The 72,089-nt window shown below is 44.9% G+C and overlaps 1 protein-coding gene across 9 annotated transcripts; it reads left to right on the forward strand.

The window, feature by feature from the left end:
- The first annotated feature begins 8,167 nt into the window (after positions 1 to 8,167).
- Positions 8,168 to 52,681, forward strand: ppargc1a (peroxisome proliferator-activated receptor gamma, coactivator 1 alpha). Of its 9 annotated transcripts, none has more exons than XM_082965109.1 (13): positions 8,168 to 8,370; positions 11,733 to 11,912; positions 31,002 to 31,196; positions 32,184 to 32,306; positions 33,107 to 34,427; positions 35,280 to 35,325; positions 35,533 to 35,606; positions 39,571 to 40,822; positions 42,871 to 42,975; positions 43,627 to 43,747; positions 46,687 to 46,811; positions 47,158 to 47,309; positions 49,559 to 52,681. In XM_082965109.1, the coding sequence occupies exons 1-13, from the start codon at positions 8,323 to 8,325 to the stop codon at positions 49,660 to 49,662; spliced, it is 3,846 nt and encodes a 1,281-aa protein (XP_082821235.1). In that variant the 5' UTR covers positions 8,168 to 8,322; the 3' UTR covers positions 49,663 to 52,681. The 9 variants fall into 9 exon arrangements, with proteins under 9 accessions (XP_082821235.1, XP_045557307.2, XP_082821239.1 ...); XM_045701351.2 differs by having other exon boundaries at positions 46,690 to 46,811; XM_082965113.1 differs by having other exon boundaries at positions 33,107 to 33,440.
- The last annotated feature ends 19,408 nt before the right edge of the window (positions 52,682 to 72,089 follow it).

Below are 72,089 nucleotides of genomic sequence, written 5' to 3' on the forward strand. Positions count from 1 at the left end.
GCTCTCATGAGGACCGCCACAGGAAAGGAAGACCCAGAGTTACCTCTGCTGCAGAGGATAAGTTCATTAGTGTTACCAGCCTTGGAAATCGGCAGTTAACTGCACCTCAGATTGCAGCCCAAATAAATACTTCACAGAGTTCAAGTAACAGACACATCTCAACATCAACTGTTCAGAAGAGACTGCGTGAATCAAGCCTTTATGGTCGAATTGCTGCAAAGAAACCACTACTAAAGGACACCAATAATAAGAAGAGACTTGCTTGGGCCAAGAAACATGAGCAATGGACATTAGACCGGTGTAAATCTGTAATTTGGTCTGATGAGTCCAAATTTGAGATTTTTGGTTCCAACTGCCGTGTCTTTGTGAGACGCAGAGTAGGTGAATGGATAGTCTCTGCTTGTGTGGTTCCCACCGTGAAGCATGGAGGAGGATGTGTGATGGTGTGGGGGTGATACTGTCTGTGATTTATTTAGAATTCAAGGGACACTTAACCAGCATGGCTACCACAGCATTCTGCAGCGATACGCCATCCCATTTGGTTTGCTCTTAGTGGGACTATCATTTCTTTTTCAACAGGACAATGACCCAAAACACATCTCCAGGCTGTATAAGGGCTATTTGAGCCAAGAAGGAGAGTGATGGAGTGCTGCATCAGATGACCTGGCCTCCACAATCATCTGACCACAACCCAATTGAGATGGTTTGGGATGAGTTGGACCGCAGAGTGAAGGAAAATCCGCCAATAAGTGTTCAGCATATGTGGGAACTCCTTCAATACTTTGGAAAATCATTCCATGTGACTATCTCATGAAGCTGGTTGAGAGAACACCAAGAGTGTACAAAGCTGTCATCAAGGCAAAGGTTGGATACTTTGAAGAATCTAAAATATAACATATATTTGAATTTGTATAACACTTTTTATAGTTACATGATTCCATATGTGATATTTAATGGTTTTGATGTCTTCACTATTATTCTACAATGTACAAAATAGTAAAAATAAAAAAAACTTGAATGAGTAGGTGTGTCTAAACTTTTGACTGGTACTGTACATTAATAAAGTAGTATTCACCTGGACATGAGACTTGCACTGATTTTAGACCTTTTGAATCATAAGTGCTGTCTTGATGAATTTACCACAGAAAAAAAAAAAGTGAAGACCAACTTGCCAAACATGCCATGAAAAAGTTTTGTAATCTAACAATTGAAAAATGAAAATCAGTTGTTTATACAACACTTTGGTGCATTTGGCCATCCACAAAATGTGGCCATTGAAAGGGTTAGTTAGTTAGTTGCGTCTTTCCTCAGGGAACTGTCTGCGGATAGCTGACAACAGAGTGGCAGGTTTTTTGATGTGCTGTTCTAGAGTTCATAGCCCAGAAGACTCACCTGCAGATAGGGGGATGGACACATGTTTGTTTTTTTATAAAAGTCTGGGAGACTTTTAAAGGGAGGAGAGACCATAACTTTGAGTGAGTACATTAAATCCAATCCAACCAGTGGCCCTGGATAATATGCTATGCAATCACACAGGCAGACTGCCATAGTAAAATACATTTTACAGAGTGCATCAAGTATACTATTATGAGTGGAGCTTACTTCTCTGTGCTCTGGAGAGATTGCAGGAAGTTGGTCTGAAGGCTCTGGAGGTCATCGAACCATTATGTCTCTGTAGCACCTGGAGAGAGACTGATAGACGTAGTGAGTGTGCTTGAAATAGAGCCCTCACCCCTGACCTCCCACTGGCCTCCTGCCTAATCCTCTAATCACAGTCTCACTGACAGTGAGTTACTCCAGGATTATACAGGTGTATGGTGCCTAGGGCTTCTCCACTCATATGAGTGGAGTTTTAGTACTCTTGATACTATTGTAATAGTACCATGCGATGTAAAGAAAACAATCATATCATGACTTACTGACACAGAGTGCTGCATGTTCCTGCTGGTAGCAAGCCTCAACCTGGATGCAGATAAATGTCCTGCCTTGTAGACTGGTGGCATCTATCTCTACCAGGCTCCAAGAAATCAGATGACAAACCTGAAGAGATTAACAAAGGTAAATGGTACCTGTATTTAGGATTCTTCTGTCAGTTGGCCTATTTCATGACTAATGTCTGTAAATGACAACAATAGAGCTGATAAAAAAAATGTGACATGCCATCCAAGTGAATTATATTATGGCACCACGTCTCATCTCACTAACAATTGCTACCTCGACTTATTCCATCATGACAACATCATGCTCCTCCTTATTTTACTGTAGTTAGCTAGCTTACAACTTAGATTCCTGTGATTGAGACCTAATTTAGCATCCAAACAGCTTCATAGATGGTGATGTCTGAAAAATGAGTAACACTTTACTTGACACCCAGCGTCATAACATGTCATGTCATAACAGCTGACATAACCTGTCATAATATGGTCATAACACTGTCATGACATATATTGCGTTATTTTATAGCTGCTTATGACACCTACATAAGTGTGTCAAAACCCACTAAACCTACCACATTAGTTATTTTATGGCTGGATATGGTCCGTACATTAGAGTGTCAAAACCCACTAAACCTACCACATTAGTTATTTTATGGCTGGATATGGTCCGTACATTAGAGTGTCAAAACCCACGAAACCTACCACATTAGTTATTTTATGGCTGGATATGGTCCGTACATTAGAGTGTCAAAACCCACTAAACCTACCACATTAGTTATTTTATGGCTGGATATGGTCCGTACATTAGAGTGTCAAAACCCACTAAACCTACCACATTAGTTATTTTATGGCTGGATATGGTCCGTACATTAGAGTGTCAAAACCCACTAAACCTACCACATTAGTTATTTTATGGCTGGATATGGTCCGTACATTAGAGTGTCAAAACCCACTAAACCTACCACATTAGTTATTTTATGGCTGGATATGGTCCGTACATTAGTGTCATATCCCACAAAACTTACCACACAAGGCAAAACATTCCATTACACCATAGCCTACTTGTCAATAGTATGTTTATGTTATATGACATTTTCTGAAATTTGCCATATTAAATTATAATTGTAATTGCGCACACATTAATGTCAGCCTTGCACCTACCCCAATGCTCTGTTTCTGATGACTGGGATGAATGCAGGATCAGATTTTAGGAGCAGGACAAGACACCCTCTTTGTGACTGATGACTGACATAAGGGCATGTACGTGATATGTATATGATTATGATGGTCATAATGCTTCATGACAGTGTCATAAAGTGTGCTTTCTAGTCCAAATAAAGTGACAGGATGGTCATAATGCTTCATGACAGTGTCATAAAGTGTGCTTTCTAGTCCAAATAAAGTGACAGGATGGTCATAATGCTTCATGACAATGTCATAAAGTATACTTTCTTAGTCCAATTAAAGTGACAGGATGGTCATAATGCTTCATGATAGTGTCATAGTGTATGTTCTTAGTTCAAGTAAAGTGACACAAGATGGTCATAATATTTTATGACAGTGTCGTAAAGTGTATTTTCTACAAGTTATTTAAAATATGATTAAAAAAGCATGACTGTAAAGAATTCATTACAACAACAACAAAGCACTTAAGAAACAAACTTTCAAATGAAAGGAAACTTCTTGGCAGGGAAAAAACACATTTGAATAAATGTGAGTTTTGACACTTATGTAGGTGTCATAACCAGCCATAAAAACATAATAATATATGTCACAAACAGGTGTAAATATATGGGTCATGACAGTGTTATGACCATATTACGACAGGTTATGACAAGTTATGTCAACTGTTATGACATATTGTACAATGGGTTGGTCTAATCCTTAATGCTGATTGGTTAAAACCGCATTCCAACCGGTGTCTATTCCACGAGTTACCACCGGCTAAATCTATGACGTTAAAATGCCTGTTTACTCTGTTCCATCTGACTGCGAAATCCACTATCTCATCAGCCCAGCCAGCCAATTTATAATCTCTACTAGATAAAGCATATAGACATTATCTCACATTTCTTTTAGACTAACATTTAGTTTTCAACAGTGGAGATTTATATAAACCTTGTTGTCTGTCTCCGACATTTGCAACACTTTCAATATTCAAATTCGATCTCCAGCTGTCGCATGGTAATGAACGTGTCAGGAGTGGGGATGAAACAGACAGGCAGGGAGCTTTTCTCAGCCAGTCAAAATCATGAATCAGCATATTTGATCTGGATTTATACAAAGAAATATCAATAGAAAACAGGTAAACTTAAATGAAGTGCAGCTAGTTTGCAGTTTTTCCGACTTCAGTTTGAAGTGAGTGTTAGCTGTTGGCTAGCTTCTCTGAACAACAGTGTCCTGATGAGAAAGCACATTTTCTATGCCAGGTGAAATCACACATCATTAGCTCATTTATATGAATGTATCCAAATAAATGTATCTAGAAAACACCTTAAACAAATGCAAACGCAGATACTTTGTTGTTATTCTAGCTTCACTGTTTGACGTGACTGTAAGTTAGCCGTAGTTGGCTAGCTAGTAAGCAAGGGATAAGAACGTTGCCAGCCAGTATGGCAATAGAACATTTAGAATGAACGACTGGACGAACGATTTAGAACGAATGTCCATAGATACAGTACAAAAAGACTTAATGACTGGAACGCGTCTCTGGCACCCGAACTGATAAAACGAATGACTAGCCAGCTTGGGTAGCAACCCTGGATTTGTGTTGGGACTATAACTTGTGGAAGGATGAAATAGTATCAATAAATTTATCTAAATAATGTTTTTAATGATAATATGCAAATCATTATTTGAATATGTTGGTAACCCGTTGTATAAAAGGGATAATGTACCTCGAAGCCGATGTTTGGAGGATATATTGGCATGATTTTCCAGCCCTCGACTTCATCTCGGGCCTAACAGCCATGCCAATATATCCTCCAAACACCGGCTTCTCTGGCATTATCACTTAATTATGACATGGTTATGACTGTCATAACGTGCTATGATGCTGGGTGTCAAGTAAAGTGTTACCAAAAAATGTACCTAGGTAGCTGGTAAGCTAAGTGACAACCCTATTAATTCTATAAGTATCAACAATGTTGGTTAAGTAGGCTACACCTCCAAGTTACATCTGTAGGCTATAGCTAGCTAGCTAATGGAATTTAGCTAACGTGAGGTAGCTAGTCAACATGAATTGTTTGTATGCCACAATCCTTCTTGCTTTACATCTGACAAATATAGCTACCATAGGTTGCTAGATAATAATGGTTTATGATAATTGCAGTTTAGTTCATTGTCTAGCTAGCTACATGAGTCTGGCAGTAAAACACAGCTAGTTAGCTAGCTAGCTAACCAACAAGTTACTCTAGCTAGCTTGACACACTGTAAGGTTAGCTTATCATGCTTTTCAGGACACCTCGACATTCCTCTTGCCAATCCTGGTCGACTCCTTCTTGCCTACTCCCGTCTCTCGGTCTTCTTCTAGATTCAAAACGTTATGACTGTAGACAGTCTGGCGCCTTATTGTCAAAAAGCAACCCACTCGTTACATAGACACCTGGTGCAGTCAATTGCGCAGTGTTCCAAAGTTGTTCACTGACATAGCAGCATCGCTTTTATCTCAAATTTCCAATGTTGAATGAAAAAACAAAGTGACAAATCATATTGATGCATACACTGTGTATACATAACATTAAGAACACCTGCTCTTTCCATGACATAGACTGACCAGGTGAATCCAGGTTAAAGCTATGATCCCTTATTGATGTCACTTCAATCAGTGTAAATCTACTTCAATCAGTGTGGATGAAGGGCTGGAGGCAGGTTAAAGGATTTTTCATCCTTGAGACAATTGAGACATGGATTGTGTATGTGTGCCATTCAGAGGGTTTGAAGTGCCTTTGAATGGGGTATGGTAGTAGGTGCCAGGCACACCGGTTTGTGTAAAGAACTGCAACGCTGCTGGGTTTTTTACGCTCAACAGTTTCCCATGTGCATCAAGAATGGTCCACCACCCAAAGGACATCCAGCCAACTTGACAACTGTGGAAGGCATTGAAGTCAACATGGGCCAGCATCCCTGTAGAATGCTTTCGACATATTGTAGAGTCCATGCCCTGTTGAATTGAGGCTGTTCTGAGGGCAAAAGGGGGGGGGGGGGGGGGGGGGGGTGCAACTCAATATTAGGAAGGTGTTCCTAATGTTTGGTATACTCAGTGTATTTGCACTACACATTATTGTTTGGGGGGGGGGGGGGGCTATTGTGAAACATGGCATTTAATGAAAATATAAATGTAGAATGAACGGTCCATCTTTAGTGTTTCCACTGGGGCACAATAACTACTGCGCACATGGCTTGAAATCACCGCCCCAGTTTAAGCACCTCCTTCCACGTTGAAATGACATGGTGTACCCAGTGAGAAGGGCCATTTAAACTTGAAAAAGATTAAGACTATCACTGACGCCTCAGAGGCTACATTCACATTTGGTTTTGCTTTTTTACCTGATAAAATATCTTAATTAAATTGTTGGAATTATATGAGATTTATCCTAGGTAATAATGTTCAATTGTATTTGTGAATTTAGCAAAAATCGACTTTTGGACTAGATGAATTTCCTTAGATGAGAACTGTATCTCATTTCATACCTATAGGGTTTTACAACAAGTGGATTATCTGTGGAAAGGAATACCACAACCAAAAGGTATTCGCCCAGGCACAACCCACTGATGACCCGCTTGTTTGAAATGTCTACACAGAGCTTGTGTTTTTGGTTGTCTGTGCTCCTGTTTCGTATACATGCACTGTTGACACTGTACGCATGGTTGATACTTGTCACCTGCTGCACCATGTCTTCTTAAATGTAAATCTCGAGTTTTTAAACAGATAGAAATCACATGGGGGGTGTTCAGTAGGCTCCAACATGTATTAGGTTTCTGTCTTGAAATTACAGCCTAGGCTAAAATGTCTAAAGGTGTAACATACTTTGAGATGGGGGGACAAATCATGTCCAAACTTGCACAATTTCCGTTCATTCTGCTGTTATTAGGAAAGACAAATGGAAATTCAAAAGTGTCTAACATTAGTTCTGGAGTAGCCTAGCATGCAGGCAGGCTGGCAGCGTGGACATGACGCCTCACGTCAACCAGATGCATCAAACTGCGTCCATGTGGAAGTCATTCATTGTCAATTGAGCAGTATGCAACGCTACGTTGGGGATGCCGCACTAGGCTGCAGGTTCTGTGTACCACGTGCATTTAATATTTTCTACTCGTGCGGTTGCTTTACTGTGCAGTGGTGCATGGAAGTACACACACAGACTCCAACTAGCTAGCTTTTAGCAAATTGAAAAGCGAAGCACGTGCATCAAGTACGAAAAATGCGGGCTACACATCCAACAAACAAAACGCATATGCATATGGTGGACATTGGGCGTTATCTAAATGAAATACACTTTATACACAAGCCTCGCGTCGCCCAGGGGATTCTGAAACCTATACCCCAGTTGGAAATGCAGTAGCCTAGCCTTGAGATATTGGAAAACTTTACAGTAACATAGTTGGAACATTTGGGAAATGTTATTGAAGTCAGACCAATAGGCTACACTTAAATCTGTTTGTTTGAATAACCTTATGTTTTGTTTGTCTCCATGTTCTTGACATGATCCGTTATTTCCTTATAATATATGGGAACTCACAACGCACCCCTTTTCAATAGATGAGCATTAGTAATTGCCTACTATTTGTTTAACTAAACAGGGTGCGTGATGTCAAGGTAGCCTACCGCGTTAAGCCTATCCCATACTATATTTAATAGGTTACGGGAAATAGTATGCTTATGGCGCAATGTAGACACGTTCAACAAGACAGAGATGTTTCATTGATATCACTGTACATTTTGATATCTTGAAATGCTGCATGCATGGTGGTGATTCAATTGTCAAATGTTTGTAGGCCTATAGACCAGTGAGCGGTCTGGGCAGAGCAGTGTCTTGATAAGCAAAGCGACAATGTATTTAGGCTGCGTTAGAAATATATTTTATTTCACCGTGTCATTAGAATTGAACGATTTTTTATTTGGAAAATATTGACGATGCGCGTTCCAGACCCCGCCTGCTTTACAGTACGTCATTGGCGAGTAGAAGGGAGGGGGCGAAGGGAGTCACTTCCCTGCCTACTTTTAATAGCTTTGTCATGTGATGGAAAGCAGTTGTAAGACAGGTACCCTCAGTTCATTCTCGGTAAGGGGCAGTAGCCTGTGCGAGAGCGAGTGGAGCGCGAGTGGATTTCTTTTTGCCTGATTTCTTTTTTTGTTTCTTTCGGACCGTCATTCAGTGCCTGGATGGCGTGGGACAGGTGTAACCAGGACTCGGTCTGGAGAGAATTAGAGGTGAGCAGTTCTAAAATATCCAACTTAATGTCAACTGTACCGTTCTGGAACGTTTTGGGTGATGGACCTCACAGAACATCCAAAGACGGTGATTTCCAATAACGAATACGGCTTTTCCTTTGCTGGTGTTGGCACGGGATGCGTAATATCGCCGCTATTGCGCTGAGGATACGATACGGGGAAATGCAAAGCACAGGAATACATGACAAGTGGAGGGGATAAAGCAAAATTGCTGCTTTTACTTCATAGTGTCGTGTTTAAGTCGTTATATGTAATGTTGTAGGCTGCAGGAGCGGTGCGTCTCTTGCAGCCCTGGAGTTTGCTGCTGGTCGCGTCTCCCTAGGATGTCGTGCAGTCGGAAAGAATGTTTACATGCGTATGGAGATCTTTCCATTCAAAGTCTGTATTCGCTCTTGTGCTGATGTGAGAAGGGTCCGCTCTTGAAGTCAGAATGACAGAAATGTTTCTAAGTCAGGTATTGTACAGTGACAAAGAACACTCGGACGATATACGTGTCTTTTTATCGGGGCTTTAAAGGGATTTTACGTGATTTGTTCAGTGGGATTTGTTCAGTGGAAAGTGCAGAGGTGATAACAGGCACGGAGGTTCGATATTACGAAGGAGCATCTTCTCTTACATGTATCGGGCGCGTCTTGACATTTCTGCCAACAACATCCGTTTGGAGGAGTAAAGACATATCTGTAGCCTAGTTGCATATTACGAAATAGGCTATGAGAATGTTTTTACCGGTTAATGAAAATATTTGCGTAATTGCCATCGGGAATGTTTTCCCCATAGCATACTTGGTAAGCTCTTGGTTTAAAATGCACGGGGTAGATTGACAACTCAATGCAATGATTTTGACTTGAATAACTGGAAATAATGCAAATAGTGATTTAGAGATGGTCGATAGACTACAGCTCTGTTATTAGTGTTATGCATGTCTGTGCAGGTTGTTTTAGGCATTGAGATGTAGGCTATAGTTGTCTGCAGTTACCGTCGACTTTAACGCATTCATGGGATAGAAGCTCATCTTCGATATGAAGCTGCTGTCGGTTTATCAGCTTTTCTCCATCTGTCTATTATCACCACTCGAGGCAAGATTGAATGACAATAATTCGCTTGACAAAATGCCTTGAAATGTCAGTTTAATCCATTACTTATTGACCAAGACCATTGACCTACGCATGTATTTATTTGCTTTCATTGACAGCCTGGCGAATGACTTTATGCACCAGTAGCACTCCTTTACACTTTAACTTCAATTATTCATAGAGATAGATGGATGCTCGTTCGCCTGAGCCAGCCTGTCAAATTATTATAAAAAAAAACATTTTCTTTTTTGTTCCGTCTCGGCATTTTCGAGTATATCATCGTAGTGATATCTGCTGCCTATCTATTGTGTTGTTCACCCCCCCCCCCCCCCCCCCCCCCAATTAGAAATGTGCGTGTTTTTCAAGAACCAGTCCTGCTTGTGACAACATGCTTACTTTATTCTTTATTTTCTAAGTGCGTCAATTCATTCTGAGTTGAGCATAAATCATGCCGTGAAATTCCCAAAGACCGTCCCTTTACAACCAGGGAATTGCACTCCGAATCCCCAGTCATATTCCTAATAATCTCACCATAGCAGGTGCTTGTATGTGTTCTGTGTGCGTAAATCACGTTGGCTCGCAGTGGCGGTTAGCGCACTCCCCCCTCGCTCTGTCTGGCGGCGCTATTTCATTAACACCCTCGGAAGTCGATGAGAAGATTGAGAGGAAATGTCAGATCTCGCTTTGATTTCTTTTTTTCGTATATCTTGATAAAGTGGGGCATTTTACAGGGCTAGGAGGGATAGAGACTATGATGAATTTGCATCTTTATTCTAGTTTATGGGCAAAGGAGACGGAGTTGTGTCGTAAATATAGCCTATGACTATGTCATCTCATGAGCGCAACCAGAGGCCGGATCGACTATGGCACGTGTTGGCCGGGGGGGTTTTCTTTTTTTGTCGCCTACCTCCCACTTGGCATAGTAGGCTATCTGTCTCTCTGTTGCCCTGAGTCGAACCCTGGGCTCATCTCTCTCCAGTCAGACGCCCTCTCCCTCTCTCTAGCTCCTTGGCGAACTAACTGCCTCCGGGGTATGCCCCAGGGTGTCACCATTAACTCTCCCTTAAGTCTGCATACATTGAATCCTGACAACTCTCTAGCCAACAGTTATGACATGTGGGGTTCGATTTGACATTTGCCAAACTTAAAACGCCTGTTTATCTATGCATAACGAGGGTGTCAGTGAGAAGACACGAGAGTAAATTTGGAATAAAAAAAATACCTGCATTTGGCTCGCTCGAGCTTATCTCTCCTTGCTTGCCTGAGGGTTGTGCGCGTTTCTCTCTCTGTCGAGTAGAAGTGACTGCCATGTTCCAGAACAAGATGCATTGCGTGCAGTGCTGGCATAACCTTGCCTCAAGCAAGCACGGGCCACTGAAGCAATTAACATTTGTAACATATTGGCACCTGAATAAGAAATGTAGGTTAGCAAAGCGCCTTCCTGGAACGTATTTACATTGAGCTTGCAACCGTTGGCGCAGAGTCAAACTCCATTGCCCCATCTTCCTCCTCTCTCCACACCACACCGATTTAAAGTCTGGGGATCCCCTTAAAGCAGTTCGATGAAGCGATGATTTGTGTCTGGAAAGCGGCGGAGCAGCTGTCGCATAGGCCCCTATATAAAAAGCGGACAGTGAAGAATGAAACGCAGCATTTAGCATCACCGCGGCCCGGTGTATCACATGCACGGGGTGGAAAACGACTTTTGCGTCAGAGTGACATTTGTGCCATGGCTACTGCTGCCATTGTGTTGACGCGCCCAGGTCAGCCAGCCAGGTGGCAAGTCTAGCCATGCTGTCATTCAAATGAAGTTGACCCCGAGAGTTTAGCCTATCAGTGACATGGACATGAAACCATAGGAAGAATACCCCTGCAACACGATGTTGAATGAATTATCAGGCTTTATGAATGTTTGCCCTATTAGGCCAGGCCCTATTAGGCCTAGCAGGATTTCCTAGTCTACTAAAACGAACCATGCAGTTTGAGAAATGTAAAAAGGTAGGCCTATCAATAAAGATAACTTGTTATCATCAAATACATAATGAATGTCCTCAAGGCCAGGGTGTAGTGTACAGATATTGCATAATAACCATAAAATAATACCTGTGGGGGTAACGGCTTGTGAATTCATGTGAAAAAGTGGCTTCCATCATTTGCCTCAGTGTGCGTGTGTGTTTGTGTGTGTGCGTTGGTACGTACGTGTGTGTCTGCGCACCTTTGTGTGTGTTGATGGGTTTCTTGACACCTCCTGTCTTCTTGTCTCCCCAGTGTGCTGCCTTGGTTGGCGAAGACCAACCCCTCTGTCCGGACCTCCCCGAACTCGACCTCTCAGAGCTTGATGTCAGTGACCTGGATGCGGACAGCTTCCTGGGCGGGCTCAAGTGGTACAGTGACCAATCAGAGATCATTTCCAGTCAATATGGCAACGAGGCTTCCAACCTCTTTGAGGTAAGAGAGCATATCATACTACAGCTTGTTTTTATTTTCCCAAGTCTCTCTGCTCCCCTTTGCCCCAATATCACGCGATTTATGACACGGTCGTTAACTATTTACGGATATTATGGTAGCCTGGACTCTTGTTCAGTGTGTATTTTTCTATCTAGGAAGTGGATGCTAGGTAAATGAACTCTTCAGAGGTCACCAGCCTGAGCTCAGTCAGTGATAAAAACACACGCGTCACACTGTACGCTGAGTTTGCTATCTGTTGAAAGCCTTCCAGGTACTTGATAAAAACCTCCCGCCTCGTACAGTATGTAGTAGTACCGACTGTATTGAGAGAGGGACTTTATATCCCCCTGAAAAGTACGAAGTCAAGATAACAGGGTTTTGGCGATAAGCCTGGAGACCTTTGTACTGCCCTTTGGCTTCTCTCCCTGACAGTACCTTATCAATCCCCCAAGTCATTTATTACAGTCCAGCCACAGCTCTACTCTGCTGTGGCAGGCATCTTAAGGAGCAGAGGAAATTAAACCCAGCTCTTGGCCCGTTGGCCCCCATATTATGGCCATATTGCGAAAGGGTTTGGGAGGAAAATTTTCAACTTTCAACCTGCTGCACTCTCTCTCATTCAGGGAGGCAAAGTCCACTGAAAGTAGCATGCTGGGGGGGGGGGGGGGAAATAAAGTCATTTGGGACAAGTAAGCTAGGAGAGACAGTTCATTACTGGTTTATCAGTGGGGAGATAGGCGAGGAACATGGAGATTGGTGCTGGCTTGGCTGGAGAGAGAAGAATGCTGGAGGGGAATGCCACTGTGGGTCTGTGGTTTGTCATGCTGTCACGTTTTCGGAGGCGGAAAGTGTGTGCCTCAATGGCCCCAGTAGGGGAGAGGTTGATAGCGGACAGAATTCTTTCCGCACACACACACACACACACACACACACACACACACACACACACACACACACACACACACACACACACACACACACACACACACACCACACACACGCCTCCCTCCCTCCCTCCCTCCCTCCCTCCCTCCCTCCCTCCCTCCCTCCCTCTGGTCCTTCAACCTAGTGCCAGTGAGGGGCCCCTAGACAGTCCCTTGTGCTCGGGGGTCCTGAGTGCTAGTCGTGTGACCCTGGACCCTCAGAGTGATATGGCCTGCGGCCGATGAGGGGATGGATAAAAATACAAGCTAGCATGTCTGTCAAGTGTGTGTGTGTGTGTGTGTGTGTGTCACATTTTAAAACACAAGGCACTCTTTGAGGTAGCCAGCATAGAGAAACCAGCACTGTACGAAGTGTGTGTGTAGGATACTACATTATTTCAACACACATACTACACCGCTGGCTCTGCCTTTCCATGAGAGACGATCAGAAAACAGCTATAACATTCGAAAAACATCTGAGCACTAATGAATGTGATGCATTTCAAATGAGCTGGCTTTACAATCAATGAATGTATTCCGTGTGCTGGCGGATGCCATCTGGAATTGGAAAGTGGAAAGTTTTCAAGTTGCCATACGAAGTGCTCAGTACATCATACAGCAACGCTGGGAGTTGGCTCATGTTATTAGTAATCCTTACTAATCTGACAGGGGAAAAATGGTTGGTTCTCTCTGTGTGTGTGTGTGTGTGTGCACGCTCACAGATCAGAGGCTTGGGGCTGGGGGTTGCCGCACAAACTTTCTGCGCTTCCCTGATTGGCCTGTGTGGGGCACTGCAGCGCCCAATCACAACGTCAGGTTTTAGAACTGGTTAATGATTGGCCAGGTGTTGTGTGAAACAAGTTGGCACAGGGGACTTTTTGTTCTTCCTCACTCACAATCTACTGCCAATGTTTTCTTAAACTACCTGACTAGAGGTTAATGGGTGTTCGTGGTAGGTCGTCTCTACCCTAACCTTAAACAATGCACAAACGAATGAATGCACACGCACACACACAAACCTCAAAGACATACAAATCCACACACATACTTACATAACTACTGCACACACAAATGCACATACTCTCTCTCTCAGTCTCTCTCACAAATGTTCTCTATTTTTCCACACACACACACACACACACACACACACACACACACACACACACACACACACACACACACACACACACACACACACACACACACACACACACACACACACAGTGCTGAAGGGCACGTTGCTCTGTTTTTTTATCTCGCATTTGTGATTTGCCATGGAGTTCTTCTAGTGTGCACAGTACAGAACAGGCCCTGGCTGGCAGGCAGATGAGCAGAGAGACAGAGAGAGAGAGGATCAGGGAGCAGCAGCAGAAAAGGCACAGTGGATTGTTGTGAACTTGACGGTTGATGCCCTTCAGTGTCAGTTGGCTTGGCCATGATTCATCTGGAGCATCTCCGGGGCTAAAATGGTGGAGTTGAGTCTGGAGGTGGTAGGGGAGTGGAGGTTGCGCCGCTTCCCAGGGAGGGTGCCTGGAAGCTGGGTGCAGCTGTCACCGTGGGGCCCCTTTCTGGAGGGTGGGTGGTAGGGAGGGGGAAACCAAGACAGGGAGATGTGTGCTAGGCTGAGCTCCCTCTGGCTACTGCACACAACTGGAGGGAGGAGGAGAGCGTGAGAGATAAAGAGAGCGATAAACAGATATAAAGAGACAGAGTGAGAGTGATAGAGGCAGAGAGAGACCGAGGCCGATAGAGAGAGAGGGAGAGACCGCAAGAGAGAGACACCCTGATGCCAGAGAAAGAAAGCTTTGTCTTTCCTTCTTTAAGAACAGCCTCTGAGAATCCTTCCTAAAATGGACACCCTGGTCGTGTTGGATGAACTTCAGTCTCGGTCCAACACTACTTGGGAGGAAGAACAAGTATTGTTTTTGTTGCGTTGGCACTTATGCAGATGCTGCCGGCTGCGTGACAGGCGGTGGCAAATGTGTAAGCAGCTTTATTATTATACCGCTAGAAGTTTTTTTTTAAAGTCGCTGGCTGTCAATAATGTGAACATCTAGCGTGAAGTTGGTTTGATCATTAATGGACCAGGGTGATTGTTTACATCCTGCACATGGGCTATTCGTGTGTGTGTGTGGTGTGTGTGACTACTATCAAGTGTTTGATATAGAGTGTGTATGTGTGTGACTGTCTGCTTGTGCGTGCACTTGTTGTGTGTGTGTGTAGTGTGTGTGTGTAGTGTGTGTGTGTAGTGTGTGTGTGTGTGTGTGTGTGTGTGTGTGTGTGTGTGTGTGTGTGTGTGTGTGTGTGTGTGTTTGCGGGTGTGTGTGTGTGTGTGTGTGTGTGTGTGTGTGTGTGTGTGTGTGTGTGTTTGCGGGTGTGTTTGCGGGTGTGTGTGTGTGTGTGTGTGTGTGTGTGTGTGTGTGTGTGTGTGTGTGTGTGTGTCCTGTGCTTTGTGTGTGTGTGTGTGTTCTGTCCTTGGATGGCCTATTTTACTGTACTCTGTGTTCTTCAGCGGTATCCGGACAATACTGAGAATGGCACACAGTCTCTTACAAGGCCAGCTATCAGTCTGGACCACAGTGTGCTCTCACACCTCTTCAACACGCCCCGGCCACTAAGCCAACACTTTCTATATCGGGCTATGATTGTTGGGTCTGCCTGTGAGATTATGTCCAGAACTCCCCAACCGGTTGCCAATGTGGACCGAGAATCACGTGGGATCTCCAGGTTACTCAAAAAACAGATCTAGATTCAGATTACGCTGTCTTCAATCCCTACCTTAAACCTTACGCAGATTTAACAAGATCTGATCCTATATCAGTGGTTAGGAGCAACTTTCTACCCACTCCATCAAATATGGCTGCCGTCTCCTTGTAAGGAAGGAGTGGAAATAACATTACCCAATGACAGCCGGTCTCAAACACACTGATCAAGCCATTTAAAGATGACTCTATCCCCAGCTGTCAATCACTCAACATTACCCAGTAAAGATATCAGAGCATTAACAGAGTCCCTCATTAACAACGATAGTGAGGAAGTCAACATCACTAGAGGTAAAACAAGATGTTGACTGCGTGCCTCTGTCTGAAACAAGTCGCTGATCCTGCGGATTGAGTGATCGGCGTCATTTCCGCGGCGAGGATAGAATCCCGCCGTGGAGTGCCAGCGGAAATCCCCCAACTGATGAATGAAAAACAAGAGAATCTGGTGAGAGAGGGAGTGGAGGATTTAGGGCATTAGCCAGGTACAGTATATGCAATTGCTTTTTCTGTGTCGGTCGCACACAAACACACGCTAGATTAGTCATCGGAGGTGGGCGATCTTGCTTACGGCGGGTTTGGGATTGTTAAAGGAAGAAGGTATTATGCCTCCGAGAGAGAGGTCCCTCCTCTGTTTGTTTCGTTTTTGTTTGTTTATGTGTTGTTCAAATGTTTCCCTGGGCAGATGCAGTGCTAACGCATAGCGGGCCGCGGAAGAGAAAGACAGCCCAGATTGATTAGGGGGGGATGTGTGTGTGTGTGTGTGTGTGTGTGTGTGTCGTGTGTGTGTGTGTGTGTGTGTGTGTGTGTGTGTGTGTGTGTGTGTGTGTGTACGTTTGGAAGTGCTGAATGTGTCGCGATCAAAACGTTTGTTTAATAGTCCCCCCTCCCTCACCCTAGACACTCACAAGTAGTAAACTTGCACACACACGCCACACACACACACACACACACACACACACACACACACACACACACACACACACACACACACACACACACACCTTCATCACCCCCTGTTACCAGTCCCCGCTGAACTCTGGCTGCGTTTATTTTGCAAATTTATGCTGACATTTGAGAGCACAGCACACGCACCCTTTCTGCAGTTCAGCAAGGGTGGCTGAATTATCATACTGTACTGTATAATATGATTCTCTCAAGTGAGCCCTATTAAAATAAAACACACTTCCCCTCATTGTTAGGACCCCTACTTTGTGCACAAATAATATAGTTTGATAAAAGCCAGGCTCCCCTTATTCTGAAAAACAAAGGCAATCTCTGTAACAGTGTAACAGACTCACAGATCTGCCATTCTGACTGTAAAGTAGTCTTGTGGGGTTTTGGGGGAGGGGTGTTGCAAGTGTGCTGATCAAAATGTCATGTTCCAATACCCCTTTCTTCCAACACACACAGGCACACTCAAGAGTACACGTATAGGCACTCACTCACACGTGAGCACACACACACACACACACACACACACACACACACACACACACACACACACACACACACACACACACACACACACACACACACACGGTTGAGTCGGAGCGTTATCTCTGAGCGTCTGTCAGATTCATTCCACAGCAAAGAGATACTCTCGCTCTATCTCTCTCCTTCTCTCTATCTCTCTCTCCCCCCTACACAACACTCCATTGGCTCTCACACAGACACACAGACACTCTCCCCAAAGGATGTCCGCAAACAGCCCCGTTACGTTTCATATCCAGTGGGCATAAAGAAATTGATTCACCCGCAGACTGAGGGATGGGGAGGAGGGGGGAGGGAAGAGGGAGTGAGGGAACGAGGTAGCCAAGAAAATATTACCCTCAGGGCATGTTTGGAAAAGAGCAAGAGGGAATATCTTTTGGTGGTTGCTTGGCAGGCTGGCTGGCTGACTGTTGTATGTCTTCCTAAAGAGATACACTGCTGATTGAGGGCTGGGTTGGAGCAAATAAGTGCCCCAGCTGAGTGTCCTCAAACGTATTAGCTGATTGTTTCTGCTTAACAAGACACCTGCACACACATGCACGCACTCACTCTCTGTCTCACACACACACACACACACACACACACACACACACACACACACACACACACACACACACACACACACACACACACACACACACACACACACACACACACACACACACTTCTATTCAATCAGACTGCAGTGGTATGGCCAAGAGTTGAATGGGTTTTGTGTGTGCAAGCGCTGAAAACCTTTGGTCCCATCTCACACAGAGAACTGTACTGTGCATGGATGGAAAATCCACCAACAGAATCATCTGACGACACCATAGACACTGCTTTTGGAAAGTATTCAGACCCCTTGACTTTTTCCACATTTTGCCTTATTCTGAAATTGCTTAAATCGTTTTTTCCCTCGTCAATCTACACACAATACCCCATAATGTTTTTTTAAATGTAAAAAAAAGAACATTTGAAATTTTAGAAAATGTATTACAAATAAAACCCAGAAAAATCACATTTACATAAGTATTCAGACACTTTACTCAGTACTTTGTTGAAGCACCTTTGGCAGCGATTACAGCCTCGAGTCTTCTTGGGTATGACGCTACAAGCTTAGCACACCTGTATTTGGGGAGTTTCTCCCATTCCTCTATGCAGATCCTCTCAAGCTCTGTCAGGTTGAATGGGGAGTGTTGCTGCACAGATATTTTCAGGTCTCTACAGATATTTTTGATTGGGTTCAAGTCTGGGCTCTGGCTGGGCAACTCAAGGACATTCAGAGATTTGTCCCGAAGACACTTCTGCGTTGTCTTGGCTGTGTGATTTGGGTCGTTTTCCTGTTGTAAACTGAAATTTGGCCCAGTCTGAGGTCCTGAGCGTCTGGAGCAGGTTTTCATCAATGATCTCTCTGTACTTTGCTCCGTGCACCTTTGCCTCGATCCTGACTAGTCTCCAAATCCCTACCGCTGAAAAACATCCACCTTACATGCTGGCCAGACAGCTCGCGTGCGTACATCCGTCATCGCGCGCATGTTGATTTTATCCACCCACACCAGGTCACACAGGGTGAAATATCAAAACAAACTCTGAACCAACTATATTCATTTGGGGACAGGTCGAAAAAGCATTGAACATTTATGGCAATTTAACTAGCTACCTTACTGTTGCTGGCTAATTTGTCCTGGGATATTAACATTGGGTTGTTATTTTACCTGAAATGCACAAGGTCTTCTACTCCGACAGTTAATCCACAGATAAAAGGGTAAAAGTTTGTTTCTAGTAATCTCTCCTCCTTCTTCGGACTCTATATGGCGGTTGGCAACCAACTTTAAGGTGCATTACCACCACCAACTGGACTGGAGTGTGGACCTCAGTTCATCTTTCAATCACCCACGTGGGTATATGCTCCTAAAAACCAATGAGGAGATGGGAGAGGCGGGACTTGCAGCGCATCAATTTTCACAAATTGAACCAAGTTGGCTACGCAGGTGCTAAAATACCCACACCCAGTGGGTAAAAATACCCACACCCAGTGGTAAAAATACCCACACCCAGTGGGTAAAAATACCCACACCAAGTGTGGGTGCAATGATTGAATAACATGAATGTGTACATTTACTTTGCAACGCGAGCGGTGTGGTCAGCATGTTAGCGATGGTGCCAGGTTTCCTCCAGAAATGACGCTTGGCATTCAGGCCAAAGAGTTCAATCTTGGTTTCATCAGACCAGAGAATCTTGTTTCTCATAGTCTGAGAGTCCTTTAGGTGCCTTGTTAAATGGCAGGCTGTCATATGCCTTTTACTGAGGAGGGGGGTTCTGACTGGCCACTCTACAATAAAGGCCTGATTGGTGGAGTTCTGCAGAGATGGTTGTCCTTCTGGAAGGTTCTCCCATCTCCACAGAGGAACTCTAGAGCTCTGTCAGAGTGACCATCGGGTTCTTGGCCAAGGCCCTTCTCCCCCGATTGCTCAGTTTGGCTGGGAGGCCTGCTCTAGAAAGAGTATTGGTGGTTCTACATTTCTTTCATTTAAGAATGATGGTGGCCACTGCGTTCTTGTGGACCTTGAATGCTGCAGAAATCTTGGTACCCTTCCCCTGATCTGTGCCTTGACACAATCCTGTCTCTGAGCTCTACGGACAATTCCTTCGACCTCATGGCTTGGTTTTTGCTCTGACATGCACTGTCAACTGCGGGACCTTATATAGAGGGGTGTGTGCCTTTTCAAATCATGTCCAATCAATTGAATTTACCACAGGTGGACTCCAAGTTGTAGAAACATCTCAAGGATGATCAATGGAAACAGGATGCACCTGAGCTCAATTTCGAGTCTCATAGCAAGGGGTCTGAATACTTATGTAAATAAGGTATTTCTGTTTTAAAGGTATTGTAAATTATCATACATTTCTAAAAACCTTTTTTCGCTTTGTCATTATGGGGTGTTGTGTGTAGATCCCTGAGAAAAAAAAATATATCTGATACATTTTAGAATAAGGCTGTAACGTAACAAAATTTGGAAAAATTCAAGGGGGCTGAGTACTTTCCGAAGGCACTGTATAAGGTCCCAACACGGTGGGGTCAGCTATGTGACCTAGTGTCCTGTATGTCTCCCTCCTGAACCCGTAATGAGGACATGGGGGTAAAGGTTAACCATGAAGAGGTCACATCCACCTCGCATTTCCGTCAAAGTAGAATCTGATCGCCAGCCATTGGAGTGAAGCCCCCATGGCAGGTTTATTGTATTTTTTTATATTATAATAGGTTGTGTTTCTTTTGAGGTTGTAATGTGTGTTGGGTGTGTGTGTTGTTTGTTTATGTGTTGTTGTTGTTCTAAGAGTGAGAGTAAGGAGTAAAGTTGGCATGCCGTTGCTGCAATAAGTAGGCACCCGCACTTCCTCAAGCTATGTGTGTGTAGTGTGTGTAGTGTGTGTGTGTGTGTGTGTGTGTGTGTGTGTGTAGTGTGTGTGTGTGTGTGTGTGTGTGTGTGTGTGTGTGTGTGTGTGTGTGTGTGTGTGTGTGTGTGTGTGTGTGTGTGTGTGTGTGTGTGTGTGTGTGTGTGTGTGTGTGTGTGTGTGTATGTGCGCACGGGCACACACAAGAGAGTGAGACAACTTATAAAAATACCAGGTGGTGACGTTTGCATGTGATGAATGGCTAGTCGCTGCACTTCCATAGCTTTCCTGTGTGTGTGTGTGTGTGTGTGTGTGTGTGTGTGTGTGTGTGTGTGTGTGTGTGTGTGTGTGTGTGTGTGTGTGTGTGTGTGTGTGTGTGTGTGTGTGTGTGTGTGTGTGTGTGTGTGTGTGCGCGGCTATTTTTAGTGCGAGAGCGTAATCTGTACTAAGAGCCTTTCAGGACCGCTTCTCTTTACCCTGGCCGGAAATGCTAAGCCAATAAGCCCCCTGCACGCACACATACACACATACACACACATAGACATACACACACACACACACAGACATACACAGACATACACACACACAAATACACATAGGAACCCAAACCGCAAGCCAAGCCTTCCTGTATTATTTAATAATGTATACTTTCAAGCGGGTGGGAGTTAAAAACACTTGCTTTTTAGAGAGGGATAAAGTGAGAAAGAGTAACAGAATGAGTGAGAGCGAGGCAGAGTAAGAGAGAGAGAGCGAGAGAGAGAATAGAGTGGAGAGAAAGGAGAGAAAGTGAATTGAAGAGAGAGTGAGAGCAAGTGAAGGATAGAAAGAAGGAGAGAGGCCCTCAGTCCGTGGGTTCAGTGATTAGATGTGAAGTGCTATCAGTCCTGTGTGATCCTCCTCTCCAGGAGAGGCATATCGATCAGAGGTGTGCAGCCCTCCCCAGCCCGGCCCTCCCCAGCCCGCCCGGCCGCCCGGCCGCCCTGCCTTGCTACAGCTAGCATTCCTGCACTAGCGCCTCTCTCTTCCCTAGACCTACTCATAGAATAGGATGGAATAAACAAAAAATTGTCTTGATAGAACAAAATGGACCCTGTTTGTCTCTTACAAAGTAGCTGGTCTTGGTCGTTTGTTCTTCCAAAAGAGTGTGCAGTGGTTCTTTTTCTTGTATGCCTTTTGATGTGGAAGTCAAACTCACAACCCTGGTCATTCCGGAACTACGTTCAAGACCAGTTGAGCTATGCGAACTGCATGCTTATGGTTGAAGCTTGTGTTTTCTATTTGAACATTTGGGCTCAGGCAGGGCCTTGAATAGTTGAAGAAGCTCTTGAAGTAACTCCTTGTGCTTGAGTGAGTGGCTGCTGGGATGACGCACATTGGCTTGACAATCATTACCACTGACAGACAGTAGGCTAAGCAGAAAGCTGTGGCATGGACATTGATGGTGTGCATGTGCGTGTGTGTGTGTGTGTGTGTGTGTGTGTGTGTGTGTGTGTGTGTGTGTGTGTGTGTGTGTGTGTGTGTGTGTGTGTGTGTGTGTGTGTGTGTGTGTGTGTGTGTGTTTGTGGGAAAGGGGGGTTTGTCTGCCTGCCTCTGTGTGTGTGTTTGTGGGAAAGGGGGGGGTTTGTCTGCCTGCCTCTGTGTGTGTGTTTGTGGGAAAGGGGGGTTTGTCTGCCTGCCTCTGTGTGTCTCTGCTGTGTTTATGAGGTATATTAGGGGGTTCATTCTCACTGGAAGGATGTACACACATTTGTTATGAAGCACATTTGGGAACAGTGTGTGTCCTCCGATGGGGCTGTTGACCTAATTTTAATGAGCGCTAGCTCAAAATCCCTCTATTCCTCCATCCCTGTCTGTGTCCAATACCACGTTAGTGTTGTCATTACTTATATTAACTGGCAGACTGAATAGGCTTTGTACCCAGACAATTTTGTCTGGTATTGTCAATTATGGTACGGCAGGTAGCCTAGTGGTTAGAGCGTTGGGCCAGTAACTGAAAGGTTGGTGGATCGAATCCTTGAGCTGACAAGGTAAAGATCTCTCGTTCTGCCCCTGAACAAGGCGGTTAACCCACTGTTCCTAGACCGTCATTGTAAATAAGAATTTGTTCTTAACTGACTTACCTAGTTAAATAAACGTACAAAAAATAAATAAAATGCTGGCCAATTGCGAGCAGAATAAACAAGGCCTATATCAACAGGCAATGTCATATCAAAACATACTTCTTGCAAACATTCTTCTTGCTGAAGTGTGCACTTGTTCACTACTCCCCACAAAATGAAAAGCATTGTATTGGTGTAGGCGTGGGATAGAGGGCGTTTCCATGTACCAGTAATTGTCCTTCAAATCCATGAAGGTTTGTGGATAGGTGCTTTGGGAGAAAGTACAAGCATTGGAGAGTTCATAAACGAAGGTGTTAGGTTAGCTGGCCGATGCCCTCCCACATTTATTAGACAGAGACGGTGATATCATAACAAATATCAGCAGTAACCTTCACACACTTAACACCATCCTCCGTTTAAAGAAACTGAAGCGCTTGAGGCAGGAGGCCACAGGTGTGTCAGTATGCAATTAGTGAAATAACAAGGCTTGCAAGCGGTCAGCTGACAATTACTGGGACATTCCACTCGGTCGAGCATTCAAACAAACAGGAAAAAGGTTGAGCTGATTGGAAAATATCAATTTCCTGGATTTACATGTGATAATGACATTTTATGATCCTAGATAAACATGCAATAAATACATTCATGTGAATTACAGTGAAGGCTAATCCTTGACAGGTATTTCAATGAATTTAAGTCCATCTATGAAATCTTTCCTAACACCCATCTGTATTGATGCAGAGGACTTAGACTTGCTCTAGTTAGTTTGCTCTGTGTATCTCCACAGTTGTAGAGACGTAATATTACTCAATAGTCCCACTCAGACTGTTGAAGGTTTTGGGCGCCCTCTTATGTTTACCTGCTGGCGTTTGTGTCGCCACCCCAGAAAGGCCATCAGATAGCCAAGTGGATGAAACGTGACTCTTGATAACCTGCTCACAAAGTCACGGCACGGACAAGGGTTACCTGCTGCAGCACCCTGACCAGATACAACTGGGGGGAAAACACACACACATGCACAGAAGTCAAGGTAAAAGATAATGCATTTATTTAGTAATCAGCAAATAGCTTTTATGCAGTAGGTAAGTGCTGAGGTCTCTAGGCTTGATAAGATCATTTGCTTTCAGGTGTTTTCTGCTCTCCTTGTTGTACTCAGCATAGAGTGTAAATTGAATAGGGTGACCTTTTGCCACAGAATCAAATTGACTATATTTCCCAAAAAGATTTCTGTGGTTTCAATTACCATATATTTGTGATATTGGGTCCATACCCTCCCCAACACGCACACACATAGACACACACACACGCTTACATAGAAACACACCCGCATGCGCACACGCCACCCAATCGACGCAGAAGTGTGCTTCCCTGCATACGAAATGTTTCCCGTTTGCGTCCCGGTACACAACACCACTACAGTATCTGTCCACCCTCATCCTCGCTCTCTCCTTTCTATGGAATGTATCCTCCTTAGATATTACTGCGACAAATGAAAAGGCCCGCAGCCCTTGATGAGCTTGGCAGGGTCTGAAAGGTCAGGAGGGGAAAGGGGGAAGAGATGGAGGGGGGCAGCGGATATTATCCTTGGCAGTTCTGTGAGAAAAGGAGAAGCTTTGGCTGTTCTCTCTCCGTGAAAATGTCACGACAAAACAGCCTCAAACTAAAACCACAAGTTGTTTTTGTTTTGCTACACGCACGGTAACGGTAACGGTTACCGATGCGCTCTTTGGTGGAGGAAATGTGACAATGTCCATTTAACAGGGTTTTGACTTCAGAGCCCCCCCCCCCCCCCCCCCCACACTCTCCATCTACTGACCACCATTGTTTACACTCGACACATACCGAGGGATGCTTAGCACTCCAGATTCATAGCTGCCTACTTAAGCAAACAGCTAGTTGCATGCCATTAGAAAAATGCATCGAAAATATTCCCCACCTCTTACTCTGTATCTAGTGGGATTTTTTGATACAAGCAATGCTCTCGTGACTGAAGGCCCATTTCAACTAAGTAGGAATGCAAGAACCTCCATTTCTTGCGTCAACCTGGATAATACAGAAAAAACCCACACCTAACCCAAATCACCACACGAAAGAGCATCCAAACATTTTGATGGTGTGTAATTACGTTGGAGTAATAAAAAGAAAGAATTAAACAGGCTCTGACCACTCTGACCATCTGTTAGAGGGAGAGAGACGAAAAACAACAGCAGTTCTGCGTTAGGCCTTAGATGTGGATTCTCTAATCACACTGTTAATATAAACCCCCCTTATGGTCTGGCTTCAGCTGTCGGGTGACCGGGGGCTCTCCTGGGCCTGTAACGCTTGTGACTAAGCCACTCCTCAGACTCTAGTAAGTCTAGTCACTGGAGAGTTCCAGTTGTCTTCAGCAGTGGTGGTGGGCAGACTAGTCCAAACCTCCTGGGGGAAGGGAGGGTTGCTTTAGGCGTTCTGTCCCCCGCCCCCCCCCCCCCCCCCCCCCCTTTGCTAGAGGCATATGGAACCAACCACTGGCCTTCTCTTCATTTGTTGGTGTCCATCTCCTCATTTGTTGGCGTCCAACAGTCTGATCTCCTTAGAGATCCACCGTTGGCGGCGTGCAAGCTGCTATGTCTGTCTGTTTCTGTTATGTGTACACCTGCTTAGAGAATCCTGAGCAAGGATTCAAGCTTTTTTCATGGCTGCTGATGATGTTGTGGTGATAGTGTAGCTTTTGCTGACTCCCATGACTTTTGACCCAGAGGTACTGTACAACCGGTAAGGCTGAAGTCTAAAAAATTGCCGTAGGACAAGGTGGCGTCAGCAGATTTTCGAGACCTGGGCATGTTTTGTGTCAGACTTTTGGTCAAGAGTTGTGGTGGGACAGCCGAAGCTGTCGGTCAAAGACTTTTTACAAACCAGAATAAAGAGACGTTTTCTTATAAACACGTTTGGGTTACTCTCAGAATAAGAGTGAGTTGTGTCTGGTTTGACGGTCTTTGACAGAGAATCGGTCATAAGGATTTTCTTCCGCTCTTGCGCTCTCTCTCTCTCTCGCTCTCTCGCTCTCTCCGTTCTCATCTCATAGCGCTCTAACGGTTGAAATGGCTCCCAGGAGACACATCATCAGTGCTGGCCTCGGGGCATACACTTCTCCCTCACACAGTCCAAGGCTTCACCGACAAGGCCGGAATGTAGTTTCCACTGTTTAAAAGTCACACTGGTTGTCAATGGGAGTGACACTTGACAGTGATATCCTACCTTGACATCACTCCTGATATCACTGAGAAACCGTGTGTAGGGCCAAGATTTCTGGTTTGGATCAAACAGTCAATGGTCATAATCCTGCACCAGGATCTCTAGTAGTACATTGCTAAGATGTTAGGCAAGCTAGGATATGAGCCCTCTTACGGCATTAGCTCAGCAGAGAGGGAAATGGTCTGATTTGAGCTGAGTGGACGACCCACAGTTTTGACCACTCTTATCTGTATGTAAAACCCAGACGGTCAAGGAATTAGACTTTTATTGCTGGGTAAATGGGCTGTATACGTGTGTTTATTTTTCTATGTGTGTGTGCGTGCGTGCGTGCGTGCGTGTGTTCTTTGTGTGTGGCGTGGAGACGGACAACAGTCTTGGCTCATAAACATTTTCAGGTGTTGACCGATGCCACCTGGTGAGGCTTGTGTCCAAAGCAAGCAGACCCCGGTCTATTGCTTGGGATCGTTTGCTCGGGAAATGGACTTTGAATAATCCGATGCACTGTTGACTCCAGTAGCCAGACGGTAAAACGAGACTGGCCTTCAGCTCTGGCATCTGTTACCGGGCCAATCATGGCCTTGACAAATTTGACAGTTTTAATATTTTGTTTTATGACTCGTAACACTGAGACAGACAGTGCAGCCAGATACACACGCATACATGTGCTCAAGTATACGCACAGGCACGTGTACACACACACACGTTCATGTGCCCACACAGACACACACACACACACACACACACACACACACACACACACACACACACACACACACACACACACATACACAGACACACACATACACAATAAAGATCTATACAACACTTATGTATTGTGTCGTTCCTATAGGTTACAATCACCTTCTCTCTCCATGTGCTAAATGACTGGCCGTCTCTGTTGGCTGCACGATTTGTCTCCGCAGTGCATCGTGCTGCACCTTAAAGCCGATTCATGGTCAAACCGGCATCTGCAGTGGCCATACAGCATTTACGGCGATGCGGACTCCGCAGAGCATATTGTGTCATATGCATCCAATAAATTGGACTGCACCACTTAAAATGCACCAGTCGCAGTGATTCAGGACTAATCTCTATAGCCAGCCAGGTAATTACAAGCAGCTGCTAAATTAAAAGACAAGACCTTACCTCTTCTAAGATATTGGAGTCGGTATCCCGGTGCTTGACATAGGAGCTCAGCCAAGACAGCATGAAGTAAAATGGCACTGTTTTCTCACCTGCATCTCCACTTCGACCATTTACATTTTTTTGCTTTACGAACTTGTCCTGCAACTGCCTCCACTTCTTGTGGCAAGCATCCCCTTTCATCGTCATTACCTCCCCGATCTCTCTTCCCCTCATTTTTGTGTCTTTGAAATCCCTACACAAGGTATCATGAAGATGTTTATGTTTGCAAACTTGTTCTTATAGCCTTTTGTCAAGGTTCTCCATGTTTATTGTCATGGAAGTTGTCAAGGAAGTGAGTTTGTGTTTACAAAGGACCTACTGCCCCCACCTACCATCAACCAATCATGTAAATGCAGAGCTATACAGAGCCCTCCGCATTGTTACAACATTTGGGAGGTCCATGGCATCGCCGTACAGAGCTTGATTTGGCCTCCGCAATCCTCCGCAATTGCGTCATACTCTCCGTACAGAGCCTCCGCACCGCATTGCTGGATCAAGCATAAAATCGTCCCTTTCCCTCCCCCCTCTCCTGCCATATGTTGCGCCTGTGTGACCAGCTGACAGGTCAGCTCGACTAACGCCTTAGTTGCTTCTGACTTCTGGGGCAATAATACAGAATGACATTATTTGTTCATCAAATCTAATGCTGCTTTCTTGGTGGAGTTGTAACGTTGAAGCGACTCACCTCTCCTCCTCTCCTCTCCTAGCCTGGTTTCCCCTCCGTTTCTGATTGTGCTTTGATTAGGTCTGGCTACTCGTTTAACCTCGTCCGAGAGAACGCCTTTGAGTTTATGAGGGGGCAGAGAGAGAGAGAGAAAAATATCTAGACGAAGCAGCACAATTAAATTGTCATGGCGCGGATTTAACCCCGAGCAATTCGCAGGCCAATTTATTAAGAAATGTTTTCTGTCTGTGTGGACTGACTTTTTTTTATTATTTCTCCCCTTTTATTTGCAGTCTCCCCTTATAAACAGTACTTTCAATAACAGATGACCCATTTAGAATGAGAGGATTTCTCCCTGAGTGGTTGTTGTAACGGTCTCTTTCATTTTAAGATAACAGCAGTGGGTGTAAAATTAATCTCTGTCTTATTGAATGATCAGGTTTGCAATTGCGTAAACTTTTATAGTGGATTTTTTATTCCCTTCCTTCAAAGATGTAAAGATGTATTGCCAAATGCCTACTTGAAGTTTGATCCCTGGCGCATTGCTTGGAGGCTTCAAATCTTCAAGAAGCAATTAGTCCATTTAATTTGGCTATTTAACTCGGAGTTCAAAAGTGTTTATTTATTTTTAAAAACACGCGCACCCCGTTATCAGTGGCATGTATAATACCTCTGGAACACAATGGCTCGGCGGAACTCAATAAAAGAGTTAAAGCAAGGACGATTTCAAAGACAGCCTGTCTGATAACAAAGAACCTCACCTGATAATGAACGACTGGTGTGCTGATTTTTTTTCTGACGAAGGGGGGGAGGAGGTGGGAGAGAGATGGAACAGTCCTACCGGCGCTTGCCAGCATGCTTTATGGCTAATTGAAGCGCTTGGAGTAAAACAGCCATGAATGGCACCCTTTAGAATTGAAGCGGGTTAATATATTGTGATCCCACAATTAGCCTTGGATTGTTAAGATCTCTTTAATTCAGTGAGGTCCATTAACCAGGATGGGAGAGATGGTGCTCCCACTGAGGCCATTCCTTTTTCTTTTCTTCTGCCAACCCTATTTCATTCTCTCAACAGCCGCTGTGGTAATCGATAAAAGAGGACGCCAGGTTAGCCCCGATGGCCTCCCCCCTTTGCGGTTGAATATCTCAACCCAATCAATCGGTCCAAGTGAAAGATTTCTCCCAACGGGGTTCTTTTGGCTGGTGAAGAGTCAAGGGGTAGTGGATTGACTTTGGTCCAGTGAAGCAGCGAGAGGAGGGTCTTAAGCTGGCATGGCAAAGCTGGGCTTTGCTGGACAGGGGCACTCTCAAGAGGAGAACCACTTTCTCAGGTCTCCTCTTTTCCCCCAAGCCCCTGAAAATCCCCTGACTGGCCTGGGACTCTTACCAGCCGGAGCTTTAGCAAGGCCTGTAGCATGACCGTCATGACTTGAGCTTTTACAAGTGTCCCTTTCACAGCATTACAGTCCCCCAGGGGGTTTTCTTGAGGAACATGGCCTACCTCCCAAGTCCAGCAAGACTTTTTCAAACCGGATTGTAGTGGTCACGTACCTCGAGTGAAACCCGACCGGAGCCTTGTAAAAATTCCTGAGACCCCTCCCTTCCGATGAGGCTCGGTGGCCTTTTAACTTCTACTGGCACTAGGTCAGACAGTGGTCTTGATTTCACGCGCAAAGCACATGCATACTGGAAAAGACGAAACTGCGAAGGAGGTAAAAAAAACGCCACCCAAGCCTTCAGTGAAAAGTTGTTTAAGTTGAATCCAAACAGATGGTTCTCCATTAAAGCCTCATTTGAGATAATCTGAAATGATCCCAGTTACAATTTTCTAGCTGAGGAGCGCATGTTAGGTTCTGAGAAAAGGATCTGGCTGTATCAACTGTTATTACCCACCCGCTTAGCGCACGGCTAATAAAGTGGGATGTTGGAAAACTGTGAACGGCAACATAGGTTCCGGCACGCTGAATTGAAGCTCTTTTGCAAGTAATTAAACAGCATGGTACCACTTCGGGAGCAATTTCCTGCTAACCGTTTACTGCCAGTGCTGGCGTGGCCCCAGTCACCGTTTTGTTATCTCTGTGAAATTATGGCCCTTTTTATAATGTTCAAATAATGACTGAGAGCACATGTTGTTAGAGGGTGAATGTTGTCTGAATGGGCATTGGATTCACATTCTCCTCACTGTCAGCTAGCTAACGCAAATGCTTAGGCTATCTGTGTCATCTTCCCAAAAAATGGAGGAGAAAAAAAACATTAAATGGCCGCTATCTCGGAAGCTCTAAAGCTTCTCCTGTGAAGAGCTATCCACGGTGGTGTGTAATCGTGGGAAACTCAGAGGGGTTGAATGGGAGCAAGCGGCCTGGGGTAATTGTGTGCACGAGGGAGCCAAGCCAGAGCAGGCAAGTGCCGCTATCTGAAGGGATGGTTCCCCCTCGGCGGGATGATCGCCGCACGCTATCGGCGAGAGATGCTAATCCTGCTGTGTGGCATAAAGGGATTTGTTTTTATTCTTATTGGGCTCGCCGCGGAGCATCCCGCGGCGATTGCTGTTTATCTTTTCCTGTCTTTTCGGTTCCCCTGGGTTTTGTCCTGGAACTTCCAGTGCCTGTTGTCTCCCCCCTCCCTCCTCCATACCCCTCTCTCTCACACACCTCCCCTGTCGATGCTAGGCAGCTCACATCTCTCCGTCTCTTTCGCTCTCTCTCTCGTGAAGATGCATACTTTTAACTGGGGAAACAGCTGCAGCTAACTCACAACATCCACTTCAAAGGGGAACAAGAGGCGAGAACAGGACTTTATTTAGAAATGTTGACGGCAACTTTCCCCTCACACACGCTTCTCGACGGACGTCAGTTGTCTTTTCCTGCCGCTTAAAAAAAACACATTAATTTAGCATTAACAGGCAGCAATTCGCCTTATCGGAGGATTGCTCGAAAACATATTTTTGACAAGCCTATCATTCCCTTTCCTGAGGGGAGAGTTGGGGGATTGAGGCAACTCAACATCCCCCCTTCCCTATCTGCTCCCCCCTAGATATTTTGCCGTGTGTCACCCTTGTTAATGGATTTTTTGGGGGAGATATTATTTTGGTCCTGTAAGCTGCATGCTTAAAATATGAGTGACAGGCCTGACTCATGCGCGCAGAGAGAGAATTGTGTTTTTAAAAGAAATAGGACTCCAGAACAAAGCCGTTTTACTGCAAAACTGGCCTACTCTATTAACAACATAAGCATGTTACCACCCACCCTCCCAACCCCTTCTGCAAAAAAATACACACGCTGGTAAAGCATCTTCTCTAAACTAAAATGTCCTATTTCTCTCTCCATCCCTCTTCCCTCTTCTCTTCTCCTCCTAAGAAGATAGATGAGGAAAATGAGGCCAACTTGCTGGCAGTGCTTACAGAAACGCTGGACAGCATCCCAGTGGACGAGGACGGATTGCCTTCATTCGAGGCCCTGGCAGATGGGGACGTGACCAATGCCAGCGACCAGAGCTGTCCCTGTACCCCCGACGGTTCGCCGCACACCCCCGAACCAGAGGAGCCCTCCTTGGTAAGACCCTGTTCCGCCCCCTCCCTCATCCCCCAGCACACACCCTTCCCTTCACCCCCTTTGCCAGAGCCTCAGCCGACACCAGATAAGGCACTATGAGCGAAGCCAGCCGGTGACCAAAAATGGCTGTGTGCCTTGCAGGCCTTCAGCTTTGGCAGCCCAGCCGCCAACCCACATGCCCCCCCTTGTGCATGTCTGTCTGTGGGCTGAGATCAGCCATGATTCAGATGCATGGATGAAAGAGCAAATCGAATTGATCAGTGTTAGCTGTGAGGTGCTAATTACATTGTAGCGTACTAGCTGCGCCAATGTAATGATACATGCACAGTGGTGGGTCTGGATTGGGTGACACTATGCCACAGGCCTCAAAATCAAGCTAGGGATGTAATGAGAAAAGGAAATCCATCTCATCTCATCTAATGTCAGTGGGCCATACTAATCCCAGAACCATCATTGGAGATAGACTGTTTCCTGATGAAGGTTGGTCATACTGGTGTATTTGTTACGAAACACAAAACATGACTACATAACCCCTTTGATTTGGCCTTTCCTGAGGGGGTTTGACCTGGAATATTGTTTATTTTGTTCAGTTATTGTCCGTTGTATTTTATGCTGGCTCTGCTTGACCAACCTATCCACACTAGTAAAGCACGGCCATTGTGTACCCCAAAACACCTGCCACAGCTATATAATTTCTCGTTGACTTGTCCTTTTAACACTGTAAATAAACAGAAAGAAGACCTGCTTGATAGATAGTAATGAGTTTGTCTTCATGAGGGCTTCTGTGTTGTTACAACTACACCAAGATAAATCGAACATCCTCAGTCACACATTTGCAAAAGCATTGACTATCTCTGATCGTTTATTTGAGTGAAATGTTGAAATTTCAGAGGCAACGGCAGTTTGCGTAAACTCTACTCACCCCTTTTTCTCTCTATTCTCTCTTCCTCCCCCCTTTCTTCTCTGTTCTGTGTGGGGTTTTTTCAGCTGAAGAAGCTCCTTCTGGCGCCCGCAAACTCCCAGCTCAGCTATAATCAATACATAGGCGACAAGGCACAAAACCATGCAGCCAGCAACCACCGGATCAGACCAACACCTGCTGTTGTCAAGGTAGCTACCCAGTCGCACCGTTCGCTCGCTTCCGAGGGCCCCTCCATGTTTGTTTAACATCTCTGTTCTCAGATGTTTTTTCATTGCCGGCCTTGGAATATGTTAAACTTCTGCTCCACTGTAATCTCGTAATAAAAACAGGCTGATTGCCTGTTCAGCTTTCCAGGCGAGGCATCGGGACTGTTGTCTTATTTAACCCCCCCGTAGAGGGAATGGGTTTTCCATTTAGATGAATGTAGTATTTTAGTGGCTGTATAATGGGCACAGGAATACAAATTAAATGAAGTCTGTGATTCCAGTATTTTGCTGTTTGCCGTATTTCATTGGAACGTGATGAATGCTCTTGAAGATTCGATTCTTATTTAGTACGATAGCACATAAATAATGCATTCGTTTACTCCTCCTTGTTCGGAGAAACTACTGAAAAAGGTGCGCTTTCTAAAAAAATATAATTTGGAATGCGTTGGTAGCGTTGTTGTCTAGTAAACAGCGCATACAGGAGCTGTTGTGTTGTGCACACACAGAACTAACACATCTCTGAAAAGTCTATTTTTAAACCGTTCCTTTGACTCACCCACTTCTGGAGCATGGAGCTATGAGGGCTCCCCCAGGACAGGGGATGAGCGCACAGAGCTGCTGCGGTGCCGCTCGGGGGCCACGCAATTAAGATGATGGGCGGGCGGCGCTCCCACCACCGCCTCCCAAACAGTTGGGCCGACCCGTTGTGCTGAGCCTCACTCTTTCTTCCTTAATCTATTTTAACTCTTTCTTTCTTTCTTTCGTTCTACCTCCCCCTGCAGACGGAGATCTCCTGGAACAGCAAGCCGAGGGGGGGCTGTCCGCAGCAGAGCCGTCTAGTGAGGCGCCCGTGCACCGAGCTGCTCAAGTACCTGACTGCCACTGACGACATCCTCCTCCAGACCAAAGCCAGCGACGCCAAGAGCGCCTGGGGGGGTGGTGGCAAAGACAAGGGCGGCCTGCTGGGCGCCTCCTCCTCCACCTCCTCATCGCCGTCCTCCTCCTCCACCTCCTCTTTCTCCTCCCTCTCCTCCTCCTCCTCTATCGCCTCCAAGAAGAAGTCGTCCTCGTCGTCCGTTGTGTCGCAACAGCAGCAGCAGCAGCATCACCAGCGAGGTGAGGCTGCTGGCGAGTGTAGTGTGGCTGGTGTGGGGGCTGGGAAGTGGCGTCGTTGCGCTCATGGGGCTGGTGGCACTGAGGGACAGTGCGAACCCGCGGCGGCACCCGCTCCTGTCCCCCCAACACGTAGGAACGGCAGTGGCCATGCCCGCCCCAAACTGGAGCGCAGGCCGTCCAGTGAAGAAGGAAGGCCGCCAGGTCCGCAGCCTGCGGTGGACGCGGGGCGCCTGGCAGCCGCTAGGTTCATTAGGTACATGCATTCTTATTCTCTCCTTCCTAGAGAGACGGGTCAGACAGGCAGCTGTGGGCGTTGCCCTGAGGTGGGCACTGCCACTCAGGCTAGCGAGTGCTGGGGCGGGCATGGCCGTGGTGCGGCAGCGCGTAGGCACATCACAGTGACCATAAAGAAAAGAGAGGAGGAGCCGGGGCATCCTTTGCTTAGCCAGCTGCTGACCTCCAAGCAGAGGCCCGCCAGCTATCGGGCCCACTTGCTCCTGCCCGCTACTACCCCTCAGCCCCGCAAGAGCAGTTCATCAAGAATGAGCTCTGGAGTCCTGGAGAGGGATCAGTGTCCCAGCCAGGCTATTGAGGTGGAGGAGAAGTACAGAGGGACTGTCAGTATCAATCCCGGCAGCTGGGGTCTCAGACAGGCCAAGGAGCCTGATTCGGACCCTCTGTTGGCCGAGAGCTTAGGCCTAGGCAGCTGGGTTAGCCAGCCAGACCAGGGGCTAGATTTGGGGCTGGAGCTGGGCTTGGGTTGGCCGAAGGTTGGCCTGGTGGAGCAGGCTGGCTGTTTCGGGGAGGAGGTCCGCGATGATGATGATGCCATGGGCAGCCCCATGGTGCTCTCACAGGGCCTGCCAAGCCCACTCTTCCCAGATTCTAGAATTCCAGACCCCACTCCCTCCGTCACACAAGGGCAGCAGCACCTACACATGCAGGCAGTCTGCAGGCACCCCGATGACCAGGGCCTCCTGTTGTTAGGTAATCATCGCTGCATCCCCGCCCTCTCTCTCTTTTCTCCCTCTCCTGCTCTAACCACTTTCCAGTTTGACTACACACTAACCCCTATGCTAATTTGACGCTAGCTATCACTCCGAGAACAACAAATACATTTCTAGATGTACCATCTATTCCAAAAGGCATTCTTTCGAATTGGTACAGACCCTTGTCTCAAGATTGACTTAATGGGAGGTGGGAGAGGGGCCTGTTACGTGTTGATACATAATGGCATCTGTTAAATCAACCACTATCTGGCTGGATCAAGCTGAGTGTTCTGAATGTCTACCTAGCTAGTCTCGGCAGAGTACTGCTCTAATGTCTAACTGAGCTTCACTCTTTAGCTGCAGTTGGAGACAGCCAGAGCCTCAGGCAACTGCACAAGCTTCTTCGACTCTCCTTTCTTCCTCTGCTTTCGGTTCCAAATGCATGCGACAATTACTTCATGGGGGGGGGGGGGGGATCACCACCTCCCATTGCCATGTGTACTGTTTGTGCCGTTTTCTATTTCGTTTTCATATTTCATTTTTTTGTATTGAGTGGGATATCTGTGTCAAACGGTGTACTCTGAACACATGTGCCAATGCCATCACTTCATCCTGCCTCACAAAGTGAACAGTCAACCAAAAAAACGGACAGGGTCAATAGAGAAAGCCTATTGGTTATTTGCTCTTCTAAACCAATAGCAAGAGAGCATATTTCTAATCGTACTAGGTTGGGTTTTGTAACATAATGCCCAAATCTGAGATCAATTTGCAGATTTGGACCTGATCTCTTCTGCTTCAACTTGTTATCTATCTAGTTAAATAATTACCCATGCTCCTTTGTGTTCTGCAGCCAAACCAACCACCTTGCCACTTCCTTTGACCCCAGAGTCTCCAAAGTAAGTGCAAGAGTTTTTCAACATTCTACATAGACCAGAAAACAACAAAAAAGAACAAAGACAAATAAAAAGACAAAGAATTAGCACCAAGAATGAGGCATTTTGTTAACTCTCATTTCCATTTCTAAGATCACAAAGCCCTTTTTATTGAAGTCACGTTTTCCTGTGTGGTGTAAAATGGTGTGTTCAATCTCGTTTGTCTTTCAGTGACCACAAGGGATCACCGTTTGAGAGCAAAACCATTGAACGCACATTGAGTGTGGAGATCTCTGGAACCCCAGGTAAGCATCTCATGTGTTTTCAGGAAATGTATGAATTAAGATCATCCATATATGAATGAGTGGGGATTGATGCAAATATTCACCCAAATGACAGAAGCTCGCCCTGCTTTGTAGTGGTATAATGGGAAAACCGAGTTCTCTCACTAATCCAGTTAGGGGTTAAATTGCAGTCACTGCCTCAAGGCTTTTCACACCATCTTGATAGTTTCATAAAAGTTTAGAGTTCAAGGTGAAGGACTAGGACACATGGTGACATTTTTTTATATGCCTCGCTATTGATTAAGCTTTCCAATCTCCTTTGGGTTTATTAGACAGATCCCCTTTCTTCTCTCTGTGAAGAGTTAATATACTGCCACTCCTCTCTCTCTCTCTCTCTCTCTCTCTAGTTTCGATCTTAATGCTCTTTGACTGTGATGCTCACCAATACATCACAGACAATTGATGTGTCATTATTATTATTTTAATTGGTTTTGCCACGTAATTCAGTTTCGACCGATATTATCTGTGTCTCTTTTTTTCGTCAGACAGTCTGGTAATTTGATTAGAGACATGGAAGGTAATGTCCAATGTTAAGGCTTGGTATTTATGGGAAGGATGACATTTTCCAAACGGGGTCAACGCGGGGTGATTTTAGTAGTATTATTGTCATTATCCCTGTGCATTCTATACTTATTCATTAAGTGTGTCGGTGAGAAGCTACAGACAAAAGGTAATTAAAAGCCAGACGAAGAGAATGTCAACCAAAGCTAAAACACCAGGCTTCAGCAGTTCCTCTCTGTCTCTCTCTCTCTCTCTGTCTCTCTCTCTCTCTGTCTCTCTCTCTGTCTTTGTCTCTCTCTCTCTGTGTATGTATGTGAATTATGCAGGTAATTATTTCAGTACTCCCCCCTTCCTTCCCTGAGATGAATCATTCCAGGTCAATAAAAACAAAATGGATGCTCTTTTCTTCTTCTTCACAATGTATTACGTCAATGGGACTTTTGGTATTAATTTACTAGATGGGAAAATAAAGGGCCCACGATGTAAACACACCAGACTCGCCCTGACACGCAAGGTGACGTTTTGTTTGGGAACGAGGACCAATAGGAATGATCTGCCATCTCCTTAGAGTTGGAGAGGGGGTACATTTGTGGGACACCAATGCACCAAGGGGGGTCCTCCAATTGACCTCGATCCACTTGCCATTTAACACTGTGTGTATATGAGCATCAGAGGTCAGAGGGGACACCCAATGGGAATTAAGAGCTGTGGAGCAATCAAACTGTTAATATTTCTTTATTTTTACTGCGTGTGGGTGTGCCTCTGACTGCAGACTGAAATCCTGTCCCATTCTCCTCGTGTCCCTGCGCTCCTGCTCCAGCCATAGTTAATAAAGCCAAACTCTGACTCCACTGCCCTTTGCAGATTTGGGATTAGATATTAGGGAAAAGCAATTAGAAGGAAAAACTCATGGATATTGAGCCCCTTCCGCTTTAGGATTAGTCTAGTCCCGTGCGGTAAGTGACTCGGGAACGCTGAATATGGAGAAACGGGGGGTATGAAATCTCTGTGATCCCTTGAGTTAATGTCTGCTCAATAGCCCCGCTCGAGTAGATCTGGAGATTATGGTTCTTTAATTGATAACCAAAAGGAGCTAAGCCAAAGGGGGAGGGGCCACCTTCAGGACAGGGAATTTTCCGTGCCAAGGAGAGACATTTTTATATCTTTATTAGGAGTTGTAATAGTAGGCCAGTAGTAGATAAACATTTCAGCTGTAAACTTTTCCATGACATGGGGTGAAAAGTGTTTTCTTTATTATCAGTAGTGATGGTAGTAGTAGGTGTAGTAGTACTAGTAGTAGTACTAGTAATAATACAAGGAGTAGCAGGAGTCGTCGTCATAGTATGATTTTAAACCGCTAACCGTACCACTCTAGCATCTTTTAACTATGGCCTAGGCCCTTGGTTGTTATTGTTTTGTCACTGAGGTAAACCTGAGGCAACCTCACTACTCCGAACCAGCCCACAGATTTGACTGGAAGGACTAATCTCCTCTCACTAATAGATTTACTCTGCACTGTGTTGTCTTTAATTACAGTATCTCATGACACTGGGGTTTGGGTCTATGTGTTGCTATTTGCATGGCTTACCGCAGGATCAACTCTTTAAGCCCCGAGTCAGAGTCATTCGGTTGGAAATCTTTTCGCAATTTACAGTCCGGACAGAAACAGATTAGGAAAAAAAAATAAGAAAAAGACAAAAAAAAAAAAAAATGGCTATATGTTAAGTGTTTGTGTCTGCCGAACATCCATCACGAACCGTTTGACTGAGAGGCGCATATTTATCGAATTCTGATTTTTTTTCGACAGCGCTAATGGCTCCTAGTTTATGACCCTAGTGCGCATTGTTTTGCACAGATGGCGTTCCATTGGCGAAACAGAAGTTCCTCAGGCACCGTGCTGGCCCTCCATCCCTTCCTTATTCATAGCTCATTTCATTGGCGTAATGATAATTATAGCCCTCTTTCTCAGTTCTCGCTCTGAAATGCTGCATCAAGCCTCTGTGTCTCTATCGGCGGTCCACGTCTGACTGTTGAAGTGGGACGGCGGTTTGCGGTTCGGTTTAATGTAAAAATCCAGATAATAATTGTAGATGATAAGCTGGTCGGATTAGACAGGCCAAACTCAGGAAATGGCCCCAAAACTGAACTTGTTATGTATCAGTCTCTCTCTCGCTCTTTCTCTCGCTCTCTCTCATTCTTGTTCTCTCTTTGTGTCTTTCTCTCACTCTCTCTTTTCTGACTCCGAGCCGTCCCATTAAATACTCTTACACTGGATTTGAAACTGATAGCTGTCATTTGGTCCAATTTACTGCGATGGAGAGTAATGTGCGTTTATAAAATGTGCAAAGACAGGGAGCGTAGGTGTTCAAAGTGTCTAAAATACATTCCGGAGAGGGAGGCTGTTCGCGGTTATTGTGTGCCTGTGTCCGTGTGAACATGCATGTGTGGCTGTCTGTCTGTGTATTAGTCCGGAAGAGAAAGACAGACGGTGAGAGAAAGAGAGATGCTGAGAGACAGAGAAAGAGAGAGACAGAGAGATTGATCCAGAGAGGAAGGCCGACAGGAAGAAAAGAAGGGATGAGACAAGAGAGAGGGAAAGGGACTGCCTACCTAGCGCTGGTTGTTTGTGTGTGTGTGCATTAACAGTGCTATAAAGCAGACGAGTCTCAGGAATTCCCATATAACTGCCATCTGTCGGCCTGTAAATCTGTCAGGAGGGGTCAGGTTCGGCGCGAGTCACGGAGAGGCAGGCGGGATCTGAGAAGAATGACAACCCATTACCCCTGCAGACACTGAGCCTCCATTACCAGTCAGACATCTCCCCCGCGCCAAGCCGACACTATCGTGTGACAGCACAGTGGCACGCCATAGCAACATGTACCTCCGAATACTGACATATCTCGCTACCTTGACTGGCAGTAGAAAGAGGAAGCCTGAGCGATAGGACACTTGTGATAGATTTTCAAAACTGAAGCCAAAGGTCTTCGCGTAGGCTACATTCGATGGTTCAAGTCGAGATGCTATATATTTTCAAAGGATGATGTGTTCTAGTTGTCCGCTGCGGATGTGTGGCTTTCTCTTCTTCCTGAACGAGGGATTGTCCAAGGTCAGGGAGGGAGGGAGAGATGGCAGAGGTAACCCAGCCATGTAGCAGCTCCACCATATTAAGTTACACAGAGCATTACATGAATCTGTCAAGATTGCAATAAAATACGGATCAGGATTAGGAGCGGGAATGAAAGTGAATATTTTAATCAAGCCCCTGTGTTTATCCACTGTCTATAAACAGGTTGTGGGGAGTGGAAACGGAGGGGGGGGGTAGGTGGAGAGGTAGAATGCATTATAATTCCATTCTTTTATCATCTCTTTCTCTCTCTTTCCTCTCTCTCTTCCTCTCTCTGTCTCTCCCTCTCGCTCTCTCCAGGTCTGACACCACCTACCACGCCCCCCCACAAAGCCAGTCAAGAGAACCCTTTCAAAGCATCACTCAAAACCAAGTTGTCTTCATGCTCCTCACCTGCCCTGGCGTGCAAGAGGGTTCGGCTGAGCGAGGTGGGCCCCTGCGGCCCCCCGGCCCTAACCCCGACCCTAGGTGGGGGTCCCTCCAGGAAGGGCCCCGAGCAGACTGAGCTGTATGCCCAGCTGAGCAAAGCGTCCACTGCCCTCCCCAACTCAGTGGTCACCGCAACGACAGGGGGTTGCCAGGAGGAGCACCGCGGCGGCAACGGCAAGCGGGGTGCCCAGCCCCGCGGCTTCAGCGACCACGACTATTGTCAGTCGACGGCGGCCAGCACAAAACGGGACGCAGACGCTAATGCGGCTAACGCAGCTTATACTACTGTTACCATGACGACTACTACGACAACCCCTCTGATGCCCAATCCGGTCATGGCGGAGGACAGGCATGTGAAATGTAAGGACTCAGCCATGCCACCCTCCTCCTTTTCTTCCTCCTCTTCTACATCTTCTCCTACATCTTCATCCTCTTTGGCCAAGCAGCTGCAGCAGAGCTCTTACCCTGTGGCTACGGAGGCTCAGGGGCAGGACGCTTGGGGACAGGACCGGACCCCCACCACCCAGACAAGAGCACCCCCATCGCAGACCCCAGATGGGGACCAGCATTCCACCAGCAGGAAGCAGCCCCTGCGAGACCAGGAGATCCGGGCGGAGCTCAACAAGCACTTTGGCCGCCCCCAGCAAGCCATTTACAGCCAGGGTGAGAAGGGGGGGGAGTTGGTGGTGGAGGAGGGGGGGCAGGGAGGAGGGGAGAAGGTTGTAGCCCCGCAGGCGTCCGAGGAGAACCCTGCTGGGGACGAGTACTACTGCAAGCTCCCTGGTTCTGGTTCTACTGGGTACCTGCACCCGGGCCTCCCGCCCTTCCACGAGGAACTTGAGCTCCAGGAACGTGGCGTGGAGGGGCGCTACCTCTACCCCTGGGAGGGCACCCCCCTGGAACTGCTTTTCGAGTCCTGCTCGCCGTCCTGCTCGCCGTCCAGCTGCTCCCCCTCACGGGGCTCCGTCTCGCCCCTCTCCTCCCTCCTCCTCTCCCCCAGACACTTTGTCTGGCCCCGCTCGGGCTCCCCCTCCTCCCGCTCTCGCTCCCGGTCCCGAAGTTTCTCCTCCCACCACCGGAGGCGCTCCCTTTCCAGCTCACCCGACGGACGCCCCTCCTCCAGGTGAGTAAAGCCTCAATCTCTACTCACCATGCCTAGGTTCCCATGTCCATACTACGTCTTGCCCAATGGATCTACTACTTACTTTCATTCTAAGTAGTATGCCAGTGTGGATATCTGAACACAGCCAACTCATTCCCTCCTGCTGGGTGCCGTTTCCCCTCTGTTGTTCGAACGTTGTTTGAGCATTGCCTAAAGGTTGTGGGCGGCTCTGACAGTGTTCCCGGCACGGGGTGGACAGCTCAGTCGTGTCAACAGGCCTCATCAGCTGTCAGAGACGTGTCAGTAGAGGATAGGCCCTGTGCTCTGAGTCTCTTCAGTCTCCCAGTATGGGGCCTCCTTTAGCTTCAGCTGCTTCAGAATCCTCAGCTTGAACTAAAAACATCGGGGAGACTCATTATATTCCAGAGGAAAGAGGCTTTAACAATAGGAGAGTGTGGCAGGGTCAGGGAGAATCCTTACTGGCTTGACTACTGGACAGTGGATTGCAATTGGCTGGTGTAATGAGGCTAGCCAAGCTCAACTCTCTCAGTACTTTACTATAGTGCAGAGGCTGTATGTATCACTCTTCTTAGAGTAGAAGTGCTGATCTCAGATCAGGTCCCTCATGTACATAATCTTATTCACTGTGCTCTAAAAGACTAAACTGATCCCAGATCAGCACTCCTACTATGAGAAGCTTGATACATACAGACCCACAGTTCCACTGAAAAATACCAGACAAGGAGGTTTGGTGTATTAGTTATGTGCTATCAAAATGGTATGAGAAAGAGGCAACTACAAAAATGATGAAGCGACTGAGGCGCTGTGCTTTGGTTGCTTCGACGTTGTCAAAGCCTCATTTCCCATGGCAAGGTTTTGTCTCTCTCATCTCCTCCTCCGTTTTCCTGGGATCTCTGTTTGATGCAGTGCATGTTGTTTTAAGCTGCAGCTGTTGTTTTTGCTGAGCGCCAGGCGAACCCCCCTTTGTCCCGGAAGATGAAAGCCAAATCTGGGAAGTGAGTTTAGTTCTGGACCCCCCTCCTCTGAAAACAGTGTGTATTATCACAGCAGCTCGAGAGAACTACATTACCCAAGGTTCCTTTTGATCAGAGCAGAGGGGGTACTGTGTTTTTTTTAAAGGGATTTAGGTACTGAGTAGGACGACACATATAAGGAGACTTTGTCAGCAAGTTTGCATTGAGTGCCTTGCAAACTGGATAGATTCTTCATTCACTTCCCTCAAGCTCATAAGTGAGTTTAAGTTTGTTTGCTGGGTTAATGAAAGGTCTGAATGGAGGTTAGTTTTGCCTTCTGTTTTGAAGTCCTTTACCGTACACAGTACGCCGAGAAAGTCACGAGGTTTCTAAAGATGTCAGGGTTGGTACTTGAAAGAAGAAAAACAGGGGAAAAATAACCACATAAAAGGTTATGGTTAAGTTTACCAGAGTAAAAGTACCTCAATCTCAAGAACTCAAAGTGAAACAATTTCAACAAATCCATTTTTTCTCTCTCTCAAAACTCTCGACTCCCCATCTCTCTTTCCAAACTCTTGTCTTCCTTAACTTTGTGGACGTTTGACCATTGCCTAGCTTCTCTCCCTCTATTATTCAAGTCTCCCTTCTTCAGCATCAGTTCAATAATTAAGCAATGAGAGCTTGTACTCTGTGTAGGGCTACTAGCTTTAGAGTTAGGCCACGGGGCCTAAGGACCTTCCCCTCATGTATATACTGGCCCTGATGGGGGAAAAGGTGAGAACATCTCCCAGCTGCACTGTGCAGAAGCAGAGTCTAGCAAGTCAAATTAAGTAGAACTAGGAAAACGTGTTAAGAAAAATTAGCAGAATATATTTGGACTTTTGGTGATGTGTTTTTTTTTTATGGTTAGATTTTACACTGTGGCTGTCTGTCATCTTGTAAGAAAAAGCTACGATTTAGGGATGCCAAGGTACAGTGACTGGCATGTCTAGACAATATTATCGTTTTTTAGAGATACGCATTTCAGATATGCACACATTTTTTTAAATATCCTGGATGATATCTTGATGATTAATGTGCATTCCGTTTTTGCAGGTCTCGTCATAACATGGACTCCAGCACTTACCGATCCAGGACCCACAAAAGCCCTCACTCGCAGTCTCGATCTCAGTCCAGATCCCCCCTCAGCCGCAGGCCAAGGTAAGGGTCCACCACATTCCCGTACACTAAACTAGGGGTAAACAGCTCTGGTCTGATGAGCCAGTCCCTGCAGTTAATGGTTGTTTTCATCCTTGCCTTTTAACCAAAAACATGAATTGATTGAAAACCAGCAGGATTGTGGAACCCCTGTAAAATGCCCTTATGCACAAACACAGGCAGTGTAAAATATTGACACTCATTCCTAGCTCCAAAAGGATTTGCTATTGAGAAGCCTGACGACACCAGGAAAGACCCCAATCTTCCCATCTCTCCAATGCATGGCCAAATCTGCCGAGGAAGTTGAGAGAGAAAAGTTGCACTTCTTTCCCCCGGATGAAGCCCTAACTAAGCAGAAAGTAATGACGTCAAGTAGTGCTGACAGTGGCAGCTGCCCAACTCCCAACTGTACGCCTCTCCCGCTATCCACCATCTCCCGCGGGCCTCCTGTGGGATCCATAACCTTAACAGCGGGGAGGAGGCATCTTCTTATTAATGCGTTTGTTTGTTTCCCTTCCCCTCTGAGAAATGTTGCCCGTCTCGTTGGTGGGGTTTTTCAGCCGATACGCTTCATAATGCGGGCGTCAAATTGAAGGGTGGATGTTGGAAGGGCGGTGGAGGACAGTGAAGGTGATGCGTTTGGTCCCTCCGCAGGTACGACAGCTACGAGGAATACCAACACGAGCGTCTGAAGCGGGAGGAGTATCGCCAGGACTACCAGAAGAGAGAGTCCCAGAGGGCCGAGCAGAGGCAGAGGCAAAGTGAAAAAGCAATAGTGAGTTCCCCTGTTATTTTTCTTATTCTCTCTCTCTCTCTCTCTCTCTCTCTCTCTCTCTCTCTCTCTCTCTCACATCTAATAGCAGCCTGGCATTAATATCTCCCAGCTGTACCCATCGCTGTCTCACTACCTAGACAGGGCAGACAGTTGTGGGCCCGTGGCCCTGCCTACTGTTCCTCTCTAATGAATGAATACATGCAAAGTGAGTCACTGAATCTTTCAGGGCTCCATTCGTTTCCTCTTTATCTCCAGGTTGTGTATTTTTAAAAGTCTCCGGCATCTGGGAACGGTGTCAGTTCTAATTAATCACACCACAGGGGCACATGTTAGAAACGGCAAGAGTGGGAGGAGGGATAAAAAGGGAAATTCACCGCCAAGGAAATGTACACTGTTCAAATAAGGAATCTTTCTATTGATCTAGTTTGAATTGAATCAAAGTGGGATGAATATCAATTCTCTCTCTCTCTCTCTCTCTCTCTGTTTAGTATTGCACTCATTTGGAACATGCTAACACAGTCTGATAAAGGCACACGTCAAATAATGCACACACGCACAGCTTTAGCCTGCATACATTTTAGACGAGACAGTTATGGGCAGCAAAGCCAAGCTGTCAGTAGAGGTTTGGGAGGCAAGCGGATGTGAGGGCCACACACACATACACTGACTGCCAGCCTGACTGCCAGCCCGCCCCACGCCGGCCACATCAATTCCGAGCTTCACCCAATACCCGACAGGACAGATTTTTCTCCACAACCCAACCCATCGGCATACAATTGTTCTGAGAGCCGATCCGTGACCCGACAAATATCAACTTCTAAAAAAAATATGATGACTTCATTTGTCTGCATGTCTATTCAACATTTGGATAAAAGAAAACCATGCCGTTAATAAAAAGCTATATATTTTTATTTTCACAATGAGATGCGGCATATTGACAACTCAATCGTTCTGAAGAAAAGGGCCTTTTCATTAGCCATCTTACCTCCTGAAAGTCTATAGCCGACATAACAAAACCTTTGCATTCAGTTTTGTTTAGATATTCAAATAGTTTAATTGAAACTTAAATAAACAATTCCCAGAATTGAATATAGGCTGCAAAAATTGATTTATTTAGTATGCTATACTCAAACTTTTACTAGTCGTACCGGTTTAAATCTGTCGTTCTGCCCCTGAACAAGGCAGTTAACCCACTGTTCCTAGGCCGTCATTGAAAATAAGAATTTGTTCTTAACGGACTTGCCTACTTAAATAAAGGTTAAAAAAAAAATTAAAAAATGGATGTGGTCTAAATGAACGAAAGCCTGAATTAACATTATAAGATTATTATATTTTTTTTTTTATTTAACTAGCTAAGTCAGTTCAGAACAAAAATATATTTACAATGACGGCCTACTCCGGCCAAACCCGGACGACGCTGGGGCAATTGTGCGCCGCCGTATGGGACTCCCAATCACGGCCGGATGTGATGCAGCCTGGATTATTAACTGATAATAAACTGAATTAGCCTATCATAAACAAATATGCTTTGCAGGCTGTGTATCCATCTACCGGTTTTATGTTTCAGCACCACACATATAATGGACAGTTCCCTGATTCGCTGCATGTGTGGCTGATAGCCTGTCTGCCTTACCGTTCACAGAATGGAATTTGCGACACAGTGCAAAACAACATGGTCATGGGGTCGTAAAAAAAAAAATCTTAATTGTTTCCTACCTGCAATATAATTGTTCTGAACCGCAAGCCGACCCGCGGGTTGAAAGAACATTTTAATTCCACCCGGCAGCTTTTTTTGCTGGTCAAACATAGGGACCTGTGGATATCAGGACTCTACCTTGGATGCCGTCTTGGAAAGCCGGCATATTTATCAGCTGTCAGAAATTAAATAACTAATTCAGCAAACTGTATGTGAAGAAGAGCCAGAAAAAAAGAGCATTCCGGTTCATTTGTCTTTTTTTTCTCTCTCTTTTTCTAAGTAGTGGAGCTTATGTCTTGCCATTGAGGATGCATCCCAAATGGCACTCTGTTCCCTATATAGTGCACTACCTTTGACCAGGCCCAATAGCGCTCTGGTCAAAAGTAGTGCACTACGTGGGGAACAGGGTGCTATTTGAGACAGAGCCTTAGTTTAGCTTCTTTGCGGAGGTGAACTTTAAGTTTTAGTACCAGGCAACTGATTTACATGTATAAGTTACCAGTGGCCTGAGGTAGCTTTCGAAATTTGAATGGATCTCAATAGACTTGCCCCAGTAATGGCAAGTAAATGAGTGAATAAGTAAATAATACCAGTGATACAACGTAGCCCTAAAGCTTGCTCTGCATTATATGATTAGCAGACGCAATTAAATTGCTCCCAAAACCATGATTGCAGCCTCGTGCTTTAGGTCCAAAATTATGCCGCTGTGACCTTTGTGTCCTTTGTGGTTCGAGGAACATTGTGTGACCCCCCCCCCCCCCCGGCCTCCTGTTGTTCTTAATGGTGTTTCGTACAGGTTTCTCTAAATGGCATATTAACTGGAGCCTACTGTATGGCATAAACAACTCATTCTGAGACTAGAACGAAAGAGGACGAGCTATGGAAAGAGAAAAGGCTTCCTTCTGATATTTGTCTCTGGATTTAATAAAATATATACGGTTCAATATGGGCCAGAAACAAAGACAGAAAAGACAAGTGAATGAGCAGGTAGATCTAAGGCGATTTCTAAAGCCTGTCTGTCCTATCAGATAAGAGGTATTTAGCACAGCCCAACCAATCAAGGAGGAACAAAACAAGACGGGAGCAACAAAAGGGTGGCCTCACGTCAGCAGCGCTCGCCACCGGGCGTTCCGAGTAGTTCATTACGGCCACCGAGTGAACCTGAAGGGAAGGGAAAAGGATGAACGAGAAGGAAGTACTCCTCCTTTATCTCTCTCCCTCTCTCTTTCTATCCTTTAATGAGCAGGAGGAGAGACGGGTGGTGTACGTGGGGAGACTGAGGTCCGACAGCACGCGAACCGAGCTAAAGCGGCGTTTTGAAGTCTTCGGCGAGATCGAAGAGTGTGCCGTGAACCTGAGAGATGACGGGTAAGGCCCCGGGACGGTGTTTGTGTGTGATGTGCCTGCATGCGTGTGTGTTGGCTATATAGGGAGGTAATAGGATTCATTGTAATACATTGTGTCCATTCATTCCGACCATCTGGGAACACAGAAAAGCATCATCTCTTTCAGGGCTTTGCATCGACTTCTATGTCAAAGTTGAGTGGAGACGCAGGGCGGGATAGAGCTGTATGCATTCCAATCATGTTTTATTCATCTTATCTGTTCCTAGCCTAAAAAGAGCCCTACAGATACATTTTATTGTATAAATAAATAGTGTAGATGGCCGCTAACAGAGGAGGCCCTGACGTCATTTTTCTATTTTCTACTGCAGGGACAATTTTGGTTTCATCACCTACCGCTACACTTGTGACGCCTTCGCTGCCCTTGAAAACGGACACACCTTGCGCCGGTCAAACGAGCCCCAGTTCGAGCTGTGCTTCGGTGGACAAAAGCAGTTCTGCAAATCGAATTATACAGACTTGGGTAAGTTCTGCTTTGTTGTTGCTCGGGAGAACCCCGGAGCCACAGCTAATACAGGCGGACTGTCAAAGGGCGGGATGGATGGAGGGGGAAGGGAGAGGGGGAAGCTGGGAAAGAAAGAGGCTCAAGTGACACCTTTTAAAATGAAAGAGCATATATTTACTCTTAACCCCCCCCCAAGCTTTACAATTCACCTTCAAGGCATCACGGTTCTGTGTACCAGTCCAGGAATAGAACTGCTCTTTTACCGCCACCCATATAGGAGTATATCTCAAGGAATCGAGAGGCCTTCTTCCATTCCATTGCTCACAGCCTATATCTTTCTACTTAGTCAATGCACAAGTAATTGGAAAGATGAGCGCTAGATTCTTTAAAAGCTTATCTGTGATTTGTTTTGATACCCTATATACAGTGATGTATAGTTTATGCTCTGGTCCTCTTGGAGGGTAAAGAGAGGTAGATGGAAGAAGAGAGGGAGGGGGAGGGGGATGAAGGGGAGGGTGGAGGGGGGCAAGGTTAAGTCCCATCAGCCCATCCCTCCTGGGTGAGCCTCCATCTGTTGCCAGCTGTTGTGGCGTTCAACAGAGGAAAGACCTCGCTGTGGTACCTAGCAGCGTGTCATCCACTGAGAGAAGGATGAAGGGTTGACGGGAGGGAAGGGGGGGATGAAGAAACGAGCCTGACAGCGGAGGCCTGATTGACTAATAATCAGCCATCTCTTCCTCATGCGACATTTATAGACAAAGACACAGACACAGGCTCGGGTCCTTAAGACGGCAGCCCTACAAAGTGCCGGCGACATAAAAGCACGGGTTGAGCTAGTCGATTCATCTGAGGAAAAGGTACACAATTTACAGAAAAAGAAACCACATGAAAGACTGGACTCGATGTTCGGATGGACGTGGCTATAGTGCCCGGATGACGAATATGACAAATAATGCAAGACATTGATAAAAATACCTCGGCTTCTCCCTTGATAGACGCCGATGTTGAAAACAAGAATAGAAAATCTTTTTCTCATCCTCTACCTATACTATAGCCTCAGTATCAATAAGAGGGTAGACATTTTGGCATCGATGTTTAAATAGTCAGTCAGTCCATCAAGGTCTATGCTCTTCTTTGTGGCCATAAGAGATAATTTGCTACATTTGATGATGGAGGTTATGATCCGGAGTGGGGCTTGTACAGTTGCTCCCATTTTCCACTCGCCATTCATTCCTTGACAAAGAGTGAAATGGGGAATGTTTAATGCAGGGCCACTGGGAGGTCCGTAAGTCATGGCAGAGGGAAAAAAATAACATGTTCTTCAAAGGAATGAAGGTATTATTGTATATTTCCGTGGTCCTTGAGAAAAGACATGGAACGCTAAGACAGCTAATCAGTCTCTCGGAATGAAAAGAAAGACCTTCGTTCTGCTTCCTCTCTTTTTTTGAGAGAAAAACTAGTTCAGGTTATCCCAAACTGCCCCGTGACAGGTGTAGGAGAAAAAGGGAAGGCGAAAAGAAAGAGAAGAGAAAAACATAGTGTCCAAAGCGAGGGAACTTGAATAATGTCATGCGGTAGCGACCTCAGTCCCTCCTCTCAATCTTGCCCGGCGCGTTCGTCTCGATTTTTTTTATTGTTGTTTTCCGAGACACTGTCCATTAGTTCTAAGTAGTGCGCATGGGTATTTTTCATCCGTCAAGGTGTGCGGCATGACACAATCCACCCCTTGGCCATAGCATTAGATCACGACTGGCATCTCCTGCTTGCCATGGCCATTCCCATTTCTCAAGCTCTCAAAGTTTGCCGCAGCCTGTGTGGGGGCCCCATTTGTGAAGCTGTCTGCCACGAGAGATAAGACACTTGTTTATTATCGCGCCGACCATTCAAAATAGATGACTCCGCCACTCGCTCAGTTTGGGATTTTTTTGTCACTCGGTATCAGGAAAAGCTTTATTTTCCACCCTGAGCATTTTAATCATGTAAACATTGTGTCTAAAGACCTAATTTCAGGAGAGATATGAAACATTGGAGGGGAGCACGGATAACTTTGGGACTTATTGAAAAGTAACAGATGCAGATGGGTTCTTTGAGATTGATGTAGACGTGCCACGTGCCTTGATCTGTGAGACAGGTATTTTGTGTCCAGCGACAATTTGAGACATTTACATTACACTTTAGTCATTTGGCAGACGCTCTTATCCGGAGCGACTTACAGCAGACCACTTAGGTTGCTTAAAACTGATGTCAAAATAAATCCCTGGTTTCAGATTCCCATTCTGACGACTTTGATCCAGCCTCCACTAAAAGCAAGTATGACTCCATGGATTTTGACAGCTTGCTGAGAGAGGCCCAGCGCAGCTTGAGAAGGTAACAAGTGCTCTGGCACCTGCTGTCTACCAAGAGGGATGTCTTGATACCTCACTAATGTTTCTGTCCTTTGACTACGAGAAGTTTTACACTCTATGTAAGAGAGTATATAAAGAGGAATCTATATATATATATAGACCTATATATATATATATATATATATATATATATATATATATATATATATATATATATATATATAACAAAAAGTATATTAAAAACAACGTTTACATGAACATAGCTGCTGAAGAAGCTGGGAAGAGACAGTACCTGGAAAGCCAGTGAATCCTCATAACCCTGTACACAGGTGTGTGTGCTTTACTGCTGTACAACAGTCAGTGAAAGACAAAAACATTCATGAGATTTTTTTTCTCCAAGCACTCCAAAAACACAACTATGCTTTGAGTGGTGAACATGTGCAGCTTGTTCAGTCTTTTTTCTTTTTGTCCTTGATTATTCTTTTTATTTTTTTATCTGGTGTTTGGATGTGGTGTTACGTTATTAACGAGAGTATAGGGATGCGTATCTTGGAGGCTCAAGATAACATTGCTGTCTAAATTTTCAGGACAAAAATGTAGCCCTGTATATACAGATATTATCAAAAGGAATATTTTTATTTTGTGTACATATCAGACAAAGTTCTTTATTTGTTACAGCTATGCACTGTAAAATGCAGCCTTTTTAAAATGATGAAGACATTTTCTCAATTAAGAATGTCGATCTGTAGTTATTACAATGATGTAAAACATATTGTACACCTACATGAAGTTTAGAAGACAAGACATGATTGTAAAAATGTGTAGGAGGCTCATTTTGATGGAGCATGTGAACAAATTTCCTTTTTTAAAGAATTATTTTGTTGGGGGAAAAAAGTTAACCATGTATAGTTTTATCTGTTTATAAAGTTTCTCAATCAGTGTTTTTCCGTATACAACAAGTATAAAATGCATTTTTAACGTGTTTTTTCATGATTGTAATGAAACAAACCCCATTTTTAATAATATTTCTGAAACAATCAGTATATATATATATATATATATCAATTCATTTTGATTTCAATGCTTTTTATGGTTCTCGTTTTGATAATTTTACTCTCAGTGAGAAAAGACTACTACTATGTTTAATCTGTTCAATCAGGATAAACCGTGCATATTTATCTATTTATTTTAATATTTGAATCAAAAATATTTATCCTCTCCATCTCACATTTTTGCTATTTATATTGTTATTTGATTTTTGTTATTTCACTTACAATCAGTGGGTAAGGTGTACAATAATGTGGGAATATTACATTCTATGCCTTTCAGAAACAATAAAAAATAAATTATAATCTCCTCGACAGTGGCCCTTCATGAGAAATGCTGCTCATTGTCCAAGTGATTTCTGTCTCCACAACAGTGGTTTGCAGCCATGACAAAATGTCTACCACATTATTTTCCTTTGTACACAGTAGAACATGAAGCAATAAAATGATTTTGCAGGTATTTTTGTTGTACCACACTGTAAAAATCTGTGTCGTTGCTCCACACGCTTGATTATGTGAATGCCAAACAAAAGTTTACAATTTTCTTTCCTGAATTTAAAACAAATCTTGTATTTGATGTACAAAATATATATATATATATATATATATATATATATATATATGATGATAATAATATTGACATTATTCACAATAATTACAAAAATAATAATAATATAAATGAAAGAAAAAGTATATAAAAAAGCAATAAATTATTTTTCAAAGTTGTATTTTAGCTCATATTGTTGTGTGGTTTTGGACCCTGGCCCATTACCCAATCGCTGGCTACATACAGGGATTCCATTCCAGTGTCTTAGCATGGTCACATGACCCTTATCACCCAATAGAGAACACTTACAGAATGTTTTACTCAACACTCCTGTTTGCCCATTTAGTGTAAGTTTGGGTCTGTGTGTTTGTGTAGAACATTGTGGCAACTGTACAAATGTAAACTAATACAATGGTAAACACAGTGTTAAAACTGTAGTGTTCAACAACAAGCATCCTAGCATCAAAACATTTGTCTGTGTAGTGCATGGCTATTAAATGATGACAGCCGATACAGCACATAGTACTTTGGATATCAGGCTCTCCTGTCTAAATGGCACTACTTGAATGACATCTTATAAGCCTAGAGAAACTACTCAATACTGCATGGAGCCGCACCATTTTCTATTAGGCGCTGCTGCCACACAGTCCAGATATCACAGCACCTTCAACGTGACATTAAAGGTAACCTTGTGCTTTCTGGTGCAATTAATATCCTGTTTATAGTGCAAGCTAAGTAACAAGAAAAACCAGCCTACATTGCAAGAGGTAGAACTCTTTTGTATGAAAGCTTCGCTGATCACAGGCCACCTTTCATGAAGTTTGACTTGTGTAGATGAAAACGAGCTAATTTCCTTGATGCAGATGCAAAATCAGTGGTGGGGAAATCTCCCCGTCTACCTGTATTTCAACATATTTTTATTTTATGTACAGCGCTTGGGTAATGGTGTCGCGTCCCATTTGATAGATGTGGCTTTAATCATTGTAATAAAAAAAAATCTGCTTTGTAAATCGCCTAGAGTAGTAATATAGTATAACACCTTATGGTCCTCAAAATGTCAGCTGTGTCAGACTTTTTAACAATGTGAACTACTGAGGAATTTGCCACTGCTTAAACGTTTGTTGGGTGATCATGTTTCTTTTGGAAGGACAATGGTGTGAGCGTGTGTGTGCATGTGTGTGTTTATAGGCAGGTGTGTGTGTGTGTGTGTGTGTGTGTGTGTGTGTGTGTGTGTGTGTGTTGGGCAGAGGGGGGTGGGAGGGGGCGGGTGTATTGCTTTGGGTGGTTACCTGTTTGTGTCCTATCCACGTTGCCTTCTGCCAAGTCCTTACCAATGCCTTTGTGGTTCTACCTATTGTATGACTTTCTTGTGAATTTTGTTTTTATGTGCAATTCTCATCAGCCTCACCATGCCAATAAAGGGAAATGTGTTTGAAAGAAACTCACTTGGAACCCTCCTTTCATGTGCCTCTTTTCTTTACTGTCTCATCCCTCCTGCTTCCTCTCTCATTGTCATGGTAAGACTGTGTTATTCAAGCATCATTGTGACCAATTTAAAAATCAGCACTGCATGACTGTAATGGCGTATCCTTGAAGTCTACCCTCCATGCGAAAACTGACAGTATTGAAAAGCAGTGCCTTCATACCCCTTGACGTATTCCACGTTTTGTTGCATTAGAGCCTGAATTATTAAACATTGATTAAATCGTTTTTTTCCCTCACCCATCTACAATACCACAAACTGACCTAGTGAAAACATGTTTTTAGAAATGTTTTCAATGTATTGAAAATGAAATACAGAAATATCTCATTTACATAAGTATTCACACCCCTGAGTCAATACATGTTAGAATCACCTTTGGCAGCGATTACAGCTGTGAGCCTTTTTGGGAAAGTCTCTAAGAGCTTTGCACACCTGGATTGTACAATATATAATAATTCTTCAAGCTCTCTCAATCATTGCTGGACAGGCATTTTCAAGTCTTGCCATAGATTGTCAAGCCAATTTAAATCAAAACTATAAGTAGGCCACTCAGGAAAATTCAATGCCGTATTGGTAAGCAACTCCAGTCTTTATTTGGCCTGGCTTTAGGTTATTGTCCTGCTGAAAGGTGGATTTTTCTACCAGTGTCTGTTGGAAAGCAGACTGAACCAAGTTTTCTTCTAGGATTTTGCATGTGGTTAGCTCTATTCCGTTTCTTTTTATCCTACAAAACTCACTAGTCCTTGCCGATGACAAGCATACCCATAACATGATGCAGCCACCACCATGCTTGAAAATATGAAGAGTGGTACTAAGTGATGTGTTGGATTTGCTCCAAACATAGTGCTTTGTATTCAGGATATAAAAATTTGCCACAAATGTTAGAATTTGTTTTTTGCCTTATTGCTAACAGGATGCATGTTTTGGAATATGTTTATTCTGTACAGGCTTCCTTCTTTTCACTCTGTCATTTAGGTTAGTATTGTTCACTAATTATATACAATGTTGTTGATCCATTCTCAGTTTTCTTCTATCACAGCTATTAAACTCTGTAACTGTTTTCAAGTCACCATTGGCCTCATGGTGAAATCCCTGAGCGGTTTTCTTCCTCTCCGGCAACTGAGTTAGGAAGGACACCTGTATCTTTGTAGTGACTGGGTGTATTGCTACACCATCCAAAGTGTAATTCAATGTCTGTTATTTTTGTTTAAAAAAACCCAATAGGTGCTCTTCTTTGCGAGGCATTGGAAAACATCCCAGATCTTTGTGGTTGAATCGGATTCCATGCAACTTATCATGTGATTTAAGCACATTTTTACACCTGAAGATATGTAGTCTTGCCATAACAAAGGGGTTGAATACTTATTGACTCAAGACATTTCAGCTTTTTATTTTTAATTAGTTTGTAAAAATGTCGAAAAACATCATTCCACGTTGGCATTATGGTGTAGTGTTTGTAGGCCAGTGACACAAAATCTCTATTTAATCAGACTGTAACAACAAAATGTGGAAAAAGTCAAGGGGTGTGACTACTCTCTGAAGCCACTGTACCTGTTTTACTGGGTGCAATGTTGCAAATGACACCATGCTGCCTGTAGTAGTAAGCATTTACCTTAGGTTTCACAAAGCTACATCTATCTGCATTAGGTTACTGTACTGTATGAAACCAAAGTCTACGCATATAACATATCAATGCCTTCAAGTGCTGGACACTTTTCCCTCAGCTACAAATCTCGACCAAGAACTTAATTAGACCTAAGCTTTCCCCTCTTTGCTATTCCTATCAAATCAAAATGCTATATATTCAACTAGTTGTCAGTGTCCACAACTTTAGCCCCGCGTACCATGACTCTGCAAGTTAATTAGTAATGTTGAGGGGACAAATTCATTTGAAGTCACAAATTGGCAGACGGAGTACTGACGAAGGTGATGATTGCATCGTTGTATCGGCCACCGGTTGGCCTTGTGGCTGGACGTCTCGCTGCGAGCCCCCAAACCTTTTTCTGTGGGTGTGACCGGAAATATGGGAGGAATGTGCATTAAACTTTAAGGCTGGGGGTCTGATTGTGTTTTTTATTAAGGGCTGCCATTTAGCCCCCGGAGAAAAAGAGAGGCGGCCGGCTTCATTTCGGCTCAGCATTCCAGCAGGAGGTCTCTCTCTGCTTGCCCTTTCCACAGAATGAAACTATCCCAGAAAATCTCAATTCCCTTGCTTTTTCCCTGTCCCTCCTCCCCTTCCCGTCATGATAGGATGGCCGACTTTATCTGTTAGGTGCTTATCTTACTGGTTAATAATTTAAAAAAAACACATATCTGGACTGTGGTTGAAGGTAAGTGGAAGTCTTGCAGATAATGGGGTTTGATCAGCTTTGGTTCCCTCCATGACAAACAGGTGATGTTATTTAGAGTTGCAGGGCAGCCATCGTCCTTCCTGTACTTCATTGCGTAGCACTGGTATCAGGGTTGGCACTGTCTTCAAGGGCTCTGTGGATAGACTAATTAAACTTCAGCATAAAATGAAGTCTAGTCACAGTCACATTGAAAATGTATAACAATAATATGTTCAAGTCATGAATACCTTTTTAAGACAGTATATTTTTTTTGACAAACAACATCTAGATGATTTAGATTGTCTTAAAATAAAAATACAACATTTGACCTTTTCTCACACATTTGTACCTCTCCCGTACAGTGTCAGGGTGGAATAAGAAAAATCCTTGAAAATAAGATAAGGCTACACACGACTAGTTAATTAAAGGCTCTGGGGTGGAACATGTAATGCTACCCGTAATTTAGTATCAGGAACAGTTTATTCTCAGGGAAGCACATGATTCATTTGAAAAAAATCCATCTCAGAAGGAACACGTTTTTTTTCTTGCGAATACTGTGAAACTGGCATTCTAGTTAAATCATTTGCCTGTATAATTCTATGAAAAATAACTTAAGTTAAGTGACAACATTAGGACTGGGGAGTAAGGGAGAATTATCATTTTTGTTGAGTGTGATATGAAGCAGGATTAGCAAACTGTTAGTGATGATGGAATGCCATCAGAGACGCGGGCGAGGTGAGGTCCCTGGATTTCGTAGTTCTCTTGTCTCCTGTTTCATTTCAAAGCTTCCTAAGCTTGAGCCCCCAACCTCCACTCTCCTCCCTATGTTTTATTTTTAGAAGATTTGATAAGCAGTGCTGTTCCCTCTTTGTCACCAGGCAAAGTCTACACTCTTTGACCTCTAGTCATGCGTAACCCGTGCTTGCCAGTTCCAACGAGTCTTGCCAAAATGGGTGGAAGAAGCTAAATATTGTCTTCGCCTGAAATATCATGTCATCGTGATGATTCCCATAGCCGTTGGCAGAGAGTTGCAACTCCCATCGGTTGACATAAAAAGAGAGTGACAGCTTCTTTAATCCTGCCTGTGGCATGGTGGTCATGTGAGCTAACAACTGGGATTCCCACCTCATATTGCTCTCATTGGATAATTTTGGTGCAGTATATTATTATGTTTTTGGCCTCTTTTTTTTAACTAGGCAAGTCAGTTAAGAACAAATTCTTATTTTCAATGACAGCCTAGGAACAGTGGGTTTAACTGCCTTGTTCAGGGGCAGAATGACAGATTTGCACCTTGTCAGCTCGGGGATTTGATCTTGCAACCTTTCGGTTACTAGTCCAACGCTCTAACCACTAGGCTACACTAGGCTACTAGGCTACTCTACCACATCACTGCCCTTGAAGTAATCAATTTGTCTAACTCTATTTGAGAAGTATATTAAGACTAGCCTTCAACAGTGGATTTGAACCTGCTAACCTTAGGCCACAAGACTAGCACTGACAGGGTTAAAGACAGTATCTCCATGAATCCCTAAAGGCTCCAGAACTGTTTCAGTAGCAACAGTACCTTTCTATGCCATCAAGACTGTTGTCTATTGTATGGCAAGTAATGGGGAGATGATCGTGACGGAGCTATTACGATCACACGCCCCCCATTCCAACTGTTGTGTTGCAGCACTTTGTGCTTTTAAAGAGTAATGAGCAACAGATGGACAGTATTCTTCTTCCTCCCAAACTATCAACATTGGGGACCATGAACATATACTTCTCCTAGATAATTAATGGCTACAGACAAATGGCGGCTGATTGAGCTACTCATCCCTATTTTCAATCACCATCTGCTGTGTGTCGTCTGCTAAAAACAATGCTAATTACCGCAAGTGTGCCCAAGACGTACCATATTAATTAGAACAACATAAAAGGGAAAGTTGAGATAGAATGAATCAGATGTGGCCCAACTGTATGTGGAGAGGAAAGGAAAAGAGCAAGCGTAAACGGATTAACGATTGCCCCAGATGCGGCTAGAACCCTCGCTTGTTGATAGACCTCCAGTTGTGGCCACTGTCTGAATGGTAGAGGAGGAGCCGATTGCACGACGAGACACACCTGCGCTGTGCATGGTACCACAGCGTTAGCGTTCCTCCGGGCCACGGCAGGCCTTTTAGAATGCTGGGGCTGGCAACTCCTCCACACCGGGACGTCAGCAGAAAGATGAGTCGCCGCGGCCACCGTGGGGACAGCCGGCTGACAGAGGACATTAGGGTTCTGGCCGCAGATGGGTGTGCTTTTTGTGCGCGCATCACCTGCGAAAGGAACAGAGTGAGAAAGGAATTGACTCGACTTGACAGGCCTGTGCTTTTTAGGGCTGCCTGGCTGTACGATCCAAAGCAATGTAGCCTAGCCACCTCGAGGATACTTTAAATTTGAAATGCCCGTAGCAGGTGAGAGAGGCGAATGATATTGATAGCGAGGCATTTTAGCAGCATACACTTAGTGTGATGGTTGATGAGCTAGCGTTGAATAAAATATGCAAATGAGGTGATGTGAGTGCATTTATATCATCTAATTATTTGGTAATCATCAAGTGGCATCAATAGCTATTAGCATAATTTCCGTGACTCACCCTGTTCTTAATGACTTTAGTCAAGAATCTGACAAATCAAATATGTTCATTTCCTCTTGCAAATAGACAGTTTAGAGGCAATTAAACACTGAATGATGCACTATCCTGTTCCAGCGATACATAATATTATTGGACCTCCTCTCCAGCTGAGACCTCATGCACCTTATTTTTTTGAAATGTACAGACAGCCAAATTCAAATAGCATGACTGACTGGCTTCTCTCTCTCCCCTCTCTCTCTCTCCCCCCCCCCCCCCCCCCCCCCCCCCCCCCCCCTCTCTCTCTCTCTCCCCTCTCCACTCACTTCTAGTGAAGCAAATACCCTTACACACTCTCAGATGGAGCTGAGCACATCGCAGGCCTAGACGTCACTTTACAATAGAATGGGAAGTGGATAAGAACTATTTGTTTGCACAATTTACCTTAAATACAGTATATGCAAGGTTTATAGATGATACATCACATCTTGGGAACATGTCCCAGGGCTTTAAAATGGTTGCCATTTTGTTGGATTTGTTGTCAGGGGCGGACTGGCCATTTGGCATTTAAGGGAAAATGCCAGACGGGTTGGTCCAGTTTTAGCACAGTCGGCCTATCTATCTTTGTTTTTTTGTTGTGCTAATAATGGCTAATAATTGGGGCCTTATGGAAATAAATGGGCCGGTGTGGGGGACTCAAGGAAAAAAATGGGGCAGTGTGTTAGCAGGTAAGGGACACAAACGGATACAGTAAGAGCAGCGAAAGGCTTTTCCAAAGCTTTCTGAAAAATAAAAACATAATTATGAATAGTGTTCTGGCCCCTGTAGGTGGGTTTGAGTTCCTTTAGGCTATCGTGTAATTATATTGTTGACCACTTGGGGGCCACTGTCCTGTGTTGATGTGTGGTGTTCGTTTAATGTGCTAAATCCTGTAGAAAAAGAATAGTTCACATTACAAAATGGTGAAAGTCAAATTGTGGAGCTGCAGACGTTATCAAACTCCATCCTTCTTGCTATCATTTTGAAGCATTGTCTAAGTAAAATTAATCATAACATATTTGGCTTTCAATTTATGATGACATTTTGTACAGATTATTGTTTTAATGAGATTTATGAATAGATAACTGTCGAGTGCATTTGATCTTGTCATGTTTTTGGGAATTAGTTTCATTTGATTTAATGCATAATGCCGCGTATTTCTGTGTTCATGAACATGTATACAAATACATGCTGTGTTATTATTGAGAATTAAGCCTAGTATTCAGCTAGCATACAACAAGTCATACTCATTGTTCTTTTCTTTCTATATTTCAGTTTCTCATTTCAGTCACTATTACTGTACCTATGAAGCGGTGGCAATAAATCATCCTTCAACACAACAGTAACTGTGCCGGGTTTATCTATCTGTTAAGCTTAAGAAGACTATTTTACGAGTAACCAAAAAAAGTGTTAAACAAATCAAAATATATTTGATATTTTAGCTTCTTCAAAGTGGCCACCCTTTGCCTTGATGACAGCTTTGCACACTCTTGGTATTCTCTCAACCAGCGTCACCTGGAATGCTTTTCCAACGGTCTTGAAGGAGTTCCCACATATGCTGAGCACTTGTTGGCTGCTTTTCCTTCACTCTGCCCAAACCATCTTAATTGGGTTGCGGTTGAGTGATTGTGGAGGCCAGGTCATTTGATGCAGCACTCCATCACTCTCCTTCTTGGTCAAATAGCCCTTACACAGCCTGGTCGTGTGTTCGGTCATTGTCCTGTTGAAAAATAAATGATAGTCCCAATAACTCTCCAACGGGCCTGTGTCGCACGGTGTCACAGACACCAGGAATCTTCCATTTCAGTTGGTCCTCCTCAACACTTAACGCCACTCCAGTTATCACTCCTTTCAATGGCGCCCTGCTCCAGACAGCAAAGCAAGTCACAGGTCTTGTCCCAAAGGGGCATATTGGACGGAAGACGCATAAAAAAATCATCACAAGTCTTCAACTAACTTTGACAAACACAGCCAAACGGTGTTATCAGGGAACGTGTACCCTTCCCTGTCCTCCAGTGCGGAATCAATGCTCACTCCATGAGAGTGCCGCTTCAGTATTTATTTACATTGCTCACCTCATCTCATACCAGCCACAAGGTGCCAATGGCAATGGCTACATATGCAATCTGAGAGAAAACATCAAAACCATGAGAATGGCAAACTTTGTCACCAAACCTACTATTCTATGACCAAAATGCCATGACTGGAAGACTGAACACGTAAATGCTGTTTGGGCACACAGTAGTAACAACTTTTGAGAACAATACTGTCCTCTAGGCTCTGGTGTTGCTAATAGTATGAAACCAAGGCTAACAACACATTAATAACTCATTAACACCACATATCCATTTAATCCAGGGATATTGAGAGGGTACATTTACAATTAACACAGAAATGTCATTATTCCAAAGCATCATGGAGGCTGTTTATTTTGGAATAGAACTTCTCTTAATGCTTGGATCGTTAGAAATGCAGACCAAAACCAATGTGTCTAAACTGCATTAAAATGCATGGACAGTGTGACTCTAATTACTGGTTAAAAATACTCCACGCCTTAATCCACATGGTAATAACGTAATTAAAGTGGTGTTTCATGGGCTTCATAATCTTCTGTGACAAGGCTTAAAATTCAATTAACCCCATTTTAACACTTTGTTTCAACTTACTCCGGAAGGCTAATTTGCTTAAAACTTATTTTACTCACTATAATTACGTCTTGAGAATTCTTCTGTAATCTAGAAATATAAGTTGTTTGTCTTGACGGACCATTGATTCGCTATGGACGTCATGCTATCTGTCGTTAAATATAAATTACATTTGTAAAAACGGTTAAATAACGTGCACATGATTTTAAATATTTGGTCATTCTCTTGTGAGAAAAATTATAGAAATGTAGTATAAGCACTCGGAAGCCGACTTTAGCGTAATTAGCATTCTCGTACACTTAACATGGCGGGATAGCTAGTTAGCTTTGTGGCACAACAGATAGAACATATCCTTTTGTCGTTAGTATTCTGTGTCAAGCAACATATCTCTTTCAAGCATTGATCTCGACCAATGACCAATAGATAGCATATTAACTAACTAGCTAAACCACAATATTAAGTCTATGACAATGCTAATTATGCTAACGCCGACATCCAAGTGCTTATACTTTGTAAAAACGCATGTTAAAATGTTTTCAATAACTTTCCTCAACAGAGAATTAACACATCTTAAAAATGTTGTGCACTTTATTTAGTCGTTTTGACAAATAGTATTCATATTTAAGAATGGCTTTGCTTGTTTGCCAATGGGCCGGAAGTTGACACATTAACCCCACCCAATGAGATGGCTGGAAGGTGTTCATGTGGCTCTGGAAATAGACGTGTTGCATTGAAGTGATTTTAGTGACCTAGCAGAACATTGTCATTGTCACACTGTTTAAATTCCAATTAATTTTGCTCGTCATTTATTTTTTGCCAAATCTTGATATGTTCTAATATATATTTTACACGTTTCCATTGTGTATTATATGACAAAAATATGATCAAATTAACAAATTATACATCTGCCATGAGCAACTCGTTCTTAGTTACTACACTACTTCAATCATGTCTACCACAAATGTTAGAGACAGCTTCAACCCATTTTATATTTCCTCTCTCTGAGCATGTGCTGGCTGTGACATATAGAGCCAGCAAACTTTCCATGTTTTCAGTGAGAAGGCCGTTGGACCAGCCCAAATCTAGCCCTTTGAAACAGTGCCAAGATTTCCACTGGTGTCTTTCAGATTAGCATACGATGTGAGAGCCTTAGCTAAGCAAATCAGACAGTGTGAAGGACAGAGACTTCACACTTTGAGTACGCTTTTCATTTGTTACAGATACTGGACAGGAAATATCCGCATACTAGAAGAAAGCTCATGTACAGTAGGAGTCTTTCAGTGATTAAATATCCTATGAGAAGCCATGTTGTGCCACTAGCAAGTCAACATGCACAGTATTTGAGCCCCCTACAGTAGCCTAGCTCAAAACAAAAAAAGCATAATTGACATTGTCATATTTTTATAGCACTCCATCACTCTCCTTCTTGGTCAAATAGCCCTTACACAGCCTGGAGGCGTGTTGGGTCATTGTCCTATTGAAAAACAAATGATAGTCTCACTAAGCGCAAACCAGATAGGATGGCGTATCGCTGCAGAATGCTGTGGTAGCCATGCTGGTTATGTGTGCCTTGTATACTAAATAAATCACTGACAGTGTCACCAGCAAAGCACCCCCACACCATCACACCTCCTCCTCCATGCTTCACGGTGGGAACCACACATGCGGATATCATCCATTCACCTACTCTTCGTCTCCCAAAAACACGGCGGTTGGAACCAACAATCTCAAACTTGGACTCATCAGACCAAAGGACAGATTTCCACCGGTCTAATGTCCATTGCTCATGTTTCTTGGCCCAAGCAAGTCTCTTCTTCTTATTGGTGTCCTTTAGTAGTGGTTTCTTTGCAGCAATTCGACCATGAAGGTCTGATTCACGCAGTCTCTTCTGAACAGTTCATGTTGAGATGTGTCTGTTACTTGAACTCTGTGAAGCATTTATTTGGGCTGCAATTTCTGAGGCTGGTAACTCTAATGAATTTATCCTCTGCAGTAGAGGTAACTCTGGGTCTTCCTTTCCTGTGTCGGTCCTCATGAGAGCCAGCTTCATCATAGCGCTTGATGGCTTTTGCAACTTCTCTTGAAGAAACTTTCAAAGTTCTTGAAATTTTCCAAATTGACTGACCTTCAAGTCTTAAAGTAATGATGGACTTTGCTTATTTGAGCTGGTCTTGCTATAATATCGACTTCATCTTTTACCAAATAGGGCTATCTTCTGTATACTGTACCACCCCTACCTTGTCACAACACAACTGATTGGCTCAAACACATTAAGAAGGAAACAAATTCCACTATTTAACTTTTAACAAGGCACGCTTGTTAATTGAAATGTATTCCAGGTGACTACTTCATGAAGCTGGTAGAGAGAATGCCAAGAGTCATCAAGACAAAGGGTGGCTACTTTGAAGAATCTCAAATATTGTCACGTCCTGACCAGCAGATGGAGCTGTTGTTGTAGTTTTGGGGTCTGGACGTGGCAGTCTTGTGTGTGTGATTGTTCTGTGTTGGTCTTGTGACTCCTGATCAGGAACAGCTGGGGATCGTTGTTCCTGATTGGGAGTCATATATGTAGGAGTATGTTTGTCACTTGGTTTTGTGGGTAGTTGTTTTTGCACTGCGTGTTGTGTGCCTGCAAAAATGTTCCTGTCGTATATTTTGTTTGAATTGTTAAGTGGATGCTGTACTCCTTTATTTTAATTAAAGATGAGTATTCACATACCTGCTGCGCCTTGGTCCATTTCTACAGAAGACAGCCGTTACAGAACTACCCACCAAAGGACCAAGCAGCAGAAGAGGAGGAAGCCACAGGAGAAGAAAATGGAAGAATGGACCTGGCAGGACGAAAGAAAATTCTGGGCGGACAAGTTAAGGGAGCTAAGGGAACCCGAGAGGCAGCCCTAAGATTTTTTTGGGGGGGGCACACGGGTAGTTTGGCCAGGCCAGGGAAGAGCCGTAAGCCAGCTACTCGTGACTACAGGGAGGTGCGTACGAGGTGGAGGGCGTCATGTTACGCTGAGGTGCGCACCATCTCGCCTATACGGACGCACAGCCCACTTCGCCCAGTACCAGCACCCCGCAGGTGCCAGGGCAAGGGGAGCATCGAGCCGGAAGGGGTGATGCCAACCCTGCACTCAAGACCGCCAGTGCGCCCTTTCGGTCCGGTGTTTCCCGCTAGACACACTAGCATGGAGGTGCGTGTCTCCAGGCTGGTACGTCCAATACCTGCCCCACGCATCAGGAGTCAACAGTCGTCATCAGAGCTGCCCGCCAGTCAACAGTCACCAGAGCTGCCCGCCAGTCAACAGTCACCAGAGCTGCCCGCCAGTCAACAGTCACCAGAGTTGCCCGCCAGTCAACAGTCGTCGGAGCTGCCCGCCAGTCAACAGTCGTCGGAGCTGCCCGCCAGTCAACAGTCGTCGGAGCTGCCCGCCAGTCAACAGTCGTCGGAGCTGCCCGCCAGTCAACAGTCGTCGGAGCTGCCCGCCAGTCAACAGTCGTCGGAGCTGCCCGCCAGTCAACAGTCGCCGGAGTGGCCGGACTGCGCTGAACTGCCGGAGTGGCCGGACTGCGCTGAACTGCCGGAGTGGCCGGACTGCGCTGAACTGCCGGAGTGGCCGGACTGCGCTGAACTGCCGGAGTGGCCGGACTGCGCTGAACTGCCGGAGTGGCCGGACTGCGCTGAACTGCCGGAGTGGCCGGACTGCGCTGAACTGCCGGAGTGGCCGGACTGCGCTGAACTGCCGGAGTGGCCGGACTGCCCTGAACTGCCGGAGTGGCCGGACTGCCCTGTTCTGCCGGAGTGGCCGGACTGCCCTGTTCTGCCGGAGTGGCCGGACTGCCCTGTTCTGCCGGAGTGGCCGGACTGCCCTGTTCTGCCAGAGTGGCCGGACTGCCCGGTTCTGCCAGAGGTGCCCGCCTGCCCTGATCTGCCAGGGTGCCCGGCCTGTCAGGATCAGCCCGAGTGGTCCTCCTGCCCTCCGGTCCAGCCCGAGTGGTCCTCCTGCCCTCCGGTCCAGCCCGAGTGGTCCTCCTGCCCTCCGGTCCAGCCCGAGTGGTCCTCCTGCCCTCCGGTCCAGCCCGAGTGGTCCTCCTGCCCTCCGGCCCAGCCCGAGTGGCCCGCATGCCTTCCGGCCCAGCCCGAGTGGCCCGCATGCCTTCCGGCCCAGCCCGAGTGGCCCGCATGCCTTCCGGCCCAGCCCGAGTGGCCCGCATGCCTTCCGGCCCAGCCCGAGTGGCCCGCATGCCTTCCGGCCCAGCCCGAGTGGCCCGCATGCCTTCCGGCCCAGCCCGAGTGGCCCGCATGCCTTGTGGCTCGCATGCCTTCCGGCCCAGCCCGAGGGGCCCTCCCGCTCCCCGGCCCGAGGGGCCCTCCTGCTCCCCGGCCCGGCCCGAGGGGCCCTCCTGCTCCCCGGCCCGGCCCGAGGGGCCCTCCTGCCCCCCGGCCCGGCCCGAGGGGCCCTCCTGTCACACGGCCCGGCCCGAGGGGCCCTCCTGTCGCCCGGCCCGAGGGGCCCTCCTGTCCTCCGGCTCGAGGGGTCCGTCTGCCTGGCGCAGCTATCGGCTCCACCGAAGTGGGCGACGCCGAGGGTGGAGCAGGGTCCACGTCCTGCACCGGAGCCACCTCCAGGATAGGTGGGTTGGGGAGGGAGGGTGTAGCACAGTGCCGTCGTTGACGGCAGCCACCCTCCCTTCCCTCCCTTATTGTTTAGGGGTTATTGTTTATGGGTTTTGTTGGGGATTTTGTTTGTTGGTGTTTTTTCGTTGTTAGGTGCATTCCGGGGTCTGCACCTTGAGGGGGGGGGGTACTGTCACGTCCTGACCAGCAGATGGAGCTGTTGTTGTAGTTTTGGGGTCAGGACGTGGCAGTCTTGTGTGTGTGATTGTTCTGTGTTGGTCTTGTGACTCCTGATCAGGAACAGCTGGGGATCGTTGTTCCTGATTGGGAGTCATATATGTAGGAGTATGTTTGTCACTTGGTTTTGTGGGTAGTTGTTTTTGCACTGCGTGTTGTGTGCCTGCAAAACTGTTCCTGTCGTATATTTTGTTTGAATTGTTAAGTGGATGCTCTACTCCTTTATTTTAATTAAAGATGAGTATTCACATACCTGCTGCGCCTTGGTCCATTTCTACAGAAGACAGCCGTTACAAATATAAAATATATGTTGATGTGTTGAATACTTTTTTGTTTACTACATGATTCCGTATGTGTTATTTCATAGTTTTGATGTCTTCACTATTATTCTACAATGTAGAAAATAGTAAAAAATAAAGAAAAACCTTGGAGTGAGTAGGTGTGTCCAAACTTTTGACTAGTACTGTATGTCATTAAACAAACAAAAAAACACATAGCTGAAACAAACAAACGTGACATTTTCAAACATTCTCTGTTCTCTCTCAACATCTCCCAGGCCTGCCGTCATAGTGGACAAAGAGCTGGTATTGACGGCAGCTGACAGAAGGCTGGAATAAAGTGAAGAACAGGGGTGGAGGAGCTATTTTTACTGGGGCCCAGGAGTGTGTCGAACACAGAAGGTGAGTCGGGAGGGGACCGTTTGGGAGCGGAGATCGGGGAACGTTAATCATCTAGACAGGAGAAACATTAACTGTGCATGAGGCTTGGTCTCTGGGTACTGAACTTACTGTAGTCTCCTCAAACAAAGGCGGTGTGTGTGTGTGTGTGTGTGTGTGTGAGAGAGAGAGTATATTTCTGTGTGTGTGTGTGTGTGCACGCTTGTGCATAGAGTCTGCAGAGATGACACACACAGCTCTTGAAGACTGAGTGCACTCTGCTCTGAAGAAAGCCACTCACACCCAGTGGAATATGCCATATTCTAGAACTGTACATTCAGGTTTGTTGAAAACACACACTGTTAAAACCGAAGATGCTGTATGGCTGAACATACCCTACTCATGGTAGGCCTGTCACACTGTACCATCATTCGACTTCAGCTCCAATCCATCGTGACAAATAATTGAATATTTACTGGGTGTAGCCTATACATTGTTGCCTATGGCACTGCTTGTCTGTCCCTGGATGCAATATTATGCCTAGTATTGCCGCAAAATTTGTCGCTGATATGGCACATTTACCAATGACTGCATTGGAGGTGTGCAGAAAGCAACGCTCTCACCTTAAGAGAGCGAGGGGAGGGGACACACGTTTTGTTATTATTTTCGGCACCGGCTGATTCACGGTGACCTGTTTGGGTTCCAGGGACGTCGAGCGTGGCGATGCATATACTGTCTGTTGCTTTCCGTCAGGCTCTCGAGGATTTCAACTCACATGTTGCTGTTACTAGAGTCAGTTATTTAGTGCAGTGCAACATGGGAGAGCTAGTGGGTATGCATGCTTTTGCTCCAGCCCTGCTATAACCGACCTGATTCAGCTAAACAAGGTCCCGAGGAGCAGCTGACTAGTAGAATCAGGTGTGTTGTAGAAGGGTTGGAACAAAATCCTGCGGCTGGGTAGCTCCTGCTGTACATATTATGTTATACAATATTTAGTTTGTAGCAAAAATAGCTGAGTGTCAGTGGAGGCTGCTGAGGGGAGGACGGCTCATAATAATGGCTGGAACAGAACAAATGAAATGGCATCAAACAAATGGAAACCATGTGTTTGGTGTATTCAATACCATTCCACTTATTCCTCTGCAGACATTACCACGAGCCGGTCCTCCCCAATTAAGGTGCCACCAACCTCCTGTGCTGAGTTTAGTCTTGCGTACAGGGGCTTAAAAGCTCCAAACAACCTAGCTTTTATTGGTACTGTATACTTGTTTCAGTTGTGACAGCACCTTGCCTGCTTCACTTGTTAATGTGCTGTTGCATATAGCATTGCAAATGATAGACATGAGTTGAATATAGTGCTCAATCCACCTGACAGATAACTGTTAAGACAACCAAGGAAGGTGCAATTATTTCATCCTCATGGTTTAACTTCAACACTATCCTTAGCGTCATCCATTAGTTTGGTCTTCTTGGCATAATCCAATTATTTGGTCTGGAATACAGTTGTGCTATGTAGGATTGGATTTGTTGATTGACTTGATTTACCCATTGTAGTTTCCTTTTGTGACCCATAACGTTGACTCTCACCTTTGCAGTGAAATATATATTCCTCTCTAAATATGGGAGAGCCTCTATCACTACATATGAATGATGATGCCATTTGGTTTTGTGAAGGCTGTCATTTCAAGGGGCTCAATTAGTCAATCATGACACAGGCACACACACACACACACACACACACACACACACACACACACACACACTCTCAGCCGATGGACCTTTTATTGGCCGGATTCACAGCCAGATGTTCCTGTGATGTGAGGATGAGGAGGGAGAAATTAAGGGGAGGGACGTCCAATGACTCATTGCAGCAGAGCATTGCCCTGTCCCCCCCCCCCCCGTAGAGCTGGTATTCTTAATGTTTTGTACACTCATACACACATATATACAGTACCTGTCCAAAATTTGGACACACCTACTCGTTCAAGGGTTTTTCTTTATTTTTACATTGTAGAATAATAGTGCAGACATCAAAACTATTAAATAACACATATGGAATCATGTAGTAAGCAAAAAAGTGTTAAACAAATCAAAATATATTTATATTTTAGATTCTTCAAAGTAGCCACCCTTTGCCTTGATGACAGCTTTGCACACTCTTGGCATTTGCTCAACCAGCTTCACCTGAAATGATTTTCCAACAGTCTTGAAGAAGTTCCCACATATGCTGAGCACTTGTTGGCTGCTTTTTGTTCACTCTGCAGTCCAACTCATCCCAAACTATCTCAATTGGGTTGAGGTCGGGTGATTGTGGAGGCCAGGTCATCTGATGCAGCACTCCATCACTCTCCTTGGTCAAATAGCCCTTACACAGCCTGGAGGCACCCCCACACCATCACACCACCTCCTCCATGCTTCACGGTGGGAACCACACATGCGTAGATCATCCATTCACCTACTCTGCGTCTCACAAAGATGTCTATTGCTCTTGTTTCTTGGCTCAAGTAAGTCTCTTCTTCTTATTGGTGTCCTTTAGTACTGGTTTATTTGCAGCAAATCGACCCTGAAGGCCTGATTCACAAAATCTCCTCTGAATAGTTCATGTTGAGATGTGTCTGTTACTTGAACTCTAAATAATTTATTTGGGATGCAATTTCTGAGGCTGGTAACTCTAATGAACTTATCCTCTGCAGCAAAGGTAACTCGGTCTTCCTTTCCTGTGGCAGTCCTCATATGAGCCAGCTTCATCATAGCACTTAATGGTATTTGCGAATGCTCTTAAAGAAACCTTCTAAAGTTCTTGAGTTTTTCCGAATTGACTGACCTTCATGTCTTAAAGTAATGATGGACTGTCATTTCTCTTTGCTTATTTGAGCTGTTCTTGCCATAATATGGACTTTATCTTCTGTATACCACCCCTACCTTTTCACAACACAACTGATTGTCTCAAACACATTAAATTAACTTTTAACAAGGCACACCAGTTAACTGAAATGCATTCCAGGTGACTACCTCATGAAGCTGGTTGAGAGAATGCCAAGAGTGTACAAAGCTGTCATCAAGGCAAAGGGTGGCTACTTTGAAGAATCTCATATATAAAATGTATTTTGATTTGTTTGACACTTTTTTGATTACTACATGACTCCATATGTCATTTCATAGTTTTGATGTCTTCAATACTATTGTACAATGTGGAAAATAGTAAAAATAAAGAAAAACCCTTGAATGAGTAGGTGTGTCCAAACTTTTGACTGGTACTGGTACACATACACTGAGTGTACAAAACATTAGGAACACGAGAGAGAGTGAGAGAGAGGGGAAGGAAGAAAGAGGGTGCTGCTCTGCTGCAAAGAGTCATTGGATGTCCCTCCCCTTCATCTCTCCCTCCTCATCCTCATATTTCCATGACATAGACTGACCAGGTGAATTCAGGTGAAAGCTATGATCCCTTATTGATGTCACCTGTTAAATACACTTCAGTCAGTGTCGATGAAGGGGAGGATACAGGTTAAATAAGTTTTTTTAAGCCTTGAGACAATTGAGACATGGATTGTGTATGTGTGCCATTCAGAGGGTGAATGGGAATGACAAAATATTTAAGTGCCTTTGAAAGGGAGAACGGTATTAGGTGCCAGATGCACCAGTTTGAGTGTGTCAAGGTCTTCAACGCTGTTGGGTTTCTCACGCTCAACAGTTTCCCGTGTTTATCAAGAAAGGTCCACCACCCAAAGGACCACTAGCCAACGGTAGGCCAGTGGTCAAAAACGGGTTATTGATGAATGAGGACAAAGGAGGCTGACACGAACTTTGCAGAGCAACAGACGGGCTACAGTTAGTCAATTGACAGTTCAGTACAACATTGGTGCCCGAAGACACATAAAAGAATACACAACTCGTCGTACCTTGACAGAAATGGGGTAAGGCAGCCGACGACCTCAGAGTTCCAATTCTTTCAGCAAAAATACAGGAAACAGTGGATGCAGTGAGATAAGGAACGAAAACATTGGACGCTGGAGAATTGGAAAAACATTGTCTGGTCTGATGAATCCTGGTACCTGCTGTTTCACGCTGATGGAAGGACTAGGGTATGGAAAGAACCACATGAGTACATGCATCCATTGTGCCGCCTGTCAACATTGCAGGCTGGTGGTGATGATGTGGGGTGTGTTTTCATGGCACACACTGGGCCCCTTGATGAAAGTGGAGCAACGTTTGAATGCCACAGGATATCTGAACATCATTGCCAATCAGGTGCATCCCTTCATGCCAGCAGTATGTCTGCGAATATATTTTTTCAGCAGGATAATGCCCTATGCCACAAGGTTAGGATTGTCCAGGAATGGTTCCATGAACATGAAAGAATTCAGCTTACTGCAATGCCCTGACCAGTCTCAATCCAATTGAGCATCTGTGGGATGAGATGGAACGAGCTATTCGGAGTAGAGATCCACTAGCAGCCAACCTGACACAACTGTGGGAAGCGTTGGAGTCAACATGGGTCATCATCCCTGTGGAACGCTTTCGACACATTGTAGAGTCCATGCCTCGACAAATTGAGGCTGTTCTGAGGGCAAAAGGGGGTGATATTAGGACGGTGTTCCAAGTATTTTGTACACTCAGTGTATATATACAGTACCTGTCAAAAGTTTTTACTATATTCTACATTGTATGACAATAGTGAAGACATCAAAACTATTAAATAACACGTAGGGAATTATGTAGTAACCAAAAAAGTCTTAAACAAATGTAAATATATTTTATTTTTTGGCCTTGATGACAGCTTTACACACTCTTTGCATTCTCACAACCAGCTTTATGAAGTAGTCACCTGGAATGCATTTCAATTAACTGGTGTGCCTTGTTAAAAGTTCATTTGTGGAATTTCTTTCTGTCTTAATGCGTTTGAGCCAATAAGTTGTATTGTGACAAGGCAAGGGTGGTATACAGAAGATAGCCCTATTTGCTAAAAGACCATGTCCATGTTATGGCAAGAACAGCTCAAATAAGCAAAGAGAAACAACAGTTTTTCATTACTTTAAGACATGAAGGTCAGTTAATACGGAACATTTCAAGAACTTTGAAAGTTTCTTCAAGTGCAGTCGCAAAAACCATCAAGCGCTATGATGAAACTGGCTCTCCTGAGAACCAACACAGGAAAGGAAGACCCAGAGTTACCTCTGCTGCAGAGGATACGTTCATTAGAGTTACCAGCCTCAGTAATTGCAGCCCAAATAAATGTTTCACAGTTCAAGTAACAGAGACATCTCAACATGAACTGTTCAGAGGAGACTGTGTGAATCAGGCCTTCATGGTCAAATTGCCGCAAAGAAATCTGTACTAAAGGACACCAATAAGAAGAGACTTGCTTGGGCCAAGAAACACGAGCAATGGACATTTGACCGGTGGAAATCGGAGTCCAAACTTGAGATTTTTGGTTCCAAACGCAGTGTCTTTGTGAGACGCAGAGTAGGTGAATGGATGATATCCGCATGTGTGGTTCCCACCATGAAGCATGGAGGAGGAGTTGTGATGGTGTTGGGATGTTTTGCTGGTGACACTGTCAGTGATTTATTTAGAATTCAAGGCACACTTAACCACAGCATTCTGCAGCGATACGCCATCCCGTCTGGTTTGCGCTAAGTGAGACTGTCATTTGTTTTTCAACAGGACAATGACCCAGCACACCTCCAGGCTGTGTAAGGGCTATTTGACCAAGAAGGAGAGTGATGGAGTGCTGCATCAGATGACCTGGGATCCACAATCACCTGACCTCAACCCAATTGAGATGGTTTGGGATGAGTTGGACCGCAGAGTGAAGGAAAAGCAGCCAACAAGTGCTCAGCATATGTAGGAACTCCTTCAAGACTGTTGGAAAAGCATTCCAGGTGAATCTGGTTGAGAGAATGCCAAGAATGTGCAAAGCTGTCATCAAGGCAAAGTGTGGCTACTTTGAAGAATCTAAAATCAAAAATATATTTTTGACCTCACTAATGCTCTTGTCGCTGAATGGAAGCAAGTCCCCGCAGAAATTTCCCAAAATCTAGTGGAAAGCCTTCCCAGAACAGTGGTGGCTGTTATAGCAGCAAAGTGGGGACTCTATATTAATGCCCATGATTTTGGAATGAGAATTTCGACGAGCAGGTGTTCACTTACATTTGGTCATGTAGTATATACAGTGTATTCGGAAAGTATTCAGACCCCTTGACTTTTTCTAGATTTTGTTACGTTACAGCATTATTCTAAAATTTCCCTCATCAAT

This window comes from Salmo salar, chromosome 18, assembly GCF_965601325.2.
Source record: "Salmo salar chromosome 18, fSalSal1, whole genome shotgun sequence".
Classification (NCBI taxonomy): Eukaryota; Metazoa; Chordata; class Actinopteri; order Salmoniformes; family Salmonidae; genus Salmo; species Salmo salar.

Excerpts from the sequence above, each read along its gene's own strand:
- ppargc1a (XM_082965109.1), top strand. The coding sequence starts at position 8,323 with ATGGCGTGGGACAGGTGTAACCAGGACTCGGTCTGGAGAGAATTAGAG. Across the intron at positions 11,913-31,001 it reads AGGCTTCCAACCTCTTTGAG|AAGATAGATGAGGAAAATGA; the intron begins GTAAGAGAGCAT and ends TCTCCTCCTAAG. Across the intron at positions 35,326-35,532 it reads TTGACCCCAGAGTCTCCAAA|TGACCACAAGGGATCACCGT; the intron begins GTAAGTGCAAGA and ends TTTGTCTTTCAG.